Source organism: Rosa chinensis, chromosome 2, assembly GCF_002994745.2.
Source record: "Rosa chinensis cultivar Old Blush chromosome 2, RchiOBHm-V2, whole genome shotgun sequence".
Lineage (NCBI taxonomy): Eukaryota > Viridiplantae > Streptophyta > Magnoliopsida > Rosales > Rosaceae > Rosa > Rosa chinensis.
Window position 1 is genome coordinate 69,446,073 of NC_037089.1, and position 69,798 is coordinate 69,515,870.

At 39.5% G+C, this 69,798-nt stretch overlaps 6 protein-coding genes and 3 non-coding genes across 12 annotated transcripts; 2 read left to right on the forward strand and 7 right to left on the reverse strand.

Moving 5' to 3' along the window:
- Nucleotides 1–7,431: 7,431 nt before the first annotated feature.
- On the reverse strand, nt 7,432–9,794 carry LOC112188133 (GDSL esterase/lipase At4g10955). The gene is made up of 2 exons (XM_024327180.2): nt 9,460–9,794; nt 7,432–8,597 (listed from the first exon to the last, which is right to left on the reverse strand). Exons 1-2 carry the CDS (start codon nt 9,645–9,647, stop codon nt 7,580–7,582), a joined length of 1,206 nt encoding a protein of 401 aa, XP_024182948.1. The 5' UTR covers nt 9,648–9,794; the 3' UTR covers nt 7,432–7,579.
- Nucleotides 9,795–10,660: 866 nt separating this feature from the next.
- Nucleotides 10,661–12,311, forward strand: LOC112185550. Of its 2 annotated transcripts, XM_024323810.2 has the most exons (4): nt 10,661–10,967; nt 11,380–11,445; nt 11,797–11,871; nt 11,974–12,311. In XM_024323810.2, the coding sequence occupies exons 1-4, from the start codon at nt 10,757–10,759 to the stop codon at nt 12,273–12,275; spliced, it is 654 nt and encodes a 217-aa protein (XP_024179578.1). In that variant the 5' UTR covers nt 10,661–10,756; the 3' UTR covers nt 12,276–12,311. The 2 variants fall into 2 exon arrangements, with proteins under 2 accessions (XP_024179578.1, XP_024179579.1); XM_024323811.2 differs by lacking the exon at nt 11,380–11,445 and having other exon boundaries at nt 10,668–10,967.
- A 163-nt stretch (nt 12,312–12,474) lies between these two features.
- On the reverse strand, nt 12,475–14,649 carry LOC112185549 (cytochrome b561 domain-containing protein At2g30890). Of its 2 annotated transcripts, XM_040513952.1 has the most exons (5): nt 14,212–14,649; nt 13,958–14,122; nt 13,317–13,465; nt 12,897–13,216; nt 12,475–12,773 (listed from the first exon to the last, which is right to left on the reverse strand). In XM_040513952.1, the coding sequence occupies exons 1-4, from the start codon at nt 14,326–14,328 to the stop codon at nt 12,901–12,903; spliced, it is 747 nt and encodes a 248-aa protein (XP_040369886.1). In that variant the 5' UTR covers nt 14,329–14,649; the 3' UTR covers nt 12,475–12,773; nt 12,897–12,900. The 2 variants fall into 2 exon arrangements, with proteins under 2 accessions (XP_040369886.1, XP_024179577.1); XM_024323809.2 differs by having other exon boundaries at nt 12,685–13,216; nt 14,212–14,648.
- A 2,601-nt stretch (nt 14,650–17,250) lies between these two features.
- LOC112187164 (protein VACUOLELESS1) lies at nt 17,251–23,302 on the forward strand. Its single transcript, XM_024325837.2, has 15 exons — nt 17,251–18,105; nt 18,358–18,648; nt 18,741–18,880; nt 19,519–19,624; nt 19,719–19,811; nt 20,064–20,153; nt 20,248–20,361; nt 20,515–20,622; nt 20,732–20,805; nt 20,898–20,952; nt 21,465–21,694; nt 21,998–22,127; nt 22,256–22,358; nt 22,535–22,632; nt 22,841–23,302. The coding sequence occupies exons 1-15, from the start codon at nt 17,320–17,322 to the stop codon at nt 22,994–22,996; spliced, it is 2,574 nt and encodes an 857-aa protein (XP_024181605.1). The 5' UTR covers nt 17,251–17,319; the 3' UTR covers nt 22,997–23,302.
- On the reverse strand, nt 23,294–26,649 carry LOC112187165 (3-hydroxyisobutyryl-CoA hydrolase-like protein 5). 2 transcript variants are annotated; one of them, XM_024325838.2, is made up of 16 exons: nt 26,480–26,649; nt 26,215–26,286; nt 26,016–26,099; nt 25,862–25,930; nt 25,683–25,746; nt 25,501–25,574; nt 25,295–25,378; nt 25,108–25,192; nt 24,940–25,025; nt 24,646–24,767; nt 24,499–24,559; nt 24,280–24,378; nt 23,954–24,055; nt 23,817–23,858; nt 23,591–23,697; nt 23,294–23,492 (listed from the first exon to the last, which is right to left on the reverse strand). In XM_024325838.2, exons 2-16 carry the CDS (start codon nt 26,245–26,247, stop codon nt 23,447–23,449), a joined length of 1,158 nt encoding a protein of 385 aa, XP_024181606.1. In that variant the 5' UTR covers nt 26,248–26,286; nt 26,480–26,649; the 3' UTR covers nt 23,294–23,446. The 2 variants fall into 2 exon arrangements, with proteins under 2 accessions (XP_024181606.1, XP_024181607.1); XM_024325839.2 differs by lacking the exon at nt 26,480–26,649 and having other exon boundaries at nt 26,068–26,099; nt 26,215–26,292.
- A 395-nt stretch (nt 26,650–27,044) lies between these two features.
- On the reverse strand, nt 27,045–34,540 carry LOC112184874 (aspartyl protease family protein 2). The gene is made up of 5 exons (XM_024323103.2): nt 32,531–34,540; nt 29,205–29,294; nt 28,917–29,032; nt 28,627–28,690; nt 27,045–27,636 (listed from the first exon to the last, which is right to left on the reverse strand). Exons 1-5 carry the CDS (start codon nt 34,172–34,174, stop codon nt 27,295–27,297), a joined length of 2,256 nt encoding a protein of 751 aa, XP_024178871.1. The 5' UTR covers nt 34,175–34,540; the 3' UTR covers nt 27,045–27,294.
- Nucleotides 27,957–28,051, reverse strand: LOC112191084. Its single transcript, XR_002932801.1, has one exon. It is a non-coding gene; the product is annotated as a small nucleolar RNA snoR69Y (small nucleolar RNA).
- Nucleotides 28,161–28,257, reverse strand: LOC112191082. Its single transcript, XR_002932799.1, has one exon. It is a non-coding gene; the product is annotated as a small nucleolar RNA snoR69Y (small nucleolar RNA).
- On the reverse strand, nt 28,378–28,469 carry LOC112191083. The gene has a single exon (XR_002932800.1). It is a non-coding gene; the product is annotated as a small nucleolar RNA snoR69Y (small nucleolar RNA).
- Nucleotides 34,541–69,798: the final 35,258 nt, after the last annotated feature.

Here is a 69,798-nt window from a genome sequence, read left to right on the forward strand (position 1 = left end):
TCCTCACTCGGATCCATCTCAAGGGGATATTACCTCTCTAAGATTGTCTTCCTCACTCGGATCCATCTTAAGGGGATTTTCACCTCACTTGGATCTTCCTCAATGAGATTTCCAAACGGTGGTGGAATAGAATTCAGTTTTTGAACGGTTGAATTCAAAAGCACAAGTCTGATCAACTTACCTTTTGAATTTGAACTAAAGAGGTTATTGAAATGCAACTTACCTCTTCAATTTAAACTGAAGTGGTGTCTCAAACATTATATAAACCCACCAGGTCTTCCTCTCCAAAAAACACAGATTTATATTTCCTTCCTTTCCTTCATAGAGAAAAACACTTAGTACGTTCGATAGAATCCAAGGTCTGGTGCTAGGCTCTTGGATTATCGATAGTTGTATCCTGGTGGACAGAAGCCTAACGAACTACAAGCACTGAGTAGGGGTGAAATTCTGTCTAAAGGACATTGCCAATCTGCAAGCCTCTATCGAATCACAAGTCAGTTTCTCTTGCAATTACAATTCCTTTATCTCAGATACATATTGAGTATTGTAATCCATATATTATTGTATAAATTATTGCTGTAATTACTTATATATTGTGGAAGCATATTTTCAATTCATTGATACAAAACCAACAATCTTTAGACAGAATTTTCATGGATCAAGTATCAGTGAATGGTGTGAAAACTCATGTTGAGAAACCAGAAAAATTCAAGGGCGTGGACTTTAAACGCTGGCAACAAAAAATGTTGTTTTATCTAACAACATTGAACCTTGCTCATGTCGTGAAGGAAGAAGTTCCAAAGGCAGAAGGAGATGATGTGACTGCAGAACAATTGAATGCAATTGATGCCTGGAAACATTGTGAGTTTCTCTGCAGGAACTATATTCTCAATGGTCTGGATGATACTTTGTATGATGTATATAGGTCATACATCACTGCAAAGGAACTCTGGAATTCTTTGGAGAAAAAATACAAAGTTGATGACGCAGGTTCAAAGAAGTTCATTATTGGAAAATTTTTGAACTATAAGATGGTGGATAGCAAGACTGTTGTTAGTCAAGTTGATGAACTCCAAGTGATTATTCATGAACTTCATGATGAAGGTATGGTGATTAATGAAAGCTTTCAAGTTGGTTCTGTTATAGAAAAATTACCACCTTCTTGGAAGGATTTCAAAGTGCATTTGAAGCACAAGAAGAGTGAAATGACCATGGAGGATCTGGTTTTGAAACTACGAGTTCAAGAAGACCACCTGAAAAGTGAGAAGCAACCCGATGGATCTATCATCGAAGCCAAAGCAAATATGGTTGAGGGAGAAACTTCCAAACCAAAATTCAAAGGTCAGAAATTCAAAGGCAATAAACATGATGTCAAATATGCAACAAAGACCAAGAATTTCAAGAAAATTAAAGGTAGTTGCTGGGTGTGTGGAAAGCCTGGACACAAGGCACAAGAATGTCGCCACAAGAAAGATGCACCTGCTGCCATTAGGAACAACAACAACAACAACCAAGCAAATGTGGCTGTGGCTATGGAGGATTTTGTGGCTGTTGTTTCTGAAGTCAACTTGGTGAATGACAATAAGGACTGGTGGATTGATACTGGTGCGACAAGGCACATTTGTGGAGATAGAAATCTGTTTACCACCTATCAACCACTTAATGGTGAGGAGCAATTGTTCATGGGAAATGCATCTGCATCAAGTGTTGCTGGAAAGGGTAATGTGGTTTTGACATTCACTTCTGGGAAAAAACTCACTCTAACTGAGGTGCTACATGTTCCTGAAATTAGGAAGAATCTTGTGTCTGGTCCTTTGTTGAGCAACAAAGGATTTAAACTTGTTTTTGAATCTGACAAGTTCGTTCTCACTAAGGGAGGAACTTTTGTAGGAAAGGGTTACCTGGCAGAGGGGCTCTTCAAACTCAATCTGTATGTATATGATGTTTCTAATAATAATATAGATAATGCTTCTACTTACTTGCTTGAGTCTTCTAATTTATGGCATGCTAGATTGGGACATGTCAACTTTCGTTCTTTACAAAGAATGATTAATCTTGGTTTGCTACCAAAATGCACTATAGATGCTGCACATAAATGTGAAACTTGCACAGAATCAAAATTTGCAAGGCAAACTTTTAGATCAATTTTTGGTAGATCAAATGAGGTGTTGGGATTGATTCATAGTGACTTATGTGACTTTAAATCCACACCAACTCGTGGGGGAAAGAACTATTATGTTACTTTCATAGACGATTGCAGTAAGTACTGCTATGTGTATCTAATACATAGCAAAGATGAAACTTTGAATATGTTTAAGACATATAAGGCTGAAGTTGAGAATCAACTTGATAAGAAAATTAAAATCCTAAAGTCAGATAGAGGGGGTGAATATGAATCTAATGCATTTGCAGAATTTTGCTCTTTACATGGCATCATTCATCAAACTACTGCACCATATTCCCCGCAACAAAATGGAGTTGCTGAAAGAAAGAACAGAACATTTAAAGATATGATAAACTCCATGTTAAATAGCTCTGGACTTCCTCACAATTTGTGGGGTGAAGCATTACTTACTGCTAATGCAATCTTGAATAAAATTCCACACAAGGGAACTAACAAGTCTCCATATGAAATATGGAAAGGAAGAATGCCTTCGTATAAAACATTAAAAGTGTGGGGGTGCCTTGCTAAGGTTCAAATTCCTTTACCAAAGAGGAGCAAATTAGGACCAAAAACAATTGACTGTGTGTTTATTGGATTTGCCAATAATAGTGCAGCATATAGATTCTTAGTATTTAAATCAGAAGTGATTGATATACATGTAAATACTATTATAGAATCTGTGGATGCAGAGTTTTTTGAAGATATATTTCCATACAAAACTAGAGTATCTTCAAATAAAAGGAAATATGATTCAAGTCATATTGATGATGCTACATCATCTGGTGTACAAGGAAATGATATGGAACCAAATACTATCAATAATGACGATCAAGAATCAGACTTGGAACCAAGAAGGAGTAAGAGAAATAAAATTGCCAAGGACTTTGGACCCGAATTTCTTACTTATATAGTTGAGTCAGAACCACAAACATACAAAGATGCAATGACATCTCCAGATGCTCCTTTTTGGAAGGAAGCAATCAATAGTGAAGTTGAATCCATTTTGCAAAACCACACTTGGGAATTGGTTGACTTACCTCCTGGTAATAAACCAATTGGATATAAATGGATTTTCAAAAAGAAATTGAAACCAGATGGTACCATAGATAAGTATAAAGCTCGTCTAGTTGCAAAAGGATATCGTCAAAAAGAAGGGTTGGATTTCTTTGACACTTATTCACCGGTCACAAGAATTACATCTATAAGGATGCTAATTGCAATTGCATCGGTGTATAATCTGGAAATTCACCAAATGGATGTGAAGACTGCATTTTTAAATGGTGAATTAGATGAAGAAATATATATGGAACAACCGGAAGGGTTTGTGGTAAAAGGTCAAGAAAAGAAGGTTTGTAGACTTGTTAAATCCTTGTATGGACTTAAACAAGCTCCCAAACAATGGCATGAAAAGTTTGATCACACAATGACCACACATGGTTTTAAGATCAATGAATGTGACAAATGTGTTTACATAAAGAATTTTAAAAAATTCTTGTGTCATTATATGTTTATATGTAGATGACATGCTTATCTTCGGATCCAACTTAGATGTCATAAACTCCACAAAGAAAATGTTGAACTCTAAGTTTGATATGAAAGATATGGGAAGAGCTGATGTGATTCTTGGCATTCGCATTCAAAGGAGTGCAAATGGATATGGTTTAACTCAATCCCACTATGTGGAAAAAGTACTCAAGAAATTTGGTCACATTGATAGCAATCCTGCCGTAACTCCTTTTGATGCCAACAGCAAGTTAAAGAAAAATGTTGGTGAAGGTGTATCACAATTGGAGTACTCTCAGGTAATCGGATGTTTAATGTACATTATGAATAGTACTAGGCCGGATATAGCTTATTCCATAAGTAGGCTTAGTAGATACACCAACAATCCTGGAAAAGATCATTGGGAGGCTTTAATAAGAGTACTAAGGTACTTAAAGTATACCATTGATTATGGATTGCACTATACAAGATACCCTCCTGTACTGGAAGGCTATACCGATGCTAATTGGATTTCAGATTGCAATGAATCTAAATCCACAAGTGGATATGTCTTCACTCTTGGAGGTGCAGCAGTATCTTGGAAATCATCAAAGCAAACGTCTATAGCGCGATCAACAATGGAATCTGAATTTATAGCCTTAGATAAAGCTGGAGAAGAAGCAGAATGGCTTCGCAATTTCTTAGATGACATTCCATTGTGGCCTAAGCCTTTTACAGCTATTTGCATACATTGTGACTGCATGTCAGCAATAGCTAGAGCAAAAAGCCATATATATAATGGGAAATCGAGGCACATAAGACGTAGGCATAATACAATCAAGGAAATTCTCAAAAATGGAACTATTTCCATTGACTATGTTAAATCAAAAGAGAATATTGCAGATCCTCTTACAAAAGGTATACCTAGAGAGCAAGTAAAGTATACATCGAGGGGAATGGGTTTAAAGCCAATTCAATGAATCAAACTTGGCGGAAACCTAACCTAGTTGATTGGAGATCTCATGGTCTAGGTTCAATAGGCAAACTAGTTGAGTAAGATTCAAAACTTTGAACACACAACATAACTCATTCCTAAGATGGGAAAAGTGTGTTACCTGTGACGAAGTGAAAGGTTGAATTCAATATTCTTAATGACACTAATCTCTTACATTTCAAGAGGAATATAGCAGGATATTCATAAATTAGGTGTCACCTATACGAGAGTAAATGTGGGGTCGCATTTATGAGAATTACATGGCTAAGTTCTCTAAAGCTCTCATGAATCCGGGATTTGTTCAGGACCAAAATGAACACAAACGTATGAACTGAAAAGTGTCGGAAGTGATACGTGTGATGCTTGTTGTCTTGGCCTACTACAACGGTGAACAGTTCAAGATTTTATATCCACTGTGTCACCAAGTACGTCCGATAAGTATTCACTAAGGTAGGTTCAAGTCCAAAAGACACCTCTCCTGATGCGTATCAATTCCAAATTTCTCTCGAAATGTTTCATCATTAGTACAATTCTGCCATAGCTCCTTATATTCATCTTTCTATTCAAATGTGGGGGACTGTTAGAGTTTGAATAGAAATCGGTTTCTATTGAGGAGGATTAGATTTGTCTCAAAGAGATCTCTCTAAGATTTTCTTCCTCACTCGGATCCATCTCAAGGGGATATTACCTCTCTAAGATTGTCTTCCTCACTCGGATCCATCTCAAGGGGATTTTCACCTCACTTGGATCTTCCTCAATGAGATTTCCAAACGGTGGTGGAATAGAATTCAGTTTTTGAACGGTTGAATTCAAAAGTACAAGTCTGATCAACTTACCTTTTGAATTTGAACTAAAGAGGTTATTGAAAGGCAACTTACCTCTTCAATTTAAACTGAAGTGGTGTCTCAAACATTATATAAACCCACCAGGTCTTCCTCTCCAAAAAACACAGATTTATTTTTCCTTCCTTTCCTTCATAGAGAAAAACACTTAGTACGTTCGCTAGAATCCAAGGTCTGGTGCTAGGCTCTTGGATTATCGATAGTTGTATCCTGGTGGACAGAAGCCTAACGAACTACAAGCACTGAGTAGGGTGAAATTCTGTCTAAAGGACATTGCCAATCTGCAAGCCTCTATCGAATCACAAGTCAGTTTCTCTTGCAATTACAATTCCTTTATCTCAGATACATATTGAGTATTGTAATCCATATATTATTGTATAAATTATTGCTGTAATTACTTATATATTGTGGAAGCATATTTTCAATTCATTGATACAAAACCAACAATCACCTTCATTATTCGTTCACACATTGACTACAAATTCTGCATGTTGGTTGAAATTGAATAAACAGAGGGCCTGACCCCATCTTTTATATATAGATGATGCACGCCTTGAAATTATTGGTTCCAAAGATAACTTCCTTTCTCAAACGAAAAGGAAAAAGTGGATTCGCCTTGATCAGGTCATACATCATCTTCAATTTACGTTTAGGTTGCTTGACTTGCTTCTTTCTTTCTTTCTTTTTCTTTAGAATTCTGAGCTAGCTTGTTGTACGGTACTGTCTTTCAAGTTGAGCATGCTTAATTCGATTGTGCATGCATGGTTTGTTTTAGTATATGTACGTACGTGCATTTCCTTAGCTAAGATGTCTACCCAAATTGTTAATTTTAACAAGAAGCTGGAAACAATGTGCTACCGAATAAAAACCCAGTACTAGATGTAAATCATGTAATAGCTAGTTGCTGGCATTAATATATTACATCTAGTTTATTTCAGGGTGCTTTTGCAATTAAAGTCGACCACCAAAGAAAAACTTTGATTTGTTCTCTTGCATATCCATAACAAGAAGATGATGAATTGTGTTTTCTGCCCTTCTATTAGGTACGGGGAATTCGATTTGAGTTTACTGAGGGCGCTATGGCGCAGCAGAGGCTATGAGCATGAGGATAGACGGAGCACCATGGGGAAACATCCCACTTGATGTCATCACATCGATTGAAATCTCTTATCACGGTAAACTCAACATCCTTGCCCATCCAAATCGTGATTGCCCAGCAAAGAGTATTCACGAGTCTAAAGAGTAAAGACCACTCTGAAAGCCATAAGACGTTGGGTAATGTAGCAAGCAGTTCCAAAATCCCCAGTCATGATGGCAATGCTGAAGATTATTGCCATGAATGGCGTCATAAGAAGTTTGGTGCAGCAAGTACCTTCAAATACGATCCTGAAATTTGGGAGACGTCATGATTAGTAATTACTGTTGTCTGTATTAATTGATGAAATTAAGAATATAAAATCTTGGGGCCAGCAAGCACTTCGAAATTAATTTTGAGGTTCTCCAACCCTCATTTAATTTTATGAATTTGAATAAAGGAAGTACCACACGCAACCTCTGAATAACATACGAATTCATTTAAATGTATGAGGTCTGGAGGGAGAATTTCATATCTATATTTCCATATTTCGTAGAGGTTTAAAACTGGACGGCACGTTCTAAACATGAATTCTAACCCCCGGCCAGAACCATTCACGTTTATGTGACATTGATCGAGGTATTACATAAAGTATATGAAGAAGAACTGCAAAGGTCATGAGTTCGATTCTCATTGACATATGTAAGGGTGGGGTGGGCTAAGGGAAAAAAAAAACTGCAAAACCCGATTCTCGGATGTCAAAGTATCAATCAATTAGTCACTGCATCAGTTAACTATATTCTCGGATGTCTTCATCCAATTTACGGCTGAACGGAACAAAAGGAAAAAGTAACTATAAAGATAACTCTATTGCTTATCAAACACAAGTAAAGGCAGAATCCATTATAAACTAATATCAAGTAACGACAAAGAAGAAGAACAACACCATGACAGTATGTAAGAACCAAATCGAAATTGAGCTATTTATTCATCCAAGAATGAATCGAAAACATCAGCCTTTGTTATCTAGGAAGTGCTGGTTGAGGAGCTGGAAGGCTATACAAGGATTTCAGCTGCCTACTGATGAGCTTACTGTTATGGAGAGCCAGCTGAAGTTCCAGATCATCAGACCACCATTGCTCTAATCCATGAGCTTCCAGAAACTTCTGGTTTCCCTTTGACATCACAAATAGCTTTGCTGCTACTTGCCCAGTTGTTGAACTTGGACCCACATTCTCCTTCCCGGCATTATTTCCTTCTATTCCATCAGGGTCAGTATAAGAGCAGCAGATGTAGTCACTATTATTTACATAAAGATGAGGAACCCATTTTCCCAATCCTACACCAGGAGGACCCTTTAAACCAGATAACCAGTTCTTCAATCCAAAACCAATAGCCTTGTCCTCCTCATTATTGACCTGAGTTTCACTACTCATAGGAAGCATTGATTTAAATCTCTTCCAAGCAAATCCTGCTTTCTCTCCAATATTTCGGAAGCTCATTGCCAGAGAAACTGAAGGTGGATTGAATAAGTGAGTCTCTACATACATCCCTTCTTTAGCTAATGCCTTTCCCACTTGTAGAGCAAAACCAGCTCCTAAAGAATGGCCTGCAATGCATACATTACTGCTTCCATACCTTTCTGCAACAGTTTTCAGAGCCTCCAGAGCTACTTTGAACCTGATAGATCCCTTCAAGCTCTCCCAAGCAAGAAAACGAAGGTCATCTTCGATATCCCTTCGCATCGTTGGGCCTTTGAGTAATGTTCCTCTAAGTGCTAAAACAGCTCTTGGTGCCCCACTGGGTCTCATGACTACAAAATCCGCAAGTGCTGCAGATCGATCCCACTCCAGAATTGCACCAAAAATGGATCCATCCCTTTCATCAATTAAAGTTTGTGTTAGTTTATACTTAAAAGGTATCCACCACTTTGGGGCAAGAGCATTGTCTGCATCTCTGTTCTCCTGTCTATCAAGTTCAAGTAAGTAGATTGCTTGTATGAAGCATGCAATGACAGTTCTTTTGTAATTCCCATCCTTCCTGCACGAAAGAAAAACCACTCAATTCAACAAAACTTGATAACCAAAAAGCAAGGATACATAAGGCATGCCATGCGATAAGGCAATATTTACTACCTAAGATGAAATCCACCAACTTGGGAGTAAGGAATATATTCCAATAAGGAGATCAAGCATTTGATTTGATAATTCTAAATCCAAAAATGTAAGTTAACGATACCAAATAACCACAATCAAACTAGGGTGTACAACCAGTAATGTAGTCAAACATACCAATTAGGCAATTACAGAGTTACCAAATATATACCCAATATGGAATCTAAACTGGTAAAATTACCTTATCTCATTATTAACTTTCCATACAAAGACTAGTAAACTGTTATGAACTCAGAAATCCACAAAGCCAGTAGCACACAAATAAGGAAAAATTCAAAACAATCATGCACCTTGATAATCGGGTAATGGATCAAACATAAATGAATAATCCCAGCAAACATAAAATGAATAGTCCTAGATTGATAGATCTGAGAATCTGAGATCCATGATGGATTTCCCTAATTTATCAAAGCTCTAATCAAAACACAAAACCCTGTTTCAAAGTGAGCATCTTTCTCTAACTAAACCAACAAACTAAACCTGAAACCTATTCATTCTTATCTAAATTTCCAACACACCCTCTCTGCCACAAATTTACACCATCAATTTCACATCTTTCAAGAAATTTCTAGACACTGAGAAAACCCAAGACTCCAGAAATGTAAAAGACCGAAACTTTCATATCAAATTGGTCTCCCAGATCATCCAACCTATCCAAAACCTCATCAAATCGAAGAACCAAGCACTAAAACCATACCAACTCACAAATAACCGAAATGGGTACTTACCAACTGGAGCTGATATTGTCTCTCCAATTGGGCGAACACAATTTCCGAGGACCCGAGACGTGGAAAGAGTAGGGATGAGGCTGCGCTTCCACAACTTCCTGAACGACACCGCGCTTTTCCATTAACACTGCGGCGGCACCGCCTGTTTCTTCTTCTGGAGCTTCGCTTTGTTTTGGGGCTCCTTGCATGGTCTCGGATGTGGGTTTTAGGCGGAAAAGGATGGTTTTTTTTGTTTCTGGGTTTGAGATGTGTGGAGGGTTTTGATTTGGTATTGGATTCGATGCCTTTAATTTATGATGGTGATTCGAAACGCCTGGTTTTTGTTGGTCTCCTCCACCCAACGGTCATATTTCTTCTCAGATCAGGTGTTCAAAGTGAAGTGACCGTTTCGTCCCTGTTCAAATGCAAAAACCCCTTGAGGGAAGGAATATGCTTTCCATTTTTTTTTATTTTTATTTTGGTCCTTGCCAATTTCTTTTTCTTCGTTTTAGAAGCAAATGCCCCCATGTCTGTCTTTACTCTTTAAACGTACGTCTAAACATTTTTTTTTTCTTTTCTGTTGTTAGATCATAAGAAAAATTTGGCTATAGATCTAAAATTATGAAACGAGAAAAAAATATTTGAACTCGTAACCGCACAAATATAAAGATATTAATTTATTGTTAATAAGTATACCATTATTTTTGTACAAGTTGTACAATTTAAATGAACTCGAAGTTTCCTTCTCTACGTTGATGTATGCAAAGGTATGATAGATGTACAATTTCCCCCTTCTTCATTTCTTCAAGTAGAGAAGAGGTAATATACAAGGCATTTCTTAATGGACAATATATATGAAGGCTATATTGGTCATTTAGTGGGACGTCCCTTCCTGAGGCTTTGGCATTGGTTTGCAAGTTGAATTATGTTATGGGCGGTGGGGCACCGTGGTTAACGAAGTCAAAGGCAATGCTCATTTGGCTTCCTTAGTCTCGAAGTTCAAATTATTAGGAGGAAGGATCCAAAAAAGAAAACTCTGGGCTGGTTTAGTGAAATAATTGCAAAAATTTAAGAAGTAATTACTATGGAATGTGAGGATGTTATTTGCAATGAAGGAGCTTTTTCCCATTTTGGAGGGATGTGTGAATGTGCTTTAGCTTGTGGTACATCTGTGTGGAGGAGGTTTTTCCCAATTTTTAGCCCAATACCTTATAAATTGAGGTGGGTGTAATGCAACAGAATTTTGGAGACCAACTGAATTATAGACCTCAAATGGCATGGCAAAGGAACCTTGTAAACTCACAGGTCACACAAAACAATGGCCCTGAGTCTAACTGCTGCTTGTCTATACCCAAACCCTTCTTTCTCTTCTCCTTCTTGTTCTTCTAGTCCTTCTTCATTTCTAAACCCAAAGCGCAAACCCCCTCTCAAGCCTTACCCTTATCCATCTTCTTTCAGAACACCTGCTGCTCAGTCTGAGGGAGCTGAGAGTTGGATTAAAGAGGAAGACCGTTCTGCTTCTTCATCTGGTCAGTATATATAATACGAAATATTGTTCGCTTATCGTCTTTGAGTAGCATATAATGAATTATGTTGTTGTTTAGGATGACTGAATTCTCTGTATGTTTCTTACAACTAGTTCAGCAAAGTATGATTCTACAGCTTTACAATAATGTCAAGTGCACTGAGGACTATGGCGATTCTTTAAATACTAATAAACTGGAAGTTTGCCTGCAAACCATGAAGTTTTATTTGCCTATGATGAGATGGAATTTTGAATTAGATTGTCTTTCATGGCTTAATAGAAAGAGGCCTTATATATGGCTAAACTCATAGGACTAAACACATTACTCATTAGCATAATTGAATATTTGAAGCACCCCTTAGGACTAAACTCATACTAGTTAGCATAATTGAACATTTGAAGCAACCCTTGTGCAGCAAGTTTCATATTTTCTCGATTTGGTAGCATCATGGAACTGCATACTCTGCCTGTACTATACAACGGTCGGTACTCATCATCTTCGAACACTTGCTTTATCTGGTTTTGAATTAACATTAAAGTCATAGAAGCCTCCAATTTAATCAAAACAGCTTCACCTGATCATTGTTATATAGCAATGTGATTTAACAGTCTATTTAGTACTTCGATTTTGTAACGTTAACAGGTGTTTTAAGTTTTAACCAACTTCTATAGTTTCAACTTTAGATAACTAGATAACTCAACCTTCGTTCACTTGCCATCAGTAGATGCTGTTCTGGAGTTGATTAGCTGAAATTTAGATACAAGGATGCTTAGACTAAATTCAGATTATGCTGACTTCATTCTAAACACATCTGATATGCCTGCTGTTACAGGATCTTCATCGTCTGCTCAAACACGTCTGGATCTTTTGGAGCAACTTACCTCAACTAGCTCATCAGTTGACGGAGGTATGCAAATTCTGTCCATAAATTGAAACAGGTATGTCATATGTGTCTCAGAAAATTTGAAGAAACATAATGCTAAGAATTACATATTTGATTAATTACTAGGTTATGAGAGTGATGCTAGCTCCCAAAAACTTACGATCCGTGAGCAACTAGCACAGTTGTTTGCGGATAGAGATAGTGATTTCACAATTCCACTGGGTAAAAAGTTCAAAAAGGTGAGTCCCAAGGTTTTAACCATCTCACAGAAGCGGAACATCAGAAGACAGGCTTACTTAAATGAAGTATCTCAGAGGAATGATTCAACTTTCTTTGCCACCATTGGAGCATTTGTACTTGTTCCACCTCTTGTAATATTAGGAATTGCTATAGCAACAGGCTATGTACAGCTGAGTTTCCTTAATTAATTTGGAGATGCTGTATGTGCTTCATAAGTTCATATATTTCCTCTCTTTCCCTTTTATACTAATTTGGTCTACCAATTGCAGTGGCTTTACTTTCTAGTAAGGTGGTTTGACCTGTTGATAATAACTTTAGTATCATTCATGCACCCTTTCTAAGAGCTCAGGATGTTCTCTCTTACAGCATTGCAGCTTAAAATTGTACTTTACGTAACTGTATCTGGTTTCTGTTAAGTTTGGTTAGCTTCAGCAATGAGCTGTGCATGAAAGCAAAACTATTTCATTTTGGCCAGAGATTCTATATCACTTATAGTCTGAAGTATCTTAATGAGCTTGACACAGTTAAATTCAACTTTGGTAATTTCTGCATTGTTTGTGCGGTTAATGAAATCGCAAACTTCAAATACTAGCAAGCTAGAAAACATCAGCGATTCATCTTATTATTCAAGAGATCCTCATCCCAACACCCAATTTTCACCTGCTATGGACACCATCACCGAGTTCCTATTGCAAAAAAAAAAAAAAAAAAAAAGGTCCTAAATATATATATTCTGTATATAAGAAAAATAATGAAAAAGGAAAAAGGAGAAATTCCATGTTACTTAAAACAAGTCATTTGGTACTTGCTTTCTTAACAAGACTCTGCCGGGGCAACTTCCTTTTGCTTGTCTCTTGGCAAAACCACTTGATCTGTGGTGGCCCCTTTGGATTCATTACCCAAACTCACTCCTTGCTTATGTATATAAACCCATTTGTCTTGGAACAGGTAGAAGAAGGTAATGAAACATACTTCAGCTGTGAAAACTATGGTCCAAAACTTTATGCCTTTTGATGTCTTCTCTTGGTAGGCTACTAAACCTGTGTATATGTTGAGTACCCCAAGCAGAGATACTGCAGTTCCAAGCATCCAATGCACCAAAAACCACATGCTTCTTCCTTTGGACCCCCTGTAGAGGATTAAAGGAAATCAAAACCATTTAACCTTTTGTATTCCCAGTAAACCCTGTAACCTTCAAATGAGGACAAAGTGGACATCTGGTGGTTTACCTTTGTGGCCTTACAATGCCAATTAGAGCTTGTAGCCATATCAGACCATAGAGGCCAACCCCAATCCTTTGGTGCCTATTGTTGAAGGAGTTGTTGAAGTTTCTGAAGGACATTACAGCTCCTGCTGTTGAAAGAAGTAGAGAGAGTATCTGTTGCACATAAAGTACCCAAATTACATTGAAGTCATGTGGTAATCAAAACCCAGGACATCTAATTTACTTGATGTGATTTGAGATATGGGCAAATGAAGCACCTAACACTATAATTATGTTCCACAGATATACCATCTGCTAAGTTTCAAACAACCAGAAAACAAAAAAAAGGATCAGAAAGCATTGAACTTTCAATGAACCAGGAATTTATAATCATTGTCTTCTCTTGGCCTCTAAGCATAAATGATAATCTCCTTGGATATAAATTCTTTTGATTACTTAATTAGTTTTCAACTAACTAATAAGTAATCATTTCACTTTTAATCTGGCTTCACCACGTTTGGAAGTAAGACTAACAGTGGGGTATCTAAAACGAATAAACAAAGTCTGGAGCATCGTTTTATTCATTAACAGTGTCTTTTTCAAGTGAAAGAAATCAAAAATTATCAAAATGTAGTGGTTAATGTAACAGGAAATAGATGAACTTGCCTCTGATAAAGCATGAACATAGAATAGAATTCTGAGTCTTCTTCTACATTGCACTCTGTGTGACATTCTAATGGCCAGTAGTCCTACCGGCGTCAAGAACCCCATTGAAGCCCAAAGCAGAAACCCATGAAGCTTAATTTCGAATGATAGTTTGCGACTCATGTGCTACAACATCATCACCAAAAATCTGAGTAAACACTGAAGCATTTGAACTGTAATGGAAGCATAATAAGAACATAAAAGCTAATTCATACCTTATGAATGTGTTCTTTGTGATTGCTTACACCTTTCACATGTTCTTGGGATGAAGTGAAAAGTGGTGAAACAAGAAAAAGAATACAGAAGAAACCCAAGTTGTGCAGAAACCTCATCCTGCTTTCTCTATGAAAATGAAGCACACAACCCAACTTCTGGAATAAGCACTTCTTATGCTGGTGAAGCTTGGATGTCAGTTACAGACCATTATAAGGCTTAGTGCCTCCCAGCATTTGGATTGTCAGCACTGCTCAACCACAAACAAACTAGCTACCCCACTGAAAAATATTGAGATAGAGGTGCCAAAATGGGAAGATAATAAAGTTGAAGAAAGGTGGTGAAGAATTCTGAGATTAGTATTGGTAGATGCTGTTTCTTTTTGGGTTAAAGAAGGTATAGTGGGATTCTCTCATGTAATAGACAGGAATTGCATGGATGGTGATGGTAGCTAGCTGGTCTAAGTAAGAAGACTAGGTAGTGAGAAAGTAAAGTGAAGGATAATTGGGATGAATTGATATTTCAACCCTAGTGGGGTTCACTGCTACTTTGACAGGCCTTTTGGGTGTATGGAACAGAATGTGGAATTTCAGAGCAAAAAGAATGTCAGGTTTTCAATGCTCAAAGAGAAAATTGACATTGTGGGTTCACTAGTATACATTATCTTCTGCTTCCCACTAACCCCTGCGCTCCATACCATTCTTGAACGTATAAGTGTATAACATATTTCACCAACCCATTGAAAAAACACAACCATTCACACTTACACTTAGAAGTATAAGACATTGTTTTTTAGCATGCATCAAGTATGATACATGTTTATTTGTAGATTCAAATTTGTTTTCTCCACAATGTTAGTTAATTTAGATTGTAAAACCTTTTAAACTAGTTTAGGATTTCGGGTGTAGATTATGGGGTTTCGGACTACACGAAACCCTAAACTCGAATCGTTAAATGCGTGCTTGAAAGACCCCAATCCACTACTTAAAGGACCTAATCAAGAAATTAATGAACATTTGAACAAACTTACACACTAAATAGAATGATCAGTATTCAGTACTAGAGGGATGTGGATCATCTGAATGATGGTGTAGTATGAGACAGGTGGACCAAGACAGAGTAGCTCTTGACATCTTTTCTATTGTGGGAAATCTAATCGTGATTGCTACATAGAAAAGCTGAATATATGGTCCTCTGTTTTCAAATACTACTGCATTTGATTCTTTGAACTTCATCATCACCATTTGTAACTTCTACTTGTTGTTACATGTTTGTTATAGATTTCTTATTTTTCTTCCTGATAAAAAAAGAGGACCTTAATCCTTGGGATTCACCAAACTAGTTAATGAGAAAAGTGCCTTTGCTCTATCTTATTTACAAGTTTATGTGGGCTAAGAACTAAAGTAAGATAATCCATATTGCAAATTGTTTTTTCATCTTTGAAATTAAACTCAAAACAAGAAAGTTGTGCTGTACGATTAGCCTCTTGCTGTGGTCATTATAACAGTTTCAGTTCTGCTTATGGAGCTGATTAATAAATAGCAGTAATCAAGAGATTACAACAAGCTAATCTTTTATATGAGATACTTATGTCTTCAAGAAAACAAGTACCAAGTTGGGACAGAAAACGGAAAAGTATATTCGATGACAAGGGACGAGTGTGCTTCTCTTTATAATCATTTTACCGAACAACACATGATGAATAGTTGTAAGAAATACCGGACTTATAATCTAGTCCACTGCCAGTTAGTTTGGATTTATGGTGAGTTATGGTGATTTGTATCAGAACATCTTATTAAGCTAATTAGGAAGTCATTATCCTATATGAGATGTACGTAACAAGAAGTATGATGGGGAATGTTGCTCTGTTATTATCACATACTAAAAGGGGATGTGTATGTCTTCTAGATTTATTACAATATCACATGCAATCAATCATAAAAGTTCCTAATGCTGTTGGTATGTCACATATTATTTTAAAAAGCACTGCCCACTTAGAATCACGAGATGACCTCGAAAGCAAATCATCAATGTTTCAAGCAATAATACCTCATATAGTTACAAAGTAGAATCAAACACGACAAGGACCTCTTATTATGACATGCTTAATTTATTAGGACACTAACAAAGATCTTAATTAGACTCATAATAGAACTTTGAAGATAACAAAGTAGTGTCTTCGTAAAAGTATTTCTTGATTAGAACTCTCAACAACCTCTAATTCTATCATTTGACTCCTGTGTCTACCTTTTCAACTTTTTGAATTTTGAGAATGTTATTCTGAAACTTTCATAATGTTTGCAAACAAGTTTAAATTGTAATTCCCGTTAATTTGATAAACAAGAAACTGAAGCCACATAACAACCCTCACGGACTAGTAAAAGTATTTCTTGATTAGAACTCTCAACAACCTCTAATTCTATCATTTGACTTCCATAGCGTTTGTCTTTTCCACTTTTGTCCATATTATTCGAATTGTGAAATTTTATCCGATACTGTTATAATGTTTGCAAATAAATTCAAATTGTACTTCCCGTTAATTTGATAAACAAGAAACTGAAGCCACATAACAACCCTCTAGGACTAGTAAAAGTATTTCTTGATTAGAACTCTCAACAACCTCTAATTCCATCATTTGACTTCCATAGCGTCTGTCTTTTCCACTTTTGTCTATATTATTCGAATTATGAAATTTTATCCAATACTATTATAATATTTGCAAATAAATTCAAATTGTACTTCCCGTTAATTTGACAAACCAAAAACCGAAGCTTCATAACAACTATCACGGATTAAGGGAGTTATGATTTTGACCTGATTGCAAACATTACTATAGCAACAATGTCAAAATTACGAAAAATGGAAATAGACCGGACAGAAGTCAAATTTTGGTCAAAGTACAAGGACCAAAATGTCATTTAGCCATCTTATTGGGCTGCAGAGACACGGCCCATTCTTTAGCTCCAAAATTCTCTTGGGCCTGACTTACGCGGTACATTCTCATTTTCATCCTATAAGAACTTTTACCATCCAAAAGTGTTCTATTATTTTCTTCTCCCTTTTTCGTTTTTTGCTTCGTCGACTGAGCTCTGAAACTGATCGGCTCTGCAATGGCGAACGTCTCGGTCGCCGCGGAGTGGCAACTCCTCTACAACCGGTACTACCGTAAGCCCGAGGTCTACCGCATGACGTGGAGCCACGTGGACATCAGCCGCAACAAGGTCGCCTGCGCCCCCTTCGGCGGCCCCATCGCCGTCATCCGCGACGACTCCAAGATCGTCCAGCTCCGCGGCGAGTCCGCCCAGCGCAAGCTCCGCATCTTCAATTCCTCGGGGCTCTTACTCGGCGAGACCATCTGGAAACACCCCGGCGGGCGGTTGATCGGCATGGCCTGGACCGACGACCAAACCCTAGTCTGCCTCGTCCAGGACGGCACCGTCTTCCGCTACAACATCCACGCCGAGATCGTCGAGCCGAGCATCTCCATGGGGAAGGAGTGCTTCGAGCGCAACGTCGTCGACTGCGTCTTCTGGGGGAACGGCGTCGTTTGCATCACCGAGTCGAATCAACTCTTTTGCATATCGGATTTCCAGAATCCGAACCCGGTCCAGCTCGCCGACCCGGGGATCGAGGACCCGCCGCTCTGTATGGCCGTGATCGAGCCGCAGTATACTATGTCCGGCAACGTGGAGGTTCTGCTTGGGATTTCGGAGCCTTGGGTTCTGGCCGTGGAGGAAGACGGCGTGCAGCAGTTAGGGGTTGACGTCCTACGTGGACCGCTGCAGAGGATGGCGGTTTCTCGCGACGGTCAGTGGCTTGCTTCGTTCACTCACGACGGCCGGTTATTGGTCATGACTTCGAATCTCAATGAAATCCTGATTGAGCAGGAATGCGAGGTTAGATTCTACTCGATCTTTCAATTATTTCAAATTAACACTTCTAATTACTCTACTTGTTTCACTAGTTTCGAATCAATTTACCTTTTGTATAGCATCTTAGGCATAAATTTGATAGTTCGCATAAGAATGAACTCGTTTCGCAGCAATGTTACAGCTTATATGTTACTTGCAGTGTAATTTATCGGCGTGTTAATTACTGCATTGTAGCAGTAGCTTATAATGTGTCTCTGTGTATATTGTAAAATGCAGTCAGCGCTTCCTCCAGAACAGCTGGCGTGGTGTGGAATGGACACAGTGTTGCTATATTGGGATGATATACTGTTAATGATGGGTCCTCGAGGGGATCCTGTGCGGTACTTTTATGACGAACCCGTTATTCTCATTCCCGAGTGTGATGGAGTGAGGATATTGTCCAACTCCAGTATGGAATTTCTTCAACGTGTACCTGATTCTACTGAATCCATCTTTAAGATTGGAAGTACATCGCCTGCAGCTTTGTTGTTCGATGCTTTGGATCATTTTGACAGAAGAAGTGCTAAGGTAGGGTACTCTTTTCTTGTCTCTAATCAAATGCAAACAGTTAATCTTTGCGAAGTTATTGTGACAAAGGTCTGATTTCATGTTTTCAACAGGCAGATGAGAATTTGCGACTAATACGTGCATCCTTGTCGGAGGCTGTTGAAGCATGTATTGATGCTGCCGGTCATGAATTTGATCTCTCACGTCAACAGACACTGCTAAGAGCTGCAAGCTATGGTCAAGCCTTTTGCAGGTTAGTTTTGTGTGATATTGCAGTAGAATATGATCATTCTGATATTTTTGGTTTTACCCTTCCTTTAGTTGCTCCAGCCTGAGTGCTTAGGGGTATGTTGGGTTCAAATGGTTGCGGGTTTTCTTTTCTGAATTTTAATCAGACTAAGGTGCTGTTGATATTCTAATTAATTTCCAAGCCCTGATAAAGTGGAGGTCTTGCTATTAATTGCTATCTCATTGACATTGTGCTTCATTGCTATCTGGTTTCATTAGAACCTGGAACCTAGTTATAGTTACCGAGTGAAACTTTTGCTATCTTTTTCTATAAAATAATGGAAGAAACTTGATTTCCAAGTTTTCTGCTAGGTAGGAGTGCAAAAACCGATAGGTTTTTCTCAGCTGCGTGAGTATTTGGTATTTAAGCTTTTGATGAGTTCATATTTCATAATTAAGGTCTTTTGGCGCAATATGATTTCCATAATCTCCTTTTGACCATACTCCACTCACTGAATGTTCACAGTTGATAGTCCTTTTAATATCAATGATCTATGATCTATCCATAGGTAAATCTCCTTCAATCTCTATTAGCTGCATAGATCTTAGTACATTATTTCTGATTTTTTGCTCTCGGTAATGATATCCAGTTGGCTTTGGCAGCAATTTTCAACGTGATCATATTCAAGAGATGTGTAAAATTTTGCGAGTATTAAATGCTGTGCGGCATCCTGATGTTGGAATGCCTCTTAGTATTCAACAATACAAGGTTTTTAAAGCTGGACTCTTGTAATTTTTTATCTGCAATGCTGAATACTCATGTTATTTCTTCTAATAATACCGAATATCGTTGTTGCCTTCAGGTGCTTACACCATCTGTTCTGATCGGTCGGTTGATTAATTCCTACAAGCATCTTCTTGCACTACGGATGTCAGAATACCTTGGAATGAATCAAGTAAGTTTACTCTTTGCCATTTACATAGCTGATCTTTGGTTTGCTCCTTTTTTTTTAGTGGATCAAAAATCAGACCATAGTGGCCAACAATACAGAAAATCAAATTTTAGAATGATGTACTATTATGCATATGTATGTTTGTTCTTGTAATATAAACTAGGTTACTTCAGAAAGCTCTATAGTTTCTGCTTTCTTAAAAATTAGAATTAATCCACACATGTTGCAACTCATCTCTTCTCTTATTGTTTACAGGAAATGGTGATAATGCACTGGACATGTTCGAAGATAACAGCTTCCCTGGCAATTCCTGATGCTACTCTTCTTGAAATCTTACTTGATAAGGTTGTGTGATTATCTCCATTCATTACTATGTTGTGTGTTCTCCTTCTACACCTGCAAACAAACCCATCTTAAATCATTCTTTTATATTTTTCAGTTGAAACTATGCAAAGGAATATCTTATGCAGCGGTTGCTGCTCATGCAGATAAGAATGGCCGCCGGAAGTTAGCCGCTATGCTTGTTGAACATGAACCACGGTCCTCCAAACAGGTCCTATTTTTATCTATTTATTCATTTATTTATTAAGATATTATTACCTTGTTTCTTATATATTATCCCCTGAGAGGTAAACATGAGCTGACAACTTGTATTATGAAAATGTGAAAGAAGTCTGTTATCTTGATTCTGATTCTTTGACTTCAGGTTCCTCTCTTGTTGAGCATAGGAGAAGAAGATACAGCTTTAACGAAGGCAATTGAAAGTGGTGATACAGACCTTGTTTATCTTGTTCTGTTTCATATCTGGCAAAAGGTAATATGTCTAGAAACTCAACATGTACTCCAATTTTTCTTTTACAAGTTTCCATATATTGGATTAAGATTAACTATTCGAAGAACAAACAAATTGCTTTATTATGCAGAGAGAACCTTTGGCATTTTTCAAAATGTTACACCCGAAACCCCTGGCGCGCGATTTGTTTGTGATTTATGCACGGTAAGTAGACACTAGCCTGATATATTCTTAAGTTGCATTTGTTTGTATTAGTCTATATTTTTCACATGCATCATGTGCTTTGTCTGTTTCAGGTGCTATAAACATGAATTTTTGAAGGACTTCTTCCTATCGGCTGGACAACTTCAGGTAGGTTTCAGTTGGCTCTTGGTTTTACATGTATACATAGCATGCATGCATGTACATGGACAATATGTACATTCTTTTGGGAAGACAAAAGAAAGCATGAAGAAAACATAATGCATGGTATATAAATGCAATTATACTTTCATATTAAGAGTAGGAAACCATAAGTTGGTCATCTACTTAAAATGGAAATTTTTCTTATTAATCCTATTAGATTTTCAGTCATCTCATATCTGGAGAAGGCTTTAGCATAAAGTGAAGTGCAATTTTCCATGGAGCAACCATTCCCTTGTTCTTCCACTCTTCTATTAAAAGTTTTTTTTTACTTTCCACTAGTGCTGAACTAGTAGACATGCCTGTTACTTTTAATTGTACAGGCGCTTGATGCGAAATGGTTTGGGGTTTCGCATATATTTTACTAGTCCCCACAATTCATTGCTATCATCAAACAGTAATCCAATGATCAAGTTCCTGAATACCTATTAACATCTTTTATGGAAACTCATGTGTTGTAGGAGGTGGCTTTCCTTGTGTGGAAAGAATCTTGGGAACTTGGGAAAAATCCAATGGCAAGCAGAGGATCTCCCCTGCATGGTCCGCGCATTAAACTAATTGAGCAGGCCAAGAATCTCTTCGGAGGAGCTAGTAAGGACAAGGAATCCAATAGTCTCTTTGGAGAAACTAATAAGGATAAGGACTTTACCTTTGAATTAAAGGCTGCTGAAGAACATGCAAAATTGTTGAGGTTAGATTTGACTACATTTGGTGAGCTGCACTGTTAATTGAATGAAATTTCTGAGACATGCCCGTCGTTCTGTAAAATAGGCTTCAAGGAATAGCATGTTATGGTGGTAGATAACAATATTGTTACAAATAACAATTGGTTCTAACTTCCTAGCAATCATAAGTGTCTGATGCTGTTTATGGGTCAGATTAGATGTTTTCCTATTTTTAATTTACAGTGATAATTAGTCTGTTACACATTCCCACATATAAGATGTAAAAAGCTCATACATCGGTTTTCTGAATACATTCTTTTTTTCTACAGAATGCAGCATGATCTAGAAGTGTCAACAAAGCAGGCTATTTTTGTTGATTCTAGTATCAGTGATACAATCCGAACTTGTATTGTGCTGGGAAATCATAAAGCAGCAATGAAAGTGAAAACTGAATTTAAGGTCTGTGAAGGTGCACTCATCCTACCAGGACTGAGGCTTGTGGCTTCTTCCAAACCTTTTTTTGCTTGTGCCTTTGGCATCAGCTTCTATATATAGCCATTGATTGCTCTAATGTGCACTTGTCTCAGGTTTCTGAGAAGAGATGGTATTGGCTGAAAGTTTTTGCTCTGGCTACAGTCAGAGATTGGGAGACCCTGGAGAAGTTTTCAAAAGAAAAGAGACCACCAATTGGTAAGGTCTTCATTTAATTATGGATAGCAATGACATTTCCGTTATAGATGGAAAAAGGGGAGATATATAAACAGCATTCAGACATTACTTTCTGACGTTCTGTTCTTTTTGGGAACAGCCATAGCAGGCTTGCAGTCGTACTAAGTAGATACCTGGTTTGTGTTCTCTTCTGATAGGTTACAGGCCATTTGTTGAGGCATGCATTGAAGCAGATGAAAGAGGGGAAGCTTTGAAATATATCCCAAAACTCACGGATCCTCGAGAAAGAGCTGAGGTAACTTAAGACTTTCAGATATACAAACATATTATTGCTGTTGTGCTTGTGCTGCTTGCATACATTTTGTTCTATCAAAATATCTTTTATACATTAGTAATAGTAGCTTTGCTGCCATGAATGTCTGGTGCCGTGCTAATTACCAAAGGTTCAAACCTTCTTAGCACTTGACAGTCCTTTGATTAACTTAAATCTTAAATTATTGTAGTCTTATGGTCGGATTGGCATGGCCAAGGAAGCTGCTGATGCTGCCTCTCAGGCAAAAGATGGGGAATTGCTTGGCCGACTAAGATTGACGTTTTCACAAAATCCTGCAGCTTCATCAATTTTTGATACCCTTCGAGATCGATTGGGCGTTTCGTAGTTTTTCTTTCTCCATATTTTTTTTCCCTTTTTTTAATCTTTTTTTTTTTTTTTAACTGTGTATTGGTGTCCATGTTCTGTGCTACATTGTTCATGGCAGACTGATTGTAAAGGAAATACAGATGAGTAGATGTTTTTCATATGAGTAAGGTATTTTGACAAAGTTTGCTGCTGCAAAAGCCATTCACTAAAACTGGGTGTCTTGGTTGCTTAAACCTTCTCTTATCGGATGTGGTTAGTTATAACTTGTAAAAGTTTCTGTTGAAAGGGGAAATAGCTTTGACAATTTAAATTTAAATTTCCTCAAGCCTCCATATTGGAGGATCATGTACCATTTTATTACATTAACATGATGATATAAATGTCGTACTTTAAAGGACAAAGCATATTCAATCATGAAAATCAGCCCGGAGTAACCTCACAAACGGTTTATGACTGTATCCAGTCGCCTTCAATTCAAGGATGGATAGGGTGAATTCTCATATTTGCCATCCCACCTGCAATTTGTTAAAAAGAAACATATATATGACTCTTGTTTTCTTGTCCATAACCAGCAAGCAAATTTGTACTGGGGAAATTATGAGGCTGCTGTAACCTGAATTTTTCATTTTCTTGAATCTTGAGCTCCAAATCTTCTGCAAACGGCTCAAAAACGAGGTCTATCTTCTCATCGTCCACCTCGTCGAGGGTGGGTGGATTCCACTATAGCCATGCAACATTTAGAGATTTAACAAAACGGAAAGGAAAAAGAGAACAAGACGACACAACAAGAACAACCCGTGAGATCCATGATAGTCATCATTTGGGGAGGGAAAGGTTACCTTAGGAGCGTTATCTTTGTCAATAGTGAGAGCCCTAATACCCTGTTCATCAAAATAGTATATCATTACACTTCAGAAGTAGGAAGAAAAATTGGATTTTAAAAAATGGGAATGTCTATAGATTATACAAGAATTACCTCATATACATCCTCAGATATGGTGCTTCTTAGTATATTGATTGTGAGTCGAAATTCCTTCTTCAGAGCTTCAGCCAATGTTTGCTTCCTTCCTTCGCGAATCTGGAGAATAAAAAGGGGAAGAAATTTTGCATAATTTGGTGAGACAAAGACCCTAGTTGTTGATGGCTTCTTGAATTGAGTCTTTAAGTGTGTACAATCTCATATACATTTCAGGCTTCCATTAACTAAACCCTTAACTAGCAAACCATCACCATGGCCACTTCCTCTAAACAGTGGGACTTGAAACAAAAATATGCACCTGATCAAACTGTAAGAAACCATACCGATCTTAGTGTTATTCTCAATCCTGTGGGAGATGATCTTTTCAAGCCCTTAAGAACAGGACCTATCCATCCATTTCCTTCTTTCTTCGCCTCAGCTTCCTACAAAACAATCCCACATTTATAGAAGTTGTATGTGAGTGAGTAAATACCTGATTATGCATTTCTATGATGAAAATCTTCAGCAATTTGTTAAATCAGAAATAGGGAAAAGGAACTTACAAATGAGTTTATAATCTCTGCCACAGTGTCCTTGGAGAAGCACTCATCAATTATCGACTGCCTGGAAGGTAAGGAATATGATATACAAAGTTCAGTCTTGATCAAATTGGAGTTGGCAATAAAACATCATTAACTGAGATTTATTACTTGTTTAAGACACTTTCTTCATCAGGCTGAACTTTCACAGAGAACTCTTCAATTGCAGCCTTCACTGCATTAGCATCTCCTGAGTTTAAGCTTATCAAACGCTTCTCTAGATCAGACAGTTTCTGATTTACAAAAAAAAAAAAAAAAAAAGTTTTCATTTTGAAGTAAAGATCTTATAACAATGAACTTAAAATCAAAGTGTTTAATGTTTCTTTTAGGGTTCAGATTAGTTCTATGAACAGGATATTAAGATTCCAAGACATCAATGGGAGTAACAAAGAGTGAGAAAATCACCTCAAGTGGGACAAAATGTGTTGCCAATCCAGCTGCAACCAATTCCTTACCATTAAGTCTTGCTCCGGTCAAGGCCAAGAATTCACCTGCACATCCACAAGTTACCATTCAGTCTTTCTTCTGTTAAGGCCAAGAAAAATAATTTTCCTTTATATTGCCCATGCTTACCGAGATGCCCGGGAAGATGGGAATGCATATATGAGAAACCACAATCAGTATGAAAGCCAATGCTCGCTTCTGGAGTGGAAAAAACCTATTAAAGCATTCATGCAATGTACCACAAAAAGACTTGATGTCACTATACAGAACTAGATATCAAGGCTGTAAGAAACAAAGAGACTAGAATTGAACTCACAGTTTTTTCTGTGACTACAGAAAACTTCATTGGAACCATTAGAGAAGCACCTCCTCCCATAGAAATTCCATGGACCAGAGCAACCTATTAATATTAACATCAATTCTTGAGTGATACCTTCAATAATAAAATAAACTGCAGGCGACACTATTGCCCTCTTAATTATGAATCCGAGAAAGATAGAATCAGATTTTGCGAAGCATTACCTGGGTTTTCTTATGAGTATGAATGTGGTGGCAAAGCCAATACATTCGGTAGACTACTTCAAGACATGAATCCTCTGTCAAAGATCCAAAAGCAACTGATGAGCAACTTCACTTTCTATATACATTTCAGATAATGCAATGCCTACAAGTACATCATAAATATTTTCCAGGAGACTATTTACTTGATTTCCTGCCATCATAAAACATTTTCAAGTCTCCACCGGCTGAAAAAGCTCGGCCTGATCCCTATACAACAACAGTGTGGAATTATAATTGAAATGCTTGAAACAAATTATACAATGATAGGTTGAAGCAAGAAAACCAATGGCAGTCCAGGATTTTAGAGAGCATTAGAACTAACCTTGATGATTACAAGCTCAGCCTTATCGTCTTTTTCCCACTTTTCCAAGTTTTCAGCAAGCAAAGAAACCTGAACACAGTAAGAAAGAGAAAAAATGATGTCAATAACTCATACTAAACTGCAACAATCTGGAAATCGACGTTGTTAGTCCTACCGTATTTGATGATATGACATTCAATTGACGAGGTCTGTTCAACGTGATCAACCTCACATGGTCTATTTCTTCTCCAAGAAGAACCTGAAAGATTTTCATACAAACACCCATGTAATGATCAACTGACACTTATTATCTTCTGGAATAAAACACCAAAGAAAAATTCATGCAACCAGAAATGCAGAAGGAAATTGATTACCGGTTCATCTGAAGTTGCAACTTCATGTGCCATTTTGATGATTAATTAATTTGTGGGTTTGAATCCAACAAACTGCACAGACAAATAAACCCAATGATAGAAGGCCAATAAGGAAGAGATGAGTTGCTTGATCAATGAACTCTCTACTATATACTCCAACTACAGGACCAACTACCCAGAAAAGTAATTGATCAAGAAAGATACAATACTCTAAAGAAGCTGAAACTGAAACATACTTAAGGAGACTAAAAATATGAGAACTTACATCAGCTGTGGAGCTTTTTGAAGAAAAATGCAGCGAACAAAGTGGGTTTGTGAAGAAGCTAGGGTCGGGTTGTTGTCTGCTTGATCATTGCTTTGGTAGAGTGTCATCGCATTCAAATACATGCAAGTTTTCATCTACCTACCACCTCCAACTACACCCATGATTTTGAAAATGTGGTTTAACAAGTAGCTAGGGGTGTGATTGCCACCAACCCAGGTTTCCCATCTTTAAGTTGACTAGTGTAAAGATTAAATTTTAGCTTTGGCTTCTTTGGGTCTTTCTAAATTGTGAATTTGTGATGCCCTCTCAATTCTCAAAGGTTCAAAATTTTATTTTCTTCTTTCCCTTTTATTTTTTGTTCAACCAAAATACAAGTCTGGAAAGAATCCTTTCCTGTGAATTGCTTACTTCAGCAAAAGGTTTTGCCCAACTCATTTGCATTAGATTAACCATTAGCAAGTCAAATTACAAGTGCTAACAAATCAAATAGAGCCACTCATCACATGAAATGAAGAATCATCAACAAATCACTGTTCTAAACCAGACGTTGAAGAAGAAATGAACAGAAAAGAAAAACATGCATACTCTGAGATTTGATCATAAAACAAAGTACCAAGCTCATTAAATTTAATATCTTATAAAACCACATAATTTTCAAAACTGAAACACTCTAGATAATAGATAATAGAAAATGGATGTCCATACTCCCCAACAAACAAAAGTTCAGAAATATTTGGATCATTCCTAGGTTCATCTAGTTCAGCTAAAGCACAGTGCTTCCGCTGAAGGGAAAGACAGCATATGAGGTAGCAGGATTACATAAAGATGTTGGGCCTGGATGCCTTGTAAGTTGTCTTCAGCTTCCTAGATGGGGGCCTAATCTTCCTGAGCACCAATGGGAACTTGATCTTGGAGTTATGGAACTGCTTGGTGCTCTCCCTCTTGCAGAGTTTTGCTGGGATAGTTGCTGTCTTGATGATCTGGATGCACGGAGACCTCACCCTGTGACGAGATGCCATCTCAGTGTACATGTCTTCTACAGCACCATTCAGAGTTGTATTTCTGTACTCCTTGTACATGTTGTGATAACCAGTCCTACTCTGGTATCGCAGCCAAATACCATAGTTGTTGATTGTAGTTGGATTTTTCTCAAAAATCTGCAGGCAGAAACCCAATATCAGAATTATTCTTTTAACAATTCCTGTAAGACGGCAATATATTTGTCCATCAAGAATACTACATAAAAGCACACCATCTAATTACAAAAAAATATCCATTGACACACCAGGACCTTAAACTAAAAGTGGATAATCCAATTTGAGAAGCTAATACAATCAAGCTCAATCCCTAATGTATAAATAGACAAAAGCATACAAGTACAATCAAAGATCAAAGATTATGAAAAACAAAGACCTGAACTTTTATCAGTAAATAACCAAACAATCTTATCTCTTTTTCTATTTTTTTTACACTCTGAATTTAAGCTCAGATATCTGTGGATAAAGCCTATTCCCAGACCACAAAAGGTCTCATAATGAGCTGGGATTCACATATATCATCATTGCAGTAACATAATAGACACAGTTATACAATAAGCTAGCCTTCATTTCAGTTCTTAAGCAAGTACAAACCTTAAATTTTTATCAAAGAATACGTAAACATTACTGTTTCTTCAATCTGAAACTAGGCTCAGATATATATGTGGACAAAGTCTATTCCAAGACCACAACAGGTCTCATAATGAGCTGGGATACACATCTATCATCATTGCAACAACATTAGAATAAACATAACTATACTCACAAAGTCTCACACCCAATTCAGTTCTTTGTAAGCATTAATCAAACCCTAAACTATCATCATAAAAACTATAACCATAACTTTGTTGTTCAATCTGAATCTGGGCTCAGATATATGTGGATAAAGTCTATTCCCAGACCACAAAAGGTCTCATAATGAGCTGGGATTCACATCTATCATCATTGCAATAACAAACGAGCAACACAGTTTTTGGCAAGCATAAACTAAACCTGATTTTGATTTCAAACATGGAACAAATTAAAGAAGCCAACCCACAATTGGCAAAATAACAGAGTCATGTTCGCTCAAAGAGTAAGCGCTAATTGACAGAAATGTAAGATCAATACCTCATTGATGGCCAAGATTTGTCCATTGCTCTTCTTCACTTTCTTCAACTTCCTCAAGAAGTACCTAATCAAAATATCCAAACAAACAAAAGAACCCACCTCAAAACAAGATCCCAAAATACATAACCACAGATTAAAAACCTGAATCAATATTACAAGCAACTTGACCTTGACAAACAGAAAGTATGAACCTTTACGATTCAAAGTTACACAGTAAAGTAATGGCTTAGTTTATATTGGGCTCTCTCTAAACATTCAAAGTTTCAATCTTTAAGGAACCAAACGCTTACCAGAACTTGGATTTGGCACGGACCTCATTGGTGTGCCAGAGCTTCATGCGGAAGATCTTGGGATGCTCATCCTTCTCAGTTGGGAGAGCTCTCCCCACCACCTGGTACTGATGATACTGTTTCCACAAAAACCCACCATTCAAAAACCCTCAAAACCCAAAAAAGCTTAAGACTTTGAAACCAAAAGCATGTTTCATGGAAAAAAAAACGATGAAATGGAAGATTAAGCATGTAAAGAGTTGCAGGGAAGCAAGAATGGGTTGTGGAAAATGAGTGAAGAGGTTTTACCCTGAAAGGAGCCATTTGAGATTTGGGAAGAGACGCCGCGGCTGTGACTACTGAGAGAGTGCTGCCTCCAAAACTCTTTCTCCTCAGCGGCTATAACATGTGGAAGGTTTAAAACCCTAGCTCCCTGTCTCGGTATCTGGGCTTCCGGCAGATCAACTGCATCAGGCCCACTATAGTTTTTAGGTCAAGAGTGACATTACAAAAAGAATTAGGCCCATTGTTTGCCTAGCCCAAACTTACACAAGTGTTTTTTTGGGAGACTTTTGTCGACGATATTAATTGGCGTCTCTCTGTTTATTTTACTTGTCTTGAGAGGATCTGGCTAGTGAGTCTTTCTTGAGAGAGTATTCAATACCGACTTGTACTTGCACCAACAATTCAACATGAATGAACAGTTGGATTACATCAAGTACATTTTTTGTCATTAAAAATAAAAAAGATTGATTACAAATATCAATGGCTGAGATCTGCTGGTTCACTTCCAACGCCCGTGCATAGAAGAATTTCCCGCCTTTCTTTAGCATATATTTTTCATTTTTATGGGATGCTTATCGACTAATGTGTCCCTAATTTTATTTTATTTTATTTTCTATACAGAGTTTTTGCCGACCACTTTTATTCAGCATACATGTGTTTGCTTTTATGAGAGATTTTCGCCAACAAATTTTTTTTCATCTTACGTAATTCTATTCTTATTTTATTTTATATTGCAGAGAGTATTGTCAATGAAGAAGTATGTCTCTTTTCATTTTTGCTGTATTAAGATAAGATACTACAATGACGAAAAAAAAGTGCCAATGAAGAAGTGTATCTCTTTTCATTTTTATTTGAAAGATTTTGCTGTATTAAGATAAGATACTACAATGAAGAAGAAAAAAGTGTCTCAAACTAAACTAATAGGCAACAAGATACACAAACACATACACATGTCACGTGTGTAAGGTTTGATTTGTGTTGAAACCCGACATTTTCAGTCACTAGAGCTAGGGATCCATGAGTTGATTAGCCTGACATCATTTTGCAATTCCGGAGGATTGGCTGGGTTCAATTGAACTTTTTGACAAAGACTTGAGCATCCCAAGAAAGCACCAACTGAGCAGAAAAGTATTGGAGTTGCCTAAAGCTACCCTACTCCCTTAGGACACATGGTGATTGATACACACGGCAAGAGCCATCACCCCAGCTATTATGAATGGAAGAATGAAGGCCTTGACTCAGGTCGTCAAAGATTGAAATTTTAAGTATACTTGTCTCTTCCTACAAGTTCCTATCAGACCCAGAAAGAATGCATTAAAATGTTGTAACTGAATGCAATTATGCAACTGAATCAGCATTGCTGATCGTAGGGGGTCTAAAGTTGTAAACAATTTGGACTTTTGGAGGACGACCGTCTACCTATCAATTTGGAATGTATTCATTTCTTCCATTGCAAGAAAGTTCAAAGCATTTCAATTATGTTGGTTGGCAGGAGAGATTCATTCTATTCTGTGCAATTTCTTTGTGTCAGAAATATGTATCTGTTGAAATGTTGTAATCCAAAAAAAATATGTATCTGTTGAAAGAAATTCTCCCAAAGAAGCAATATTCAGAACCCACGTACAAACGCATCTACACCATATTTACCTCTAAAAGGAACTCAGAACGTACTTGAACTTTTTGCTTGCTTTTTGATGAATTTTAGTCCTGGCTGTGTTCAAGAGTGTGCGAGCCAAAAAAAGAATGGATTTGATCATAACACTTTTCCGGTGTGTTCGGGATCACATATTGAACTCATAACCATTGAAGGTTTAGTAGAATGGTCTCTTGCTATCAACCCAGAAAGCATCCCAACTTCCACCAACTGATGCACTTAATTACAGGTGAGTGTATGATCTGTTAAAGACAATCAATCTTCCCCATTCAATAGCTCATCTACAGCTTGATATGGCTGAAATGATATGGCTATGATCATGCGTCAGTTTTGATATTATGCATCAGTTTTGATATTGTTGCAATAAATCCCCATTATGTGATTTGTGATTGAGTTAATGGTCCATTTATCATCCTAATCAGATTATTTGGTAATAGTACCTATCTCATAGACAATGACTTGCATTAAAATGGTAGGTAAATGAATGAAAATGAAATAGTTGTAGGGGGTCTAAAGCTGTACAGAGTTGGCCTTTTGGAGACAGTCACAACCGTCTACCTTTCAATGTGGAATCCGCACATTTCTTCCATTTGCAAGAAATTTCAAAAGTATTTCAATTTTCCAAGTATTTCAATTGTGGTTGGCCGGAGAGATTGAACATTCTGTTCTGTGCTCCCAAAGAAGTAAATTTTCAGAACCCATTAACCCATTTAAACCATGTTTACCTCTAAGGTAACTCAGAATGTACTTGAATTTTTGCTTAGTTCTTTTGTCTGCTATAATCTATTTGAATTCTAGTCCTAGCTAGCCTTGTTCAAGAGTGTGCGAGCCAAAACAAGAATGGATTCGTAACACTTTTCCGGTGTGTTTCGGATCACATATTGAACTCATTACTCTTGAAGATGTAATACATGACTATAATTGATCCAAGTAGATCCTTGTACACATATTCGAAATGACAAATTTAGGTACACCGAGTGGCTCATACTTGCCATATCATCAACTGTATATTTAGAACTTGAAACAGTAGCTGGTCTATGACAGCCCAAACGGTTGACTAATTCTTTCATTTCTTTGTTTTGTATTTGTAATATGAAAAAGGTTTCTTGCACCTAACAATTGACCAGTTTTTAATTGTTATGATCTATATTCAATTTCAGGACAAGCGACCTCCATACAAAATAATAGTCCAACTGTGATACGCAATGGGATAAACAATTATCAAACTTAAAGATAATATAGATTAGGAGGATAAGAAAGATTCATAATTCACATAGCAAAACTGACGCACAGTTTAGGTCTTTCCCAGCGTGAAGAATCTGTGGAATAATAAGCAAGAGTCTCATACCAGGTGTAGTAAAACTCTGGTCTTAACCTATAGAACAAAATCAAACCATAAACTATAAACCCACATTCATAAACCATAAATTTATGGAAGTAAGAAGCAGAAGCAGTTTAAAATGTTACAAAATGCATTAATACTTCTGATTTCAGTACAGATTATGATCTTGTCTAGCTAATTAGCTATCAATAAAATAAAATAAAGAAAGGAAAAACAATGAATCTAATTTCTGTGTATGGTTACCTCTGATCATTTTCAGTCAGAGGAAAAAGACTAAAAAGAAGATAAAAAATTGTCCCTCCCAGACTACCATGTTTACAAATTTTCCCCACCTTCTAGCAAAGTTTGTTAAACATCAGCACATTTCATTGGTGCATATCCCAGCCTAGACTTCTTTGTGTCATAGAGGATGTGAAAATTCTGCTGCTGATAGTTACCAATAATTGAAAGAGCCGATTTAGGAGTCCCCAATATCGCCAAGCAAACGACCTCTTGAGGTTCAATCTGGATGAAGTAGTTCTCAACTGGGAAATCCCAAACAGCTCCATCTGCAAACACAATTGCAAATGCTGGTAGCTCCAATTTCTCAACTCCAGACACATTGTAACAAGGATCCAAAACCGGAAAGTCCTTCACTACCGGATACCCTTTAACCTTTTTCAAAAATGCCTCCTTAATCATCTCATAGGCAGGATCCGCAAAGTAACTCAATGTAGTACCTGAATCAATGATTGTACCTCCAGCCCCCTCCGAGGACAAATTCCAAGTCTCCTCCGGTATTTTCACCACTTCTCCTCCAACTAGGATGGATTTGATCTGAACATAGTAAAATGTATCAACAGGGTTATCTTTGCCAGCAACCAAGGATGTGTAATTCAATTTTGGGTGGCTCAGTAAGGCCTTGTCCTCCCCAAATATCAACTTGCTGCTAACATCCGTATCGCTGTTTCTATCAACAAGACAATACGAAAACGAATGACCATACAGTGATTGAAGCTGAGAAGCAAAGGAGAGAGGCCCTCTCCCCAGTCCCAACAACCCTGCAGCCCCATGGAACAAGCCTCTATTCCAATGGCCACATCCAAACATCACATTCTCTACTTTTCGATACTCAGCCTTCCCAGCAGGCGATGTAAGATTAACAGTAAAAGTTTCCAGAGCAAAATCCCCAGTTGTGTTAGAACTATCCCCATACCAATAGAAATATGGACATGTTTGGTTCTCAGCTTTGCAAGGCTGAGGAGGGTCAGGAGACGAAACCAACTGACACTTCGGATCATGGCAGCCTATGTTGCTAAATGAAGTTGAGTCTTTCGGATCATAATGCGGTCCGTTTTGCTCAAAACAATCATAGCAAGGTGCACATTGAATCCAATTGAGGTCACTACCAGTATCAAGTATCAAAGAAAAGTGTTTAGGAGGTGTACCAATGAAAACATCCATGAAGTATTCTCCAGAGCCAAGACTCACCCCGGACTTCAACGTCGCCTCCAGCTGGCCTGGAAGGTCGCCGGCGCTAACATAAGACTCCGGTGAGGCTGCCGGAGCCACAACAACAACCTCCGTTAAGTGGATCTTCTTGTCTTTATGTAGCCTTGAAATGGTGTTCTGGTTCTTTCTCTCGACAATTCTGGTGTGGAGGGTTTGAATTCTGGTCAAGTCTTTGGTCGTGGACTCGAAAACAGAGTTCTTTTCGTGCCTCAAGTGGAGCTTCACAGAATGTTTTTGGGGAACAACTGCTTCATCTTCATCTTCTCCGTCATCAGATTCTTCATTCGGCGCTGATTCCGTGGTTGATGACTCTGGTTTTCCAAAGGAACAGCCGGTGTGGGATGAAGAGGACACAGCATTGAAGCTCATGTGCTCCGGAAACTCTATGCCGGCGAGAGTTGAGCCATTGGGGTTGTGATTGTCGTGGCTGTGAATCCGGGCAATAGATACAAAAGCGCTTGCGAAGATCAGAACCAGAGCCAGAGCCAGAGAGGCCTTAACAAACATAGTGATGATGTCTTTCTCTTCTTGTTTGGTTACTGGGGAAAAAATCCTACAGGAAACCCAGAAAGCATGAATCTTTGACTCAAATTTCAAGGCTTTTTTGGAGCAAATAATCAGAAAGAACTCCCAAAAGGGTTGTTTAAAGTTCAGAAAAAAAAAAACCCAGAAAACAGAAATGAAGGAAAACAAAGCAGGACTGGTAGTTGAAGCAGGGGAAAGAACAAAAAAAACCCAGAAACTGAAACTTGAATCAGAGCTCAAAAATGGACAGATAACAAATTTACTGAGGTTATAAATATGTTTATGTGGGAGATAAGAACTTATATATTGAAGAGAAGAGAGCTAAAGCTAGCAAAGCGAAGAAAGAAAGAGAGGTGAGTCTGAGTTGTGATGCGAGGTAGTAGTAGTAGTAGTCTTAAGTGTTCAAAATGAATATCAAAGACTTTGAATCAAAAGGAGGTGTGTTGAATACGCGGTTTCAATGAGGAAATGTTATATAATTTTATTTTTTTTACGTTATGGTTCTTTCTGTAAGTGCTTACCTGGTCTTCTTCATCTTCTGCTTCTTCCTCTCTCTTTCTTTCTTCTTCATTTACCGTTATAAGTTTACATACTACACGAGCCAGCCATTGCACCAGTCCTTCTCAAATACTTTTAGTGTTTTTTACTTCAATTTTTTTTAGTTTACTTGGTAATAGAATAGTCCGTGGTCTCAGTTTTGACTTTAAATTTGGTCTTGGGCGTTTAGCTTTAGTCTATGTTTTGCAAAATAATTCCTCAAATTTTTTCTTAATAAAACACTACATTCTTTTTCTTTGTCCCGATCAAATCTTTAAAATTGAGACAAGCAATGAAAATGTATAGAATTTTGACCAGAAAGCCAAACTATTGTGTAATCTTTGATCCTAACAAATGACGTATAAGCGGAACTTTTGAGGTCCAAATAACATAAAGAATGTTAAAACAAAAAAATTGTCAAAGATTTAGAAAAGTATGTAACTTATAGGTGGGTGGTCTAACAACTAATTGCATCAAGATTTTTTTGGTAAAACTCTACACGTAAAAGTGATTAAATTTGAGACAATATCAGTATTGTAAAAATTAATAGTGAGTTACGTGAACTATACATGCCATTCTTTAACAAAATCGTGAAACTCTCCATTATAGACTTCGCCAACTAAAACAGGGGCACTCAAAGCTCAAGCACAAAAAAAAAATATGTCACATCTAACAACTCTTTACCATTAAAAAGAAGATTGGGTATTTATACACCGTATACTCAATGGCTTCATTGAATACCACCCACCCAATAACATTTAGATTTCTTGCTGCAGTTACACGTAACTTCAAGCTGCACTTAAATATGTTGAGTGTTAAAAGCTAAACAAGAATGCCGGTACCGCACTTACTTAACTTCACGTACAGTTTAATTAAGACTAAATTAAACTATTACCTTCTTTATTTAATCAGTATAATTATCATATAAGCGAAGTCAAAACTTGAAACCATATCAGATAAGTGAAGTCAAAACTTGAAACCATATATTTCTTCCTTTTTTTTCTTCATGCTCGACCTTAAATACCGTGCTCAAACATTAGGCAGCACCCTCATTTAGGGATGGCAATGGGGATGGTAGGGTAAGGGGATTAAATTATCATCCACATACCCGACTTCATTCTTCATCTCCTTACCCGCCCCAATCTCCATAATAAGAAACTGGAGATTCCTCGTCCCCGTCCCCATTGGGGATTAGGTCCCCGTACCCGCCTCAATCCCCATTAACAATATTACTAATTTATTATATAAAAATTCATACAAATAATTATTGATTGTAAAATATGAAGTTAAAATCAAATATCAACATAAAATAAATTCTTTATTTCAATTAAATAAAAACAAATACAAGTCTCCCTTAAAAAAAGAACAATAAAAGTCTGCATTCGACAAAAAAATTCAACAAAAAAATTCCACAATCAACTGCTTAGTGTAACCTAACAACTTACTCATTTACTCCAACAAGGTGAATTGAATAATATCAAAAATATATTGGTAGAATTTAAATATTGACAAAATGATGAAGTTTACATAGATATTTATTTATAAATAATATCAAAATATATATATATATATATATATATATATATTAGATAATTCTTATTGGGTGGTATGGGGATGGGGATCAAAATATCATCCCCACCTCGTACTCGATTTCAGAATTCGAATAATGGAGATTTTCATCTCCGTTACTCGATTTTCCCTGAATTTCTCCTCATTAGGGTCGAATACTCGATGGGTACCCACCCGATTAGGATTATTGCCATCCCTACCCTCATTTCAATCGGATAATTATGAGTTTATGATCTAATTCAAACATGCAGTGCTTCATATATAGTCAATTAAGACTTTTTAATGGCCGCTGCAACAGGAATATAAAGTATTTATTTTTGAATGAATCTTTCTTGTTTTTTTTTTTTTTTTTGTGAGCAATCGATAAACTAGGGTTTATTCAACAGATCCAACCAGTCAGAACTGACCTATATAACGCAGTCATTTCTTCTGGCCAGATTTTTGACTAGCTGTGACATGTACGACGGTATTTGAAGAAGAATAGACAAGAAATTGAAGCCTAGCCAGATCATAAACTTAACCATTTAAAGGGTTGAAGGTCGTGGTTTCCTGACGGTGATATGCGGTAGGGAATTCAAAGTCAAAGCGATTATGGACTTATCGTGAAGATGGGCGACCCCTTAGACCTATTGGAGATTGGTTTGAAATGTGTATATATATATATATTATCGTTTCTTGATCATATTAAAGACGTGGAAATTCAACATATTTTTCGATTAATTGTACATCGACGGATTATTCAGCCTCGACCCTCTTACTTGCCTTCTTTTTCCACAGAATGACAATTTGTAACGTAGATTTTCCAAGGAAATATTGCCATGAGTTAGAAACTGTGGCGGAGAATGTAATGTCATATGAAAATGAAAATATATATTGGACCAAATACGTACCTAACTATTAAATATGGGAGAATGTCTGCCACTATTTGCTTGGAATGTTCAACAAGACACCTACAAATATGAACACAAACACATAAAGCATACATGCCCTTGCCGCCATAATGATCTTCAAGTACGACAGCATATAATATGTGGATTTAATCAAAAAATTGCATATGGGATTTGTTTTGCAGTTGGACCATTTTGGGTTTTGAAGTAATGTTGACTCCAAAAACTAACACCAATATAAAAAGCCTATAAACAAGGCTTTGAAACTGGAAAAAAAATATGAACACTACGTTTTCAATCAATTTTTTCCACATTCTGTGCCATTGTGTTTGTTGTCTCTGCTCCCATGTGGTGCTGACTTTGAAATTTGAAGTTTATACAACCCTTTATTTCCAGCTCCGAGTTTTTGAATCAATTTTTGTGTAGTAGCTAGTCAAAAAAGTCTCAGTATAATTCAAAGAGAAATTTGCCTCAATATAATTCAAAGAGAAATTCGCTATTTCAATCTTATATGTGGAAAGTTTGAAGGTATATTAATGCCACATATTCAGATACAGAAGTTTGTACGTAGCAATAGTTTCAACAATCTTGAACCAAACTTCTCGATTTGAAATGTATTTATTTAGCGCCTATAAAATGTTTATGGAAAGTTGTTCAAATAAAATAAGTACAGTATTTTTACTTTCAGTAGCTAGCTTTGAGGTTTAAATAATATGGTATATTATCTTCCATGGTGTATCATGTACCGAGTCTAACCAAAGACACCATAGCTCCCACACCCTTCGATTATGATATCGTTTTGCAGAACCCATTTTCCATGTGTTTAGAGTAGTAATTCTTCTTATATGAAAGATCGACATGTTATTTTATAAATTATCACTTAATATTATTGAATATATATATATATATATATATATATTTATAGATATGTATGTAATCGCTTTCAAATTTGGAAAATGAGCACACGTAACGTGTAAGTATTCATTTGTGAAATTGTTCATCAAGATTATTGATGAATAGGACTAACTGCACTTTAAATTCTAGTAAGTTGTTCTCACATACATCACTCCTTTATTTTTTTAGTATCTATAAAGATTGTATTCATAATATTTTGAAGTTTTTAACGTATGGATTACGTAGTAGACTATCAATCAACTAACATTATCGAATATAAACTCATTGTATTCACGTGTATTTTAAATGAAAACAAATTTTGTAAAGGGAAAATTTCACAAATGGTCACTTAACTGTGACTCATTCGACACTTTGGTCACTGAAGTTTCAAATATATCACTTTGGTCACTCAACTATTACACTGTCAATCACTTAAGTCAGTTTGTTAATTTTTTTTTCATTAAAAAAAATTATAAAAAATACTCTTTTGGTGACTTAAGTGATTGACAGTGTAATAGTTGAGTGACCAAAGTGATATATTTAAAACTTCAGTAACCAAAGTGTCGAATGAATCATAGTTGAGTGACCATTTGTGGAATTCTCCTTTTGTGTAAAAGATGATTTGAATGCTCCGAAGGAAGATATTCCTATTTGCCACACTATCATAATGGTTTTTTTATACACAACTAGGCATGAGTCACATTACTTTAGCATGGCAATTTTCTTTCCCTAGAAACAGTGTTTATCTTAAAACAAGGCAAAAGTTTTAGTGGAATGGTGAGAAAGAGTTTTTGTTTGACACACAAATTAAGTAGTTGGTGGTGGTAGTGGTGGTGCTACCATATGCGGCAGTCCCAACACGCAATCACGTTTTAGGCCGGTTTGCCTCAAACTCTCGAAGAGTTTATCAATATTTACCAAATCAAACATTTAGATATTGGAGTAAGTAAAAGATTACAAAGATATTGAACTTTGGGAATACTAATGAGAATTTCAATTGCAAAATCTGTCTTGTAGCATTTGGATGTGAATCAAAAGGCCACCACATTCTTTTCTTCATTCGTCCGAATGTGAAAATCTATGCTTGGACTTTTGAAATTGCTGCTAGCTTTACTTGGACTTTATTATTTCAACTATTTTAATCCGTATTTGAAAGTGTCTGTTACGTCATTGAATACTGTGGGGTAGGTATTGGCCTATTGGATAATCTTTTTACAAAACTTTTATAGTGCATTTCATCTTTGGAAATTATTCTATGCACCGACGGTGTAAGGTCTGTTATAGATAAGGCCATATTAGCTTTCTATCAGTATACTCAATCCCTCTGTAAAGAAGAGAGAAAGTTGAAGTATTTCCAAAACTAAAAGAATAATGATAAAATTATTTTGCTTTTTAAAGACATGATGGTTGTAGAACACGTTCGGACGTACTAAGAGCAACTCCACCGGGCTTGTTTATGCCCGGGTTCCACGTCAAATGGTGACCCAAATCACCAAAATATCACTGTTCAACCTTCTACGGGGCCTGTTGCCCCAAATCAGTACGTGGCCCAGGACATCAACTTGGGCCGCATGGTGACCGAGCCCGTGACCTAGGCCTCCACTATGGCCCAAAAAGAAGAGAAGGGGTGATACGCGCCTTGTAGAAGGAGTGTGTACCAGTCGCTTGTCATGTAGCGTCGACAAGCCTGCAGGCGCGTAGAAGGTGACTTTTTGTTGTGTATTGGCAAGTGGGTCGCGACGTGGCAACTAGCTGTTGGGCTCCTTTGGAATTTGAATGCAATGGTCCACAGATCTGGATCATTGGTTATGATTATTAAAGGATCTGACGGCTTATAATTATGGACCTATAAACCAGGTTTGCAGATGTAAAATAAATAAATAAAAACTAAATTATTAACGGTTAGATTACAACAGTAAAAAATATATATATACAAAATTTCCTATAAATACCTCACCTCCTATTTTACCTCTCACTTACTTCCTCAAAAAAATTTGTTCCTTCTCCTCATAGCTTTTATCTTCCGAAATTTTTTTATTTCAATTTGAGCGTATGAGCCAATACTAGCATACAACCTGTAGCAGATCCAACTATTGACGGGACACATTAGCAGTCTATGGAAGATATTCAATTGTGCAAGTCTTGGAGGGCTGTTAGCCAAAATCCGGCAAAGGGTACGGAATGAATAAAAGATGATCTATGGATAGACATACACCAACACTATGCCGAAAATTGGAATGGATATGTCCAATCATTGCAAGCTTTTCAAGGGAGGTGGAAAAATTTGAAAGTCAAACTTTTTGCTTGGCATTGTTTGTTAAGGCAAGCGAAAGCTTGGTGCAAAAGTGGTGTGAATATGATTGATGAGGTATCAATTTGTAGTGTAACACGAATATTAATTTTTATGATTCGTTTAGTTCATATTAAAATTTAATTAGTTGCTACATTTTACTTTAAATTATTAGTTGATATATTAAAATTTAGTTGATAATTATACTTCAAATTAGTAGTTGATAATCATACTTTATATTTAAAATTATTAGTCGTTACATTATACTCATCTTATACTTAAAGCTACTAGGTGATGTATTAACATTTAATTAGTTCATACATTGTACCTCGTTTATATTTACTCATAGATTTTTTTTTTTTAAATTAACATAGCAACGTCAAGCACAAGATTTGTGGAGAGCTGCAATGACCAAATCAAAAGGAAGGCCAAAAAGAGATGATTTTATTAGTTTAGAATGTTATGAGATTGTGTTGGGCTTTCAACAATTTGGTAACATTCCAAGCCATACTTCTTCGACTGGAGGAACCTCCAAGGGAGGAACTGAACGGATGCACACACAAGAATCCGTTCCTAATTCTCACGTTAACTTGGACATAGATGCAGATGAGGTAAATGTTGATGTAACTCTCAATCCTTTGGTTAGGCCTCAAGGAAAGAAGGTTGCCAAAGAAGCTATCCAGAAAGGAAAAAAGGCATCTAAAGATTCCAGTCCTCTGACATCCGCTGTGAAGACTATAGCAATCAACCAAACATCAATGTTGTCGGCCAAGGAGAAACGCGATGAGGAATATATTTGACATCTCCATGACCAACAATAACAAGATTATATACGCTTGCAAATAGATATGCAAAACGAGGCATTCAAAATTCAAGAGAGGGAAGAGCGAATTATGGAGATGGACACAAGTAAGATGATGTCAACCAAAAAGAAATATTGGCAAAGAAAGCAAAAAAAAAAAAAAAGCTGAGAAAGAAGATGAAGATGCAACCTGTGGATCTAACTTCCCACAACCCCATTCACCGGTGAATATTATCCACAACCTCGTTTCTCTGGTGGCGTACCACAACCTCTATTCACCGATTGATACTATCTGCAACCTCCTTTCGCCTTCCCACAACCATCATTCACCGGTGGCTTCCTACAACCACCATTCACCGGTGGAGTCCCTTCACCACCTTTCTCTTCGGGTGGATCCACCAACCCCAACCATATGGATGACCCCTCAAACACAAATTGGATTCCCAATGAAGATGAGGATTAGGAAAATTAGGGAGTTATATATTTTAAATAATTGTATTGTTATGATTCCAATACTTGGTTTTTCACTTATGTAATATTAGATTGATGAAATGAAAATTTATTTGAATATGTGGGTACATTGGAAGGAAGTCCTCAAGCAATAATACACTTACAAATGAAAAGCACACATACATAATTAAAACATAAAACCTAAATGAAAACCACACAAACAAAATTAAAAACATAAAAACTAAATGAAAAACGCACAAACATAACTAAAAACTCACAACTAGATAGTAGCCAATTATTCAAATAATTGGACTCCAACTTATCATCGCTATCTTCAGGTCGTTCATCCTCGACAACTATGTTATGTAATATAATACAAGTCAACATGATGTATCGAAGGTCCTCTTTATCCTACCCACGAGCAGCTTCTCTAACAATACCAAAGCGTGACTATAATATACCAAAACATCTTTCCACATCCTTCCTATACCTTCTTTGAGCCTTTGCAAACTCGATTTCCTTGGGGCGTGTAGGACGTCCAACTGTTTTCAAGAAAGTCGCCCATCAGGGATAAATACCATCAACGAGATAGTAGCCTAGATTGTGAATTCTGTTATTCACTTGGAATTGGATATGAGGTGTTCTACCAGCAGTAAGCTTGTCAAACAACTAGGACTTTGCCAGGACGATGAGGTCGTTGCATGCCCCGGGCATTCTAAATAATGCTTGCCAAATCCAGGTGTCGTACTATGCGACTACTTTTAGGATGATAGTGGGGATATGTTTTCTACCACTATATTCTCCAACCCAACCAGAAGGACAATTCTTCTATTGCCAATGCATATAGTCAATGTTCCCGATCATTCTTGGAAAACCTCTCCTCTCAAATTTGGCAAGAAGTCGTCTTAGGTCATCCGCATTAGGAGCGCGGAGGTATTCTGCTGAGTACAGATTAACAATTCCTCGTGTAAATTGCTGAAGGGCTGCAATGGAGGTGGATTTCGCCATCTGACAATACTCAGCACATTGATCTGCTCAAGCACCGTAAGCAAGCATTCGCAAGGAAGCTGTCATCTTCTGCTCCGGAAGTAGTCCGACTTTCCTAGTAGCATCTGACTCTTGAACAAAGTAACGATCATATTGGCAAAGGTCAGTAGATATACGCTTGAAGACATCGAGGCTCATCCTGTAATGTGCTCAGAACTCCCAATCTTTGAACACTGGCCATTCGACAAAGTAGTCGGCCATTAAATTTTTTCCCATTTCTTCTCTAAGTCTCTCCTCATTTGGTGCACGAACTGGATGAGAACCGCACCTTCGAGTTTGATTTTCAGATTCTTCTGCAACTGCTGCGATTACAATGGCGTTGGTGGCCATCATCTCTTCATCATCTTCATCCCTGGACCGTCGAATTTTTTCCCACAACCTATTTATTGAAATGAGGAAAATTGAGAAAATGTGTAATGCTAGAGATAAGAAAAGGTGGAGGTATGTTAGGCTCAGATTATGTGTGTATGGAGTGCAAAGATCAGTCTATTTATTGATATTTTTCATACAGATTATGATAACTTGATAAGGACACGTGTTAGCATTTCATTCATCGTAATCTTATCAGAAAATTTAGATAAGATTATATTCATAATAACCGTTAGATTGAATAGTATGTGAGTGATTTGGTTCGTCCAAACTTGTCGGTGGGTTTTTCACTCTTTTCAAGAAAATTGTTGGAGGTGTACATGTGATAAAAGTGTCAGTAGAGTGTGTAAAAAAAAAAAGTGTCAGTGGAGATATAATTTGTCTACCCAAAAAAATATTATTGTGCATTTCTAAAATGTTCACCAAAACTGTTTATTTACATCATACATTTCTCATTTACACTAAAAAAATTAATAAAATATTAATGAACAATAGGTGACCGGTGACCCTGACCTACACGGGTAGAAACATATGTGACATGTCAGTGAATAGTTTCCTGACTTAGTGACCTGGTGAACCAACGAGTGAACTTGCTCTAAGTATTGAATATTTGAATGATCTTTCCTATAAGATATGGAACTTCACAGGAAAATTGCAATGATCTATTTTAGATCCACGAAGAACTGGACTCTGAGGGCAACAAATGAATCTCTCTCTAGCAAACAAGTCAGAGAGCAACACTTTGGGGTCTGCCTTTTTTGAAATGAAATTTCTATAGCTGATATCTAATCTGTAAATACTTATACCAGTAGTGATTTGTCCCTTTAGAGCAACTCCACCGGTTGCTTATTGACCCGTCACCAGCTAGGAAAAGCTGAGGTGGTGACCATGGAGGAGAAAAACGCAGCTCCACCGGTAGCTTCTTGATTGGGCAAAATCCTGACTTTCTTGACCGAAGCTAAGAAAAAAGCCAAAGGATTGACATTTTTCTTGCCCAGCCAACCCATCTGCCAGCTCAGCCTAACACTGAACGTGGGTGACGTCACCACCAGAAAGCTTCACAATTTCTCATCTAGAGCTGCAATCGAGTAAGAAGCGAAGCCCAGAAAGTCAGAGAAATCGCCGGCAGCGAGGAACCGTAACGGAGACAAAAAGAACCCAGAAACACATTCGTCAAGATTCGATCGAATTGAAAAACTAATTATACAGACGTGTAGAGCATGACGAGGGGATTAATTTCCATACCACATGCAAGCAAATCGGTGACCGGAGTCACCGGAAAACACCACAGAACCGCCGGAGCAGTTGTTGCTTCTCGCCTTCAATTCTCCATTTTCATTCAGTGCATGGATGATCCAAAGGCAAGGGGTTGTTGGTGACGGCGTGACGAAGACAATGGTGTCCGCGCGTCTCCATGGAGTGGCCGAATGAGCGATTTCCGGTCGGGTTTCCTGCTGGGTCAAGTTGCGTCTCGGGTCAGAGAGCACCGAGCTCTCTCTCTCGAATTTTCCTGTCTCTTCCCACAACTCACCACTTTAAATAGATGTGTCCCATTAATGAATGATGGTGGAAAAAGGTGGATGGATAGGATTGCGCCACATGTTTCTCTTTCTTAAATTAATTTCCCAAAATTCCAAAAGTTCAGACAACCACAAAAAATAGCCCGGTGATCAGAATAATTCTCCAAAAATTTTCACGAACTCGTTGTGACGTGTACTTTATTATCCAACTTTTACATTCAGGATCTCACCTTGTGAAAATTTTTGAAAATATTCTCGAGCACTTTGACATTTGTCGAAATCGTTACATAATTTCTCGTACGATCTCCAATAAGCTCAATACATTTTTTCGAGGCCCGCATAAATGAACTGTTAAAAATGAACAGTACTTACTGGTCAAGAAACAGAATGGGTGGAAACCCATGTCCAGTGGCAGTGAATAGTTACTTGACTGGTCGATGCCTTGACTTTTCGACCTTGACATTTCTTGACTACCGGTGGACTTGCTCTTACACTGCTTTTGTTAAGTAGGGATGACATTAAAACCCACGGGTATGGGTACCCGCGGGTAATTTTTCCTTTTGGGTATCTGTTAATGGGTAATACCCATAGTTTATGGGTATGGGTGTGGGTAATTATAAAATACCCGTATAAAAATGGGTGGGGTATGAGTATACCCGTGGGTACCCAAATTTTACCCAAATACCCATATAAAATTGTAAACCACACCCAAATTTTTTTTTAATTGAGAACTATTATTTTTCAACTGTAAAAGTAAAATGAGAATTAGAATTGGTCTACTCATTTCATTTCATAGTCCCTTTATATAGGGATAGAATTACAATGGAAATATCGATTACATTAATGATACTAAATGCTGATTGATCTGTAATTGCGTTGATTGATGGTAATCATTGATTCCTTGATTCCCTCTCCGTCAGTTGTTTTGACGAAGGCACACAATATGTTTTTCCTTTAATACTCCCCCTTGTGCCAAGTTAAAGATGAAATGGTGCATGAGTTGTTGCCTCACTAAAAACTTTGCCAAGTAACAATAAAAACCCTATGGGACAAAAAATACACCTTGGTCGAAGGAAAAAAGCACAACGCACCTTTTAATCTTTACATTAATCAAGGGAGCTTGGAAAGTCTTCGCATTCCTATGCTTTTCACATGTTTATCAAATGTGGCCTTAGGCAGTGATTTGGTGAACAAATCTGCCACATTCTCCTCAGATCTTACTTGATTAACTTGAATCTTGAGGAGGGTCTGTTTGCTGATTGTAGGAAAACTTTGGCGATATGTGTTTTGTATTATCACCCTTGATATATCCTAGCTTCATCAATTCGATGCAAGCTGCATTATCTTCATAAATGCAAGTAGACTCTTCAGTGGTAGAATTCAAACCACTAGTCCCTCGAATATGTGTGATGATAGCTCTTAACCATACACACTCACAAACCGGCTCATGTAGAGCAATGATCTCTGAGTGGTTCGAGGAGGTAGCCACAAGGGTTTGCTTGGTTGATCTCCAAGATATCGCCATGTTCCCAAAGGTAAATACATAACCAATTTAGGAACGACATTTATGTCGGTCAGAGAGGTACCTAGCATCAGCAAAACCAACCAAAACGTCAATTGGCGTTTCAGTGTAGTGAGTGGCGCTTTTGCCATCAACATTTCCTTTAGAGATTGCAGTTCCATCTTCATCCTACATGTCTCTCTGTAAGGAAAGAACAGTCCCAAGTCAATGGTTCCTTTTAGGTACCGAAAAATGTTCTTGATATGATTCCAATGATGCTGCGTTGGCGCTGAGCTAAATCTAGCTAATAAGTTCACTGAGAATGCAATGTCTAGTCGAGTACACTGGGTTAAGTACAATAATGCGCCTATTGCACTTAGATAGGGAATTTCAGCTCCCAACACCTCTTCGTCATCTTCCTTTGGACGAAATGGATCTTTCCTTGCATCCAAACTTCGACCAATCATGGGAGTGCTAGCAGGGTGCGCTTTGTCCATGTTAAATCTTCTGATGGTGGTCGACACGTGGCTAACCCATAGAGGGTTAGCGTGCGGAGGAGAGTGCCCTCCGCCTAACCGTCTCCCTGCCATTAATGCGAAGTAATGATGGATTTTGTAACCGAGGCGACGCCTCGGTTTATCCGGAGAGTAAGTGAAATCGTGGGACACGTGTACGGCTGGTATTTGATGTCGTTTTTCAGTGGACGGCCTGGAACTATTTGAAGTTGACATAAAAGGGGGGGAAGTTAGCGAGATTTGACACTTTGCTACAGTTTCGAACTCACTCTTCGTTTTTGAGCTCTGTTCGCCTGAGACTGGAGAAGAAAAACCGCGGCGATCTCGTGGAGTTACCATACCCGGAGGGACGACGACCTCCTGCCTCGAGGATAAGCGCTCACGATCTCATCAGAGATTCCATCACTAAGGTTGGTATTCTGATCTTTTTCCCTATTTCATTGGATGTCTGGCATGGCCAGTTTCTGGGTTTTGGGTTCTGCTTTTTGAGGTGCCCCTCCTTGACGTGTTGTGAGGGTGCTAGGGTGAGTTTGGGGATGGGTTATGATTTTTTTTGCCAGAGTTGTGGCTTTTAGGGATTTGCTAGATGGTTGCATCTAGGTTGCGTGTGTTTGTTCGTGTTTTGACATTTTCTGGGTTACTTGATGCGCTTTTGGGAAGCGCATAATTTAACCCTGAAATGTCGTTAGTAGTATAAGCAAATAGGGATCGTTCTATTCCGGGGATTGAGGGTACACCTGTAATTGTGTAACAAATAAAGAAAAGTATTATTTACAAAAATAAAATAAAGAATATAAATATATACAATTGTATAAACAAATAAAGAATTAAAATAATAAAGTATTATTTACAAAAATAAAATAAAGAATAGAAATATATACAAGTAACAAAATAAAAAGGGGGGGGGTGTAAGAATTATAGAATTGAAAATTAAGATAAAGAAAATATAAAAACACATGTACAAGAATGAAACAAAAGGAACAAAGATCAAAATTAATTCCATGTAATCAAATTCGATTCAAACCCTTAATTGTTCTTCCAAGTCATGAGAGAGGAGTTGATCATGTGAAACATTCGAAAGCAAATGATTTCCCATATTTTACTTTTCAATGCTAATTAACCTAAGCGAAAGCACCTAGATTAATCCTATCAAACATGCAATCAAGCCCTAGAAAGCTAGTCAATCATGACATGTTCAACGCATTAGACATAGAGAAAGGCTATCAACTCAAGTGTACAACTTAGTTATGGAAAAGTCCACCTAATTGCAATCCTCTTCAATTAAATTCGATTCTTGTCCAGAACCTTTACTACTTTTGATTCAAGTTACACAAAACGAAAAGTCGATTTCATGTTCTTAAACCTAGCACCAATTACATGCAAATCCTATAAGTGTCGACCCAAATAAGATAAACATATAAAAGTTTTCTGTAAAGCAAATTTAATCGAACAAACTCACATAAGCAACTTAGAATCACAATTATAGAATTCGAAAACTTTATTTAAACATAGAAATTGGGCTTAAACTTTGCCCTAAACATTATTGTTAACTAGAAACAAGTTCATACGAAAGCAAACAAGGAAACCAAAAAGGTTACAAGGAAAAGGAACGAATTACACCGTGAGTGGATATGGAGATGGAGAGCTAGATGGTTGGATCTTGAATCTTGGAAGCAAGCCTTCAAGGTGGATGATGGAGGATATGATCTTCACGGCTCCTTCTTCTTCTTCCTCTCCTTGCTTGAAAATGCAGAACTTTGCAACTAGAGAATGGAGAAGGAAAATGGAAAGGAAATGGAGAGACAAAGAAGATGAGATGGATGAAGGAATTTTGGGAAAATGGAAAGGAAATGGAGAGACAAAGAAGATGGAATGGGTGAAGGAATGTGTTTTGAGAGTGAGAGGAGAAGTGTATTTATAGCCCAAAAAATGATGAATGGAGGGTGGAGATGAACATAAATGAAGGGCTAGATATGTTAGACAAATTTGTAAAAAATATCTTCCCACATGTTTATCACTTGTTCAACTTGAATTGATTTTCCTCCTCAAGTTTTTCCACTTGGTTGCAACTTTGATTTTCCTCCTCAAGATTTTCCACTTCCTTGCAACTTTGATTTTCCTCCTCAAGATTTTCCACTTGGTTGCAACTTTGATTTTCCTCCTCAAGATTTTCCACTTCCTTGCAACTTTGATTTTCCTCCTCAAGATTTTCCACTTGCTTGGAGGTCCTAAAAAATAGAAACTAATAAGAAAAATAGAAACTTTCCTAAAATGAAAAATGGCAACTTACTAAAAATGATAAATAGAAACTACAAAATATAAACTTTCTACAAATAGGAACTTTCCCAATCAAAGAATGGAAACTTTCCTAAACAGGATTTTAATAAGGAAATAACGTAAGAAATGTAGGGAAATGCAGTTAAAACGTCGCATTAAAATGCTCCTATCAAATTCCCCCACACTTAGCTTTTGCTAGTCCCTTAGCAAAATCACACTAAGACACACACTAACACTCAACGAAAATTAAAGACTCTACAAAAACAATGACTCTATTGCCCTTCAACTTTTTGTCTCAGAAATCTCCTACTTTCACTACATCAAGATTAGCACTCAACCAAGAATCAATATGTAGATATTCAAGAGTTAATTAAAACATATAATCCACACATACACAAGTAGGACTTGGTTGTAATAATGGTGATGGTTTCTGTTAAGCATGCTTCGAACAAGTATGATTCATATCCTCACAAGGTATATCCACTCTTTCTTCTCTCAGAATTCAAGACAATGCTTAAAAGCTTATAATCACTCAATTATATGTGAGAGAAAATATTTTGAGGCAATCAAATAGCTCACATATATAAGAAACGAAAAGCACTTTGTGAATATAATTTTTTTTTTTGAAAAGATCTCATGAAGGATATCAACTACTTGCACGGATGGACCCAAGCCATAGGTTCAACTCTTGTAACTCATCTCCACAAATCAAAGGCTGTCCCATCTTAAGGATCAAGAAGGTCTTATTTAGGGTTGTAATGGGGCCAAGGCTCAAGGTTTTAAGAAATGAAGGGTAAGGATTTATCAAAGTGTCCTAAAAACCTAGCAGAGCACATGTAGATGTAGAGACCTCAAGAAATCCACCAAGGCATTGCAAAAACGTCACTTTCCCTAGAGGTAACATAAAAGGGCCTAATGTCTTCATGTTAGGCCAAATCTTCATTGTAAACTTCCCTAGAACTATAGTGGAATGGACAAAGGCCAAATTTTTCTGTAGTGGGCCTTCAGTTCAAAGTAAACTCCAAAATCACTAAGTATGGGAGACTAAAATCCATAAACATTTTTCTTTCTTTTCTTTTCTAGCCGTACACAATTTTTTTCTTTTCTTTTCATTTTTCACGGCTTTCACAAATTTTTTTTTTTTTATGGACAAGTCTACCCCCACACTTGAACTTTCACCTCTTCTCAATCTTCGTTCTCAATGCCAAATCCTCAAGTAAAGTCCCAAAATATAGCTCCACTAAGTTTTTAGAACAAAGGGTAGGAGTGTAGCTATACTAAGGTTCAGGGTTAAGGATTTAAGGGTGATGAAAGAAAAGGCTTAATGTAAGCTCAAAGGGGTTTATCTAAGGGAGTCCCATGACGGGCACAAATAGGGACACATGCTTATTTGGCAATGGTGATAATTCATAGGTTGCCTCTATCCCTTCCAGAATTAGGGCCATGTATTGACAAACGTCTCAACAAGCACAAGAGCGAATTCTAGCATTCTCTAGTCCATCAAACTTAATCTATGGCAAGCAATCAATCAAATGAAAGAGTAATGAGATCATCAAAACATCGCCAAAAATTAAGAATATATTTTTCAATTATCACTCCAAGAAAAAGGGACATGGCTCAAATATCTCACATGGGCTTTTATGAATCAAAACTCATCCTAACATGTTCATATTCTGTACCAAGGTTACGAAATCCATATCCACTACACATGCATGCATTTTTCATATATCTCAATTAACCAAAGAATACCATTTTAAAAATCATCTCAATTTTGTGATCATCTTTTAATCATGATTTCAGAGATATAGAATCATCTTAGACAGTTGAAAGGGCATTCTAAGACTCAAAAACAAAAACAAAAGTAACCAAATTTTTTTTTTTTTTAATAATTTAATTTCAACACTTAGGTACGGGAACAGGGAGTCTCGATGTGCAATGGGACTGAAACAGCTACCCTTTTTCAAGACTATGTTTAATCCAATATACCTTAGTGTATCACAACATCAATTAAAAACACAAAAAACACAATCCAACTTCAACTATTTTTTTTTTTTTTATACTAACTACTAAAAACACAATAAAGCAATAACCCTTCCCCCATACTTAATTCATGCATTGTCCTCAATGTATAAACAAATATAAATCATGCAAAGCATAAATCAAGCATAGAAGAGAAAATGAACACAACGAAACCTAAAACAACTTAAAATTTAAGAAAATAAAATAGAAGGAAGAGTTCAAGAAAGCAAATCTGCGTTTGATGTCTCCTCCACAGCTACAGTTGAAATGGGTTGCCTCCCATGCAGCGCTTAATGTTTAAAGTCTTTCAGCCTAGACTTGTACCTCCATTTACTCCTTTGGAGGAGCGGTATGCGGGCGAGTGGCAGCCCTCTTGCTGGTTTCAGCCTTCGGAGGCGGGTCCTCATGTTGTGATGCAGTAGCGTCCTTGCGAGGAAACCCAGGAGGATAACTCTGCAAGTTATTGACTTCCTGAGCAAGCTTGTTTATTGCAGTGTGACAGCGGATCAAAGAGCAGTTCATCTCAGAGATGTAATCGATCATGCAATTGACTCTCCAATCTGTCACCATAATACCATCGCGGAGAGAGGAGCGCAAATCATCAATTGAATCCGACAAGCTTTCCAGGGTGGCCACAGGCCGAGGAGCACGAGCAGCTGGTGAGGAAGAAGACTCTCCGGGATGCAGTCTGGGAGAGCGACGAGGCAGAGGAGGGGGACTGCGGGTATGCTCACGGATAGGACGATGGTCCCATGGACGAGTAAGCCCAGCTCTAGTGGCCGCCTGACGACCTTCTTCCTCCAAAGAGAGAACACGGCGTTGATTGACGCCCCTGCGAGGGGTTACCTTGGTTCGAGCCATGAGGAAGTAGAAGGAATTTGAAACTGCACGCTTAAACAAACCTTAGTAAAATCTGGAGGAGACAAAAAAGGATGTATATGTAAAGCACAAAATAGGGTAGAAATCTCAACAGGCACACGGTTTTAACAAAGCTTCTCCGGGAAGGAGAAGAGTTATGACAGTTCACGGCCCAAGAAACTCCTCCACGTGTAAATATTCCTTTTTTTTCCTGGATTTATGGCATTTAGATCTGCTTTCGGCTGTAGCTTGTCTGTCACAGGTCCTCGAGATTCGTTTGATTCCCCCACGCATCCTTTCTTTTCCTTAATTTACGGCAATCATACCTGCTTTCGGCTGTAGCTTATCTGTCACAGCTCCTCGAGATCAGTTTGGTTCCCCCATGTGTCCTTCACGCGTCAACAACTTTTCCGTGTTTTTGGGTGACTTTAATCCAACGCGTAGATTTAATCTCAGAGATCGTCGATCCAACGGTGGAGATCTGCTCACTCGTTCTATAAATAGGTGCATTCTGAGCGACTGTTCACTCCAAAAGAAAATTCTTCCGAGTTCCAGCCTTTCTCTCTCAACCCTTCAGCCTTTCTTTCGAAACTCAAATCCTTTCTTCATCAACATGGAACCACAAACTCTGCAACTAATGGAGCAACAGACCCAGCAACAAATCGAGGATGGAGGAAACAACCAAGCAGCCGGGACTAATAACCGGTGGGCTCCCACACCGCCTCAACTAAGAATCCTCAAGGGCCTTTACTATGATAAGGGTTTTAAGTACCCAACTCCAGAGCAGATTCAAGAGATCTGCCTCCATCTGAAACAGTATGGGCAGATCGAGGACAAAAACGTCTTCTTTTGGTTCCAGAACCTCAAGGCTCGTGAGAGGCAGAAGTTGAAGGAATTTCGGAACGTTCCGGTTGGTGGATCTCTCGATCTCAATTTTGGATCCACTAGTTCTACTGATGATGGTAGATCCATTGATCTAAACTTTGGGTCACGTGTCGGCTATGGTGTTGACCCATATTCCTCCTCACCCTTCAACACTAATACCAGTACTACCTCCTTTGGCACAACAGGAGGACAATCTTTCATGGAACAACGAGGAGGAGATCACCAGGAGATTGAAACCCTTCCACTATTCCCCATGCATGGTGATGACATCTTTGGCAACATGAAGACTACTTCCGAGGGAGGTGGCGGTTATGGCGGTGGCTCTCACATTTCCCTTGAGCTCAGTCTCAACTCCTACAGAGATGCAGACATGACTTAGCATTATTATTATTATTATTATATATATATTTTTTTTTTTTAATTTTTTTTTTTTTTTTTTTTTTGTAAATAAGACTGAATGAATGCAATTTTTTTTTTATATTTTTTTATATATATTTTTTTTTTATAGAAAGGACTCAAAAATAAAAGACAAATATATATATAGGACTCAAAATGAAAGACAAAAATATAAATCTCTTCCCCTACACTTAAATATTGCATTATCCTCAATGTAATTAATTAAAAGCATGCAATGAAATAAGTAAGCATAGATAGAAGACATTTACGAAAACAAATCCTAAAATAAAAACTAAAGAGAAAAATTGAAAAATAAAAAGAAATAGGGAAAGAGAAAACAAATCTGATTTGCATGGGTTGCCTCCCAAGTAGCGCTTGTATTTTACGTCTTGCAGCCAGACGGTACCTACATTAAATAAAGTTAGTAACTATAATTAACAAAGAAATACAAAATAAAAACAAGTATAACTATTAATTACAAACTACAAGTATAATTAACAAGTATATTGTACATAAGACACAAGTTAAGTATACAAGTGAGTATAAAACGTGAAAAGTATTTTTACAAGTTTAAAGTGTGAAACAACAAAATAATTTACACGTATAGAGTATTCACAAGTATTTCTTTTATTATAAACATTATTGATATCGAATCAAATTCCAAGCGGTAAATCAAGTGGACGTGCGGCCCAAGTATAGTCGCCTAGACACAAACTCCCTTTCAAATCGTTTGGGCAACCTTACTGAAATGGCCAGGTGGGGGAGGACGAACACGAGAGGAAAAATCCATTTTGGCATGAGCTACTCCCACATAGTGGTTTAGGCCCATTTGCAAGCACTTCTGGATTCAAAAACCCGTCATGAACGTTGTCCCCTTCCTAGACACCATTCCACATAGGCTATACTTACTAAGATGAAAAAGTTCATAAGTGTGAAGACAGTTCAACAAGTGTTAATAAAGGCCGCCCTCAACCTTAAGGGACCTGAGCTAGGTACCAATAAGGGGTTTAGGCCAATATTAACAAAAGAGACTTCACCTATTCCTCTCAATTTACAACCTACAATTAAAATTCGTGTTCAATAATATAAATAACATCCTAGTTAATTTAAACTAAGTTTCAAACTATTTTTAAACAACAAATATATACAATAAATGACACAATTTAACAAGTGATTTTTCAATCCCCGGCAACGGCGCCAAAAATTGATGCGCTTTTGGGAAGCGCATAATTTAACCCTGAAATGTCGTTAGTAGTATAAGCAAATAGGGATCGTTCTATTCCGGGGATTGAGGGTACACCTGTAATTGTGTAACAAATAAAGAAAAGTATTATTTACAAAAATAAAATAAAGAATATAAATATATACAATTGTATAAACAAATAAAGAATTAAAATAATAAAGTATTATTTACAAAAATAAAATAAAGAATAGAAATATATACAAGTAACAAAATAAAAAGGGGGGGGTGTAAGAATTATAGAATTGAAAATTAAGATAAAGAAAATATAAAACACATGTACAAGAATGAAACAAAAGGAACAAAGATCAAAATTAATTCCATGTAATCAAATTCGATTCAAACCCTTAATTGTTCTTCCAAGTCATGAGAGAGGAGTTGATCATGTGAAACATTCGAAAGCAAATGATTTCCCATATTTTACTTTTCAATGCTAATTAACCTAAGCGAAAGCACCTAGATTAATCCTATCAAACATGCAATCAAGCCCTAGAAAGCTAGTCAATCATGACATGTTCAACGCATTAGACATAGAGAAAGGCTATCAACTCAAGTGTACAACTTAGTTATGGAAAAGTCCACCTAATTGCAATCCTCTTCAATTAAATTCGATTCTTGTCCAGAACCTTTACTACTTTTGATTCAAGTTACACAAAACGAAAAGTCGATTTCATGTTCTTAAACCTAGCACCAATTACATGCAAATCCTATAAGTGTCGACCCAAATAAGATAAACATATAAAAGTTTTCTGTAAAGCAAATTTAATCGAACAAACTCACATAAGCAACTTAGAATCACAATTATAGAATTCGAAAACTTTATTTAAACATAGAAATTGGGCTTAAACTTTGCCCTAAACATTATTGTTAACTAGAAACAAGTTCATACGAAAGCAAACAAGGAAACCAAAAAGGTTACAAGGAAAAGGAACGAATTACACCGTGAGTGGATATGGAGATGGAGAGCTAGATGGTTGGATCTTGAATCTTGGAAGCAAGCCTTCAAGGTGGATGATGGAGGATATGATCTTCACGGCTCCTTCTTCTTCTTCCTCTCCTTGCTTGAAAATGCAGAACTTTGCAACTAGAGAATGGAGAAGGAAAATGGAAAGGAAATGGAGAGACAAAGAAGATGAGATGGATGAAGGAATTTTGGGAAAATGGAAAGGAAATGGAGAGACAAAGAAGATGGAATGGGTGAAGGAATGTGTTTTGAGAGTGAGAGGAGAAGTGTATTTATAGCCCAAAAAATGATGAATGGAGGGTGGAGATGAACATAAATGAAGGGCTAGATATGTTAGACAAATTTGTAAAAAATATCTTCCCACATGTTTATCACTTGTTCAACTTGAATTGATTTTCCTCCTCAAGTTTTTCCACTTGGTTGCAACTTTGATTTTCCTCCTCAAGATTTTCCACTTCCTTGCAACTTTGATTTTCCTCCTCAAGATTTTCCACTTGGTTGCAACTTTGATTTTCCTCCTCAAGATTTTCCACTTCCTTGCAACTTTGATTTTCCTCCTCAAGATTTTCCACTTGCTTGGAGGTCCTAAAAAAATAGAAACTAATAAGAAAAATAGAAACTTTCCTAAAATGAAAAATGGCAACTTACTAAAAATGATAAATAGAAACTACAAAAATATAAACTTTCTACAAATAGGAACTTTCCCAATCAAAGAATGGAAACTTTCCTAAACAGGATTTTAATAAGGAAATAACGTAAGAAATGTAGGGAAATGCAGTTAAAACGTCGCATTAAAATGCTCCTATCATTACTGTTCTTGATGTTCTTGGGTACTAACTGGTATAGGGATAGGTTAGATCTTTGTGTGAGCTGACTAATTTGGGTTTTAGGGTTTGGGTTGGCCGACGTCATAGAGATTTCAAGCAGTGAGGATTCCGGATCTGAAGTGTCATTCGGCGTGGCGGATAGAATTTTTATTGACTCGTTGCGTCCGTCTGCCAGTACAGGAACCTCACTGCCAGAACCGCTAGAGGTTGAGCCGCTACAAACCATACCGTGGGATGTAGTTATGGGTCGTGCAACGCGTCTAGAGAGTTCTAGGGCGGGGGAGGCTGCCGCTGCGCACAATATGCATGAAGAGCGGTTAGCAAGCAATAGTGCAGCTAGTGGTTCTGCTGATGGGGGAGATGTAGCGGGAGAGGGTGCTGAGTTGGCGTGGGTTCTCCATGATGGCACCCCCGTTGATGAGGCGGGGGTAGGATGACTGTTGCTGCCGTCAACCGGCTGAAGCAGGTGTTCCGGTTGCCCGGCGTGGTGAAATTGCGTCCGCAAAAGGTGGAGGAGAAGGCCTCGATCCTGCCCGCGGGCTTTGCCACCGTGCACGAGGCAATATTTCTCGAGGGGGTGACCTTCCAGCTGGTGCCAAACCTCCAAATTTTGGTGTGTGAGTTTGGCGTTGCCTTTGGGCAAATCTGCCCCAACATGTGGCGGTTGATGCTGGCGCTGAACTTGCTATGGCGGTTGTCGGGTTGCGAGGGACCGACTGTGGTGGAGGTGCTGCACTTCTACAAACTGGTGTAGTGAAACGCCAGGGTTGTACAGGGCAGGTCAACCTGAGTCGCCGCCAGGGAGCGCCAAAGTTGATCGAGAACCTGAGAGATTACATGTCCTACTGGCGGGGGACCTTTTGTGTTGCCATGACGGGGTGGGAGTACCAAGCGAGCTCCAACGACGGGGAACCCACGTTTAGGATTAAGTCGGAGTTTCAACCTATACGAGGTCGTTTGTCGGTCTCCGCTGAACATGACTGGCAGGCTTTTTTTTTTTTTTTTTTTTACTCTGTACTGACGACCCTTTTTTTTGTGCAGCGGGGTTGCGGTATAACCTGACTAGCGAAGAAGAGTGCCGTGTGGTGCGTATCAGAGGTTGTTGGCGAAATCACAACTTGCTGGATTTTCGTCTTCTTACTGGCTGGGAGTTGTTGGTCGATCAACAACTAACTCGTGCTGTTGGTAAGTACTCTCCGCCATACCGCACCCTTGATGAGATTGTCTCATGCTGATCGGTTTGCTGTTTTTTTGTAGAGACTCCGCCGGGAAACAAGGCGAGCCGTGACGCCTTTGCGAAAGCCATGGACCGCGCTGAAATCGACAACTTCCTAGAATCCATGTATGCTTCTGGGCTCAGAAGACGGTGGTGAACCCAGAGACGCTGGCGCTAAGCCCGTCTGAGGTTCCCGTGGTGCTATCTATGCCGCACCACTCCCATCTTGGCGGTGACGGACTGCCTGCCGTTTAGGCGGAGACTGGTGAGGCAAGCGAGGCGGTGCCGCAGAAAGAGAGAGCGCCAGCGCGGGGTGCATAAGAAAACAGTGCGCCCAGAGCAGGACGTCACCGTTGCTGGGTTGGAGCCGCCGACGAGGGGCTCGAGACCTGCCCCCGCTGGAAGCACGCGAGTGCTTCAGCGAAAACACCGTCAGAATGACTCCGGCGGAGAAGAGGAGGATGCGGTGGAGATCACAGGGGCCCGCCAGCAGAAGAAGGCTCGACAGGTTCCTGCGGACGTGGCGAAAGAGGCTGCCACGAGCGACCTAGACTCATTCGCAGCGTACGCTGAGGTCCTAAATAATAGAGAGCGGGAGTTTCTGTACCATCTCTGCGAGCGGCTGGGGTTCGGCGGCTTAGAGGGGATTGTACGGTCGACCGCAGTTGACTAATCGCCCTTCATCACTGCATTTGGACACATCTCTAGTGGGCTGCACAAGATGTTTCTGGCGGCGTCGAAGCAACCCCGGGTTGAGAGGGAGCACAGGGAGGAGGTGGCGGTCTTGCAGAGGGACTTGGGGGAGGCCCAGGAGTGGTTGGCTGAAGTGGAGCGTCGCCTAACTAAGGCCGACTGTGATGCAGCGGATGCCCGCGGCAAGTTGGCCGTTGCCATTGAGCGGGACCTGGAGCGGAACGATCAATTCTCCAAATTGGAGCGAGATATGTCCCTGCTGCAAGATCGGGTGGCCGCCAAGGATAAGAAGGTTGAGATCCTTCAGCGGGAGTCTGCAGCCAGACAGGCCGAGGTTAAACAGCTGGAGGGTGAAGTCGCCCACCTGAGTGCTGAGGGGAGCCGCGCTACCATCGCCGCTGTGGAGTCGTACAAGCAGCCGGCTGAATATAAGAAGGAGCTAACAGAAGCGGCGAAGGCCGGTGCCCTGGCCAATGTGGAAATGATGCAGCAGAAAGCCTCCATTGACTGGGCAACGACGTCAACGCCGGTCGTGCCGCCAGCTAAGGATGCTCCGTCGGCAGCAAAGGGTGTTGGCCCCTCTCTGGTTGATGGTGCCCGCTCGGGTAGCAGGGAAAGTGGCGCTTGCCCGGCGGATGACTCCCAGCAGACTGCTACCCAGTCGGAGGTGTCCCATGCTGGGTTTTTGGAGGGCCATACCCTGGCGGATGGTACAATAGAGACCCCGAGTCCTACTGCCCGCGGATCTGATCGGACAAGCCGCCAGCCCCTGAAGGTGGAGATGCTGAAGGAAACCGAGCCAACCCCTGAAAGATGGAAGTGACTATTTTTGTAGCCGCTAAGGCGTATTTATCTGATGTACTGAACTTTTTTTTTCCAAAGTACATGAAATTTCGGAGTTTGGTTATTGTATTTTCGATGTCTTGTACCGCTAGAGTTTTGACAATTTTGCCTTTTGCCAACGAATGAAACACTAAAGGAATTAAAATTGGTCCAAGTGCACAATGTAGCGGACTTGGTCCGCTGACTGGCGTTGCCAGTTGCCCCTTGGTGCTAGACTTGGTAACAATGGTTTGAATAATTCCTCGTTTCATTGATAGCTGTCTGAACAGCATTTACAAAAGCGGGGTCGTACCCGTTGGGTAGCTTCCCTTAGCTAAATATTGAACAAAAATTTAGCTAAGTCAAGATGCTCTTGGGTAGCGGCATGACTATTTGTAGTAATACCGAAGGTGTTCGGTATTCCAAGGGTGGGTCGTTGTGACACCATCTTTGTCCATTAAGTAGAAGGTGCCTGGGCTAACGACTTCTACGATTTTGTATGGACCTTCCCAAGTAGGGCGGAGTTTAGTTGGCGGTGGCATGACTTCCTTCATTACCCAGTCCCCCAGTTGGAGGGAGCGGGCTTTGACCCTGGCGTTGTAGAAACGGGAGACTCGCTGCTTGTTTTGCAGGTTATGCAGATGGGCTTTATGTCATTTTTCCTCTAGGAGATCCCTGTCAAGGTTGATTCCGTCGCTGTTGGTCTCTGGGAGGTAGCCCTCGACCCTAGCGGTTGGTTGAGTTACCTCGACAAGCAGGACGGCTTCAGTTCCGAACATCATACAAAAGGGGGTTTCTTCGGTGGCGGAAGTTGGGGTTGTTCTGATGGCCCATAGAACTTCCGGGAGTTTCTCCGCCCACAAACCCTTAGCCCTGTCGAGCTTATTCTGTAACAGCTTCTTAATTATCTTGTTTGCCGCTTCGACCTAGCCGTTGGTTTGCGGGTGAGCGACTGATGCGAAACGCATCTTGGTACCCAGGTTGGCGGTGAAAGAGATGAGTTCCTTGTTATTGAACTGGGTGCCATTGTCTGTGATGATTGTATGCGGGACCCCGTAGCGACAGTAGATGTTCTTCCAGAGGAAGTGAATTACTTTGGCGGTAGTTATTGCCGTCAGAGGCTCCGCTTCTATCCATTTGCTGTTGTAGTCGATAGCAACAATGATGTATTTGAACTGACCCTTCGCGGTTTGGAATCTTCCCATCAAGTCCAGGCCCCACGTGGAGTGAATCCATGGACCGATGATGACCGACAGTGGTTCTACCAGGGCATGTGGAAGATCAGCATACTGCTGGCATTTGTGACAAGATTTCGATATCTGCCGAGCGTCGTCACCGAGTGTGGGCCAGAAGTAACCCTGTCGCATTGTGTGATTGGCCAAGGATCTGGCGCCCGAGTGGTTTCCGCATTCTCCACCGTGTATCGCTGCCAGTATGACCCTTCCTTCCTCTAGGGTTAGACAACGGAGGTTGGGGTGAGTGAATCCCTGGCGGTAAAGTTTACCGTTTTGGATGTTGTAGCGGGTTGCTCTCCGCTTGAGTTGTTGCGCGTTGACTTTGTCCTCTGGCAATGTCCCGTTGCGTTTGTATTTGATAATCTCGTCCATCCAGCTAGGATTGACCTCAATGTTGAAAATCTCCGCCAGGGTTTTTGTGATACTTGGCCTGTCGAGACACTCTACTCTTGTGTCCGCTGGACTTTGGTGTGGCTGGGCGGTTTCCAGTCTTGCTAGTGAATTAGCCTTGGCGTTCTTTTCCCTGGGGGTTTGTGTGATGGTGTGAAATTTGAATTTTTTGAGCAGTGTCCTGACGTACCCTAAGTATGCTGCCAACTGCTGGTCCTTGGCATGAAAGCTGTCGTTGACCTGGTTAACGACCAACTGAGAGTCGCTGAATATGTTGACACTGTCGGCCCCTGAATCGATGGCCTGGAGTAGGCCTGCAATGAATGCTTCGTATTCCACCATATTGTTGGAAGCCTTGAAGTTGAATTTCAACGCGTACTCCGCATTCAGCCCCCCAGGACCTATCAAGATGATTCCGGCGCCGCTAGCCTTGGAGCTGGCGGAGCCGTCCATATGCAGGTTCCAGTCTGACTACTGGGGAGCTGGCTTTTCAGCGGTTATCACTTCTGTGGAGGTTGGTGCATCAGTTTTGGTTTAAAGCTCGGTGAGCTCAGCAATGAAGTCTGCCACCGCCTGGTCATTCATGGCGGTTCTTAATTTGTAATCGATGTCGAACTCGCTGAGCTCAATGGCCCACTTGTTGAGGTGCCCTGAATGCTCAGGATTTTGCATTACTTGTCTCAGCGGTTGATTGGTTAGCACATGGATTGTGTGGGCTTGGAAGTACTGGCGGAGGCGTCTGGCGGCAACGATGAGTGCGAGAGCAAGTTGCTCCAAGGGGGATACCGTGTTTCCGCTCTGTTCATGCCACTGCCGGCATAGAACACTGGGAGCTGGTCCTGGTTTTCCGCTCCGTTCATGGCACAGCTTACCGCCGACTGAGATACCGCTAGGTATATGTATAGTGTTTCGCCTTGTACAGGAATGGAAAGGAGTGACACTGCCGCCAGGTAATCCTTCAAGCCCTGGAACGCCGCCTGGCACTCTGGGTTCCAGTCGATGACTTTCTTATGGGTTGTTTTAAGGACTTTGAAGAATGGGGCGCACTTGTCGGTCAGTCTGGAGATGAATCGAGACAGGGCGGTTAGCTTGCCCTGGAGGCTTTGGACGTGCACCTTCCATTCTGGGTCCTTCAAATCGAGGATGGCTTGCACCTTGTCAGGGTTAGCCTCAATGCCCCGTTCACTGACAATATAGCCCAGAAATTTGCTGGCGGTGACGCCAAAGAAACATTTTTCTGGGTTGAGGCGCATACCGTAGGCCCAGAGGATGGTTACTATGATTTTGAGGTTTTCCACATGTCCACTGGCTTTTATACTCTTGACCAACATGTCGTCTACGTAGACCTCGATTATCTTGCCCAGATGCCCCGCGAACATGGCGTTCATCAGTCGCTGATAGGTTGCTCCTGTGTTCTTTAAACCGAAAGGCATAACATTGTAACAATACAGGCCTTTGTCGGTGGTGAAGGTGGTGCATTCCCGGTCGTCGGGATGCATCCTGATCTGATTATAGCTGAAAAACCCATCCATCATGCTGAGGAGCTCGTGTCCAACGGTCGCATTAACCAGCTGATCAATGCGGGGTAGTGGGAAACTATCCTTTGGGCATGCCTTGTTGAGATTTTTGAAGTCGACACTCATCCGCCACTTGCCGCTAGCCTTCTTGACCATAACCAGGTTGGAAATCCATTGGGGATAGATTCCTGGCGGATGAACCCAATGCCCTGCAGCTTGGCAACCTCTTCTCCTATGGCACGGTATTTCTCTTCGTCGAAGGCTCTGCGCTTCTGCTTGATAGGGTAGAAGGATGGTTTGATGCTCAACTTGTGGGTGGTGATTTCAGGGGAGAAGCCTGTCACGTAGGAACTGAGTGAGCTCCGCCGCCAGCTCTGGGTCTAATTGAGCACCTATGCGGACTGTCCGCTCAGGGTGCTCGTCAAAGATGCTGACAGCTTTTAATGATGTTTCTGGGTTGACCGGCTCTTTCTTTACATACTTCTTTTCGTCATCCCTGGGATCCTCAAAGATATTTGGTGGCGGTGCTTGGCTCCCTACCGCTAGGATCTCATGGCAGCAGGTTGATCGTGCTATAGTAGTTGAATAACATTCACATGCCAACTGCTGACTTCCCCTGACACAGCCTGTGTCATTGGGTGTGGGGAACTTCATGAGCAGCATGTACCCGGCGATGATGCACTTGAGTTTGTTGAGTGCTGGCCGACCAATGATGGCGTTATATGAGCTGAAACAATCGACAATTATGAATTCCGTGTGTACCTCCGCCATACATGGGCTAGTGCCGATAACTAGCCGCATATAGTCAGAACCCAGCGGTTGCGTGACGTCACCGGAGAAGCTGAGTAGTGGTTCGTGATCTTGGAGCAGTTTTTTTTCTCGCTTCGGGTAGTTGTAACAACCGCAGAATATGACGTTGACAGCGGATCCGCTGTCTACCAGGATCCTTTCGACTGACATTTTGCCGAGAATGGCGTCGATCAAGAATGGGTCGTCATGGGGCAAATGTATTCCGCGTTCCTCCTCCTCTGAAAAGGTGATGGGCTCCCAACCAGACTTTGGGAGTTTTGCGGATCTCTCGTAGCGGATGTTGCAGACTTCCTTTGGGTGATTAGCTCGAGCATAACGCTTTCTTACACTGTGAGACATGTTGGTGATTGAAGCACCTCCGTCGATGGTGTTGATGCGGCCTAAGGGCTCAATGTCGGCGATCACAGGTGGCGGTTGACGCACCTTGAATTGCTCCATCCTGCCATCACGGTACAGGGTCTCAATGGCTATTTTGAGAGCATTGCAGCTGTTGCTATTGTGACCGCTGTCCTCATGGTATTTGCACCATCTGCAGGTGTTTCTTGGCTTTCCCGCCTTTGGGTATCTCCCCGAGGGTGGCGATGGGATCTGATCCTTGCATTGGTTGTATATTTCCTCATACGAGGCTGTGAGGACAGTAAATACTGCGTATCGCTGAGAGGACTCCGTCTGTTTATTGCGGTTGTCCCTATAGGATGGACGGTTTCCCTTGTAGTGTTGGTCCTTCTGCCGCTTGTTCTGGTACTGGCCCTGTTGCCACTCCCTCTTTTTGTCAGTTGGCTGTGTGTTGGGGGTGTTGTTAGCTGTCCCCTGCTGACTGGGGGAGGGTTGCGCCGATTTTGCTAGCGTTGCAGGTGGCGGTTAGGTTTCCCCATATGTGATGAATTCCGCTTGGGCATGAATGACCGCCTCACTCATGAGGTGGTCGTACACCGCATTTGGATGATTGTAGTTGAGGTGATAGAGGAATGGCCCCTTGAGGAGTCCTGCTTAAAAGCCGCCGACGCCATTGTTTTATCAAGGTCACTACACTGAGATGCTGCCGCTCGCCACCTTGTGACGAATGCCTTTAGTGTTTCCTCCGTACCTTGCTTTACGTTGAACAGTTGGCTTGTATTGTGGTGTCCAGCAGACAGTAGGATGAACCGAGAAAGGAAGGCGTGTGACAATGCCTGGAACGAGTAAATGGATCCTGGCGGGCATTTGAAGAACCAATTCATTGCCTCATTGTCCAGCGTTTCGCTGAACAAGTGGCACAGGGTGGCATCATCGAATCCCTTGTTGTTGGTGACCTTCTTGAAAGTGTCCATGTGGACGAAGGGGTCAGTCTTACCGCTGTAATGTGACATTTTGGGAGTCTTTGCGTACGCCGGTTTGACAGCCTGCAGAATTGCAGCAGTGAATGGTCCTGGCCTGGACGCAAAAAGTGGATTTGACATTGGCGCTGGGGTGCCCGACTCCGCTCGGATCAACCTTTGCTTCAACTGTTGCATCCTTTCCAGTATTTGAGCGGTTGCATCGCCAGCAGGGCCTGGCCGGGCATTCCGCTGGACTGATCCTCGTCTGGGAGTGGATGGGTTTCCCTCAATTCTTGCCCTTTGTCTCGAGCGGTGGGGATGCAGTGATGATTCTGCCTCCTGTTCTAACATTAACTGGGGCACGGGGGGCGGTCCCTTTCCTAATAGCTCTGGTGGGTCCAGCGGGACCTGCATATGCACTACTGGTGTTGGTATCAATGCGCCGGCACTAGGTCGGCTGTGCCTGGTGCTCCGTGACTGTTCGCTCCTTGCCGGGTTGGCTGTTGGCTGTTGCCTCCAGCGTTTTTCTTAGTTCATCAAAACGTGACACCAACGTGGCCACCTGCTTTTGGGCCTCGGCCTTTTCCTTGCGCTCTTGTTCGCATTCTCTGTTTGTCGTATGAAGATCCGCCAGTGCCAGCTCATAGAGAGAGGTGAGGTCTTGGCCTGGTGGGTGGCTGCTACTGGGGTTTGTCTCACCGCCAGGGTTTACTGGGGTGCTGAATAGTGTGCGGTTGATGTTTACCGCCGGGCGGGTAGGTTGGGGGATGGCTGACTGGTCTGCCTGCTCTTCAACGTTTCCTCCGCTATCGTTAGTCATGGTGATTGTGGCGGGATGACCTTTTGTTCAAGGGTTCCCACAGACGGCGCCAATGTTAATGCTCAAAGTCCAGCGGTAGCTGATCTTTCGTTTAACGCGGGTCCAGTGGGCGGACCGCTACTCTGAGGATTTGATGGCCTCCGCTAGTTGTTACACGAGAGACAGGGCGTCAGAAGGAGACCGCGTTGGGCGGTCTTCCCTTCTCCGATGCCTAAGTCAGTCAATGCATGTAGGCAGCATAACAATAAATGAGTAGTAAATGCGTAATTAATGAGGAGAGAGGAGAGAACCTTTTATAGGTGAGGAGAAGGTTGATCCTCATCTTGTCTTCGATGTGGGACTGATGTGCTTCGATTCCCAGCGTCTGGAGCTTCTGATGCTATCTTGGCGTGGCGGGTGGCGGCGCGTCAACGGTGATATGAGGGCGATCCAGGGCTCGGGCGGTAGCCCGCCTGGCCGTGCCTTCGCAGGTCACTCCATTGGTAGGAGTCGGTACCTCTGGCGGTACAATGAGCGTGGCTCATTATAGCTAATTATGCTTGTTCTGGCACATGTAGGTACATAAACATTAAGGCATTTGCTTTCACCTTATTAGATAGTTCATCATCTTTGGGGTCGGTAATGGTGGTAGTGTAGTCTTTTGCCACAAAGGCAGTTTCCCCATTGGAAACTCAACGATGGTACTCAAGTCCTTCTGAGTCCAAGATGTCAAATTCAGGTTTAGTTTGATCAGCCATCTACATAAACAAGAGAAAAGATATAAATTACGCAGTCATAAAGACATCCACGTAAATTATTTTCCAAAAATGTGAATTAGATTTCAAGACCAAGATTCGTAATGGTCACATTTTTTTCGATGCTATGTGAAAATACTTTATCACTGTAATGTGGTGTGTATAATGCGCATGAAATTTCAGTATCATGGCAGAGAGGATTGTATATGTTGCATTCTAGAAATAACAATAGCACATTTAATAATAAATAAAACATAACATATATAAAAATAAACTACATGGCATGCTCAAATTCACAAATATATACCAAAATATACGTTACACATAATAATATCAATAATATATCATGCGTAAAATAAAATACAAACAATAGCATAATATAAAGGCATGCTTAGGAATAATTATATAAGCGTAAATAAAATTCACAAAACATGCTTCAAAATTGCATAATTAATATATAACAAAAATATATATATGGCATGTTCAAAATAAAGTATAAACCATAGCATAATTAAAACATGCTTAAATATAATCATGTAAAACATAAATAACAAGGCATGCATAAAATGATCAAAATTATCTAACTAAACATGCTCAAAAGTTCTAATTATAAATAATGAAATATACCATAGTATGAAAATAAATAAAAGAGAACATACTTGATTTCGAGAAAATAAAACAATCCTAGCCCATGCGCGTGTTGATGCAGGCGTGCGTAGCGATGTTTTTTTTTTGTGCTTGATAAAAAAAAAATTGGGCTGCTTCCTCCCTCTTTGCATCAGTGGGCCACGAGGCTTTTTTTTTCTTAGCCTGCTTTTTTCTTTTCTGGGCCGCAGGGCATTTTTCTTTTCTCTTTGCTTTTCTTTCTTGGGCCGTAAGGCATCTTTGCTTTTTTTTTTTAGTTTTTTTTTTTGGCACGGTCTTTTCTTTGGGTCGGGTCAGTCCTTTTTTTTTTTCTCTTCTTTTTTCTCCGATTTGCAGGTGGGAGCGAAGGGATTCGTTGGGCGTGTAGCAGCGACGAGTGAGGCCGTGCGTTGGGCTAGGAGGCGCTCTGAGGGGCTGCTACGCTGGAGGACACGCGCTGGGCGAGTGACGCGGAGCTGCTGTCAGGCGGCTAGAGCAGGCTAGAGGCCGGTCTGGAGGGATGTCGAGGCCGGGTTGTGGCTGCTGGGATTTGCGCAGGCGAGGCCGTACCGGCGGGGCTTGATCGAAGGCTGTGTGCGTGGTGGCTTGTGTGTGCTGGGTAAGAGGCCGTAAGAAGGATATGGAGGTCTGGCCGGTGAAGTGAGGCCCGTGGATTTGGCTGGCGGTAGTGCTGGGGCCGGTCCGGAGAGGGAGACGAAGGCCGATCTGGGCTAGGCTGTTGTGCTAGCAAGGGTGGTGGCTTGGGCTAGGCTAGTGGCCGGTGGGGGTTGACGGGATCGAGGCAGGGGTTGCTTCACAGGATTTTTATTTTTATTTTTTTGAGATTGACATAGAAGAAGAAAAAAAATTTCCTCTAGGGTTTTTTTCTTGGCTATTTGCTCTGAGCGTGCTGCTAACGTGTAAAAGTAAAATGAGAATTAGAATTGGTTATTTACTCATTTCATTTCATAGTCCCTTTACTCATTTCATTTCATAGTCCCTTTATATAGGGATATAATTACAACAGAAATATCGATTATATTAATGATACTAAATACTGATTGATCAGTAATTGTGCTGATTGATAGTAATCACTGATTCCTTGATTCCCTCTCTGTCAGTTGCTTTGACGAAGGCACACAATATGTTTTTCCTTGGGCTAAATACAAATTACTACCCTGTGGTTTAGGTCCAAAATCAATTCAGTCCCTGAACTTCTAATTTCATCAAAAACACCCCTGCACTTTCAATTTTGATCTAATATGTACAATTTGTTAGTTTTCCGACTATTGAGTTATTTAACTTGTTAATGTGGCTCATATATGGCCTATATTTTATGATGTGGTGTCGAGGTGGTCTGCATAGTCATACTATTAAAAATAAATAGTTTTTCAACAAATAATCCAACCATAACTTGAGCGTATAACAGAATATTAACGAATTGGACCTATTAGATTAAAATTGAACAAGTATTCAACGAGAAGAGCCGCCATGATTGGAGGTGTTGTGCAGCCAAAACTCTGAGACCCAAAATGTACTGATCGAGATTTTTGGTTTTAATTCTTGTTTGGAGTAAATTTAATAAAGTCTCAATGGTTACGAAATGTAGTTTCGATATACTAGCGTAAATGGGTTTTGATCCATGAGGATCAGGCCGTCCGATCGACTTGTAGATTTGATATATTGATCGTAGAAGTGTTCCGATGACTTTGTATAGTCTCGGATGAGGATTTGACCGTTGGATCATCGTATAATTGTGAAAAGATGGTTTAAAAGGCGATCCATGAGGATCCGATAACCTTTGGGATTAGTATTGTCGAGTTTTGTGTTTTGTGAAAGTAGAGTTGTTGGTAATTGGGAGCAGGATGGCTCCAGGAGTATAATGTTTGTTTGCCTGAAGTGTTTTTGTGTGTTTTACAGATTTTTGGGTAGTCCATTTTAGAGGTGACTCTGCCGAATTTTTGGTAGAGTTATCCCTAAGGTGGGCCCCACAGGGCCACCTCGGATTTCAGGGTGAAATTCGGGGCGGGTCCTGTCAATTTGGTATCAGAGCAATACTACTATACACAGGGATATAAAAAGAAGAGTAAAGGATCAAGGGATCCTATACTGCGGAAGTAGTGACAACTATGCCTCAAATGTCATGTACGCCCGACCTCCACTAATTAGCCTGCAAACTGGGCATTAGAAACCGAAAGGCCCAGGGGAAAGTAGACGAAAAACCGTTAGCGTGAGTGGACAAAAATAAACAATTTAAAAGAAAAAAGATTTCATACTTTCCCACATTTATTTCATTAAAAACCGATGCATGCAACAATTAGAAAAACACATTTAGCTTCAAATCCAAGAATTTCAAAACGATAAATCGACTAGCCTCGCTAGTCACCACATTCGAAAACTATATCGTAAAACCAAAATCTCGTTTCTCAAGAAGATAAGACCAACCCCGCTGGCTACAGTGAAAATCGGACTAGCCCCGCTAGTCAAGAAACGATAAAATATGGGGAAGAAGTTTCACCATACGAAAGAAGGGAGCCTCCTAGGCTCGGGTCGGAGTGTCCCACACTCTGGAGCATCCCATGCTCTGTTCTTACTCACCCACGAACACATAGTAAGCAGGGAGGAGTACTAATAGGCTAGCTAGCAATAAATATGACGACCCAGGTATGGTGGGTTAAAATCATACTAAAATCGAAAATCAGTAAGGCTTCCCCATAAGTCCCGCGAATAAAGAAAACACGGGTACGATTCCCAACCGTACCCAGAAATTCTCGTAGAAAGTCACATAAATCGACAGCGTGTCCCACACGCTAAAAGAATAATTAGATCATCATCAAGGCATTCCCAATGCCAAAACCGAAGGTCGATAAATAAATATGAAAACTAACTCCATCGAAATCTCATTTCAAAAATCTCTTATAAAATCTCAAATCGACGAATAGAAACATAATATAAGTAGTATAATTCCGGAAATCACCTCAAAAATAATTCGTCGAAAATCATGCTTTCAAATAAAAGTCATATATCAGAGATACTTATCGAAGGCTCAAAATCCATTTCCGAAATTAAATCATAAATCCAAATCCGAGCATAATAAGTTCATATCCGAAACTCATGAAAAATCAATGTCAAATTATAATCCAAGACAAAATACCATGCTCGATAAATAAAATGATAATTAAATTAATCAATAATTTCAAGATAAATGCATGCATCATTATTTAAAACAAAAGTCCACTCACAGTACTATTGGGCGACCACGCAAACGAGTTCCTTCATTTAACCGTAGCTCGTCACATTGCCCTGTACACAATTATATTTCCGTAAACGGCAATCCGATAAAATAATTACGAATCTAAACGAAACCTGAAAATCCCTATCTCCATTACTTCTCAAATTCAACCCAAATCTCTCCCACAACACCAATTCCTCAATTAACATATTCCACAACGAAAACGAGGGAAATCCGACGGCCGAATTTCCAACAATTCAATCACAAAACTTCAAACTTCGGAAATTCACAAATAATTCCAAACTCCTCCATAATTCACCAAACTTGACATACAAGCTCTACAACATATATACAATTTAATGGGCTAA

Bases quoted from the DNA above. Each gene is read 5' to 3' on its own strand.
- LOC112184874 (XM_024323103.2), bottom strand. From the start codon at position 34,174: ATGTTTGTTAAGGCCTCTCTGGCTCTGGCTCTGGTTCTGATCTTCGCA. The intron at 29,295-32,530 runs GTTTAACAAACT...CACATGTTATAG, and splicing joins CACCAATGAAATGTGCTGAT to CCGCTGAGGAGAAAGAGTTT. The intron at 27,637-28,626 runs GTATTGATCTTA...TTCTGCCTGCAG, and splicing joins AAATCTTGGCCATCAATGAG to ATTTTTGAGAAAAATCCAAC.
- LOC112188133 (XM_024327180.2), bottom strand. From the start codon at position 9,647: ATGCAAGGAGCCCCAAAACAAAGCGAAGCTCCAGAAGAAGAAACAGGC. The intron at 8,598-9,459 runs GTAAGTACCCAT...TCTTTCGTGCAG, and splicing joins GACAATATCAGCTCCAGTTG to GAAGGATGGGAATTACAAAA.
- LOC112185550 (XM_024323810.2), top strand. From the start codon at position 10,757: ATGGCCCTGAGTCTAACTGCTGCTTGTCTATACCCAAACCCTTCTTTC. The intron at 10,968-11,379 runs GTCAGTATATAT...ACCCTTGTGCAG, and splicing joins CCGTTCTGCTTCTTCATCTG to CAAGTTTCATATTTTCTCGA. The intron at 11,446-11,796 runs GTCGGTACTCAT...CTGCTGTTACAG, and splicing joins TCTGCCTGTACTATACAACG to GATCTTCATCGTCTGCTCAA.
- LOC112187164 (XM_024325837.2), top strand. From the start codon at position 17,320: ATGGCGAACGTCTCGGTCGCCGCGGAGTGGCAACTCCTCTACAACCGG. The intron at 20,154-20,247 runs GTTGTGTGATTA...TATATTTTTCAG, and splicing joins TTGAAATCTTACTTGATAAG to TTGAAACTATGCAAAGGAAT. The intron at 22,359-22,534 runs GTAAGGTCTTCA...CTCTTCTGATAG, and splicing joins AGAAAAGAGACCACCAATTG to GTTACAGGCCATTTGTTGAG.
- LOC112185549 (XM_040513952.1), bottom strand. From the start codon at position 14,328: ATGAGGTTTCTGCACAACTTGGGTTTCTTCTGTATTCTTTTTCTTGTT. The intron at 13,466-13,957 runs GCAAGTTCATCT...TATGTGCAACAG, and splicing joins ATGTTCATGCTTTATCAGAG to ATACTCTCTCTACTTCTTTC. The intron at 13,217-13,316 runs GTAAACCACCAG...AATCCTCTACAG, and splicing joins GGCATTGTAAGGCCACAAAG to GGGGTCCAAAGGAAGAAGCA.
- LOC112187165 (XM_024325838.2), bottom strand. From the start codon at position 26,247: ATGGCACATGAAGTTGCAACTTCAGATGAACCG. The intron at 25,931-26,015 runs GTAGGACTAACA...TACTGTGTTCAG, and splicing joins ATGTCATATCATCAAATACG to GTTTCTTTGCTTGCTGAAAA. The intron at 25,193-25,294 runs GTGAGTTCAATT...ATGCTTTAATAG, and splicing joins CTGTAGTCACAGAAAAAACT to GTTTTTTCCACTCCAGAAGC.